At 46.9% G+C, this 71,039-nt stretch overlaps 2 protein-coding genes across 2 annotated transcripts; one reads left to right on the top strand and one right to left on the bottom strand.

Annotated features, from left to right (window-relative positions):
* The first annotated feature begins 4,982 nt into the window (after positions 1-4,982).
* Positions 4,983-12,036, top strand: PRKAG3 (protein kinase AMP-activated non-catalytic subunit gamma 3). The gene is made up of 13 exons (XM_021702915.1): positions 4,983-5,037; positions 5,584-5,623; positions 6,100-6,255; positions 6,618-7,021; positions 8,177-8,258; positions 8,781-8,839; positions 8,960-9,005; positions 9,240-9,294; positions 9,480-9,606; positions 9,740-9,905; positions 11,207-11,244; positions 11,420-11,566; positions 11,908-12,036. The coding sequence occupies exons 1-13, from the start codon at positions 5,017-5,019 to the stop codon at positions 12,022-12,024; spliced, it is 1,458 nt and encodes a 485-aa protein (XP_021558590.1). The 5' UTR covers positions 4,983-5,016; the 3' UTR covers positions 12,025-12,036.
* A 5,645-nt stretch (positions 12,037-17,681) lies between these two features.
* LOC110592102 (sterol 26-hydroxylase, mitochondrial) lies at positions 17,682-51,343 on the bottom strand. The gene is made up of 9 exons (XM_021703057.1): positions 51,050-51,343; positions 23,645-23,835; positions 20,225-20,424; positions 19,901-20,098; positions 19,539-19,711; positions 18,847-19,013; positions 18,598-18,679; positions 18,305-18,517; positions 17,682-18,194 (listed from the first exon to the last, which is right to left on the bottom strand). Exons 1-9 carry the CDS (start codon positions 51,311-51,313, stop codon positions 18,075-18,077), a joined length of 1,608 nt encoding a protein of 535 aa, XP_021558732.1. The 5' UTR covers positions 51,314-51,343; the 3' UTR covers positions 17,682-18,074.
* Between the last annotated feature and the right edge of the window lie 19,696 nt (positions 51,344-71,039).

The raw sequence follows: 71,039 nt of genomic DNA, 5'->3' as shown, positions 1-71,039 counted from the left end.
GTTCAAACGGTGCCTCAGCTCTGACCATTGTATCAGAATTCCAGTCAATAGGAAGAAGACAATCTGCCCCTTCCTTCTAAGGTCATTCTTTAAGTCTGCATATAACGCTGATGCTCAGATCCCATTAGCCAAGTTTAGTCACATGGCCATACTATCTGCAAAGGAAGCTGGGAAATATAATCTTGCACTTGGCTAAAGTTGTGGGGGTTAGTTGTAGAAGGAGAGAGTAGATACTGCTCTGTCAGAGCCCACCATCTGGCCACCCCAAGCAGTGAACACAGTCAGCAGCCCCGGAAGGGAGGCATCTGGGCACCGCACCAGCTCTGAGCCCAGGATCTCTGAAGAATGAGGTGTGGATGGGATCCGATGGTCTAGTGACCTGTAAACTAAAAGACAGATAACCTGCTCCTCTTACTCTCCGTAGACAACAGTGGAGGAGGAACAGGATAAACTCAGTTAAAGCATCCACTTGGATAGACCCTTTTGTTATGATATACTGTCCTTTTTCATCTCTTATTACAGTCTTTGGTCTAAAATCTAGTTGGTCTGATATAGGATGGCTACTCCAGCTTTCTCTTGGTGTCCATTAACACGATCAATGGTTCTCCACTTCCTCACTTTCCATCTGGAGGTGTCTTTGAGTCCAAACTAAGTCTCTTGGAAGCAACATATTGATGGGTCTTGTTTTTTAATCCATTCTGATACCGTGTCTTTTGGTTGGAGCATTTAGTCCATTTACATTCAGAGTAATTATCGGAAGATATGAATTTAGTGCCGTTGTATTATTACCTGTAAAATCACTGTTCCTGTAGATTGTCTCTGTTCTTTTCTGGTCTGTGTTACTTTTGGGCTCTCTCTCTGCTCAAAGGGTCCCCTTTAATATTTCTTGCAGGACTGGTTTGGTGTTCACAAATTCCTTTAGTTTTTGTTGGTCCTGGAAACTCTTTATCTCTCCTTCTATTCTTAATGACAGCCTTGCTGGATAAAGTATTCTTGGCTGCATCTTTTCCCCATTTAGCACGCTGAATATATCATGCCCATCCTTTCTGGCCCACCAGGTCTCTGTGGACAGGTCTGTTGCCAGCCTTATGTGCCCACCCGTGATAGGCATGAAGGAGGGCACCTGATGTAATGAGCACTGGGTGTTATACGCAACTGATGAATTACTAAATCCTACCTCTGAAATTAATAATACCATATATGTTAGCTAAATTGAGTTCACATGAACATTTTTTTAAAAAATCCACTTGGAACAAGAAAGAAAGGCAAACACCTAGCCGTCACTGGATCTTATCAATTACCAAATCCAGCTGGGCAGGAATTGCAAAGCTGTTTCTCCACAGAGGAGTAAGTTCTTGGGTGATGCCTCTGGCAGCCACTGGTTCTGCTCTCTGGGGAGGACCTCCCCTTTCCATTAGCCTATGCGGAGTCTGGTGTTGCCTCCTGGGAAGTTATCCCTTACCCAGGATCCTCTAAGTCTGCCCTGGAGAACATGTCCTTGCAGACCTTACAGCTTCTTCTTTTTTTTTTAAGATTTTATTTATTTATTTATTTATTTGAGAGAAAGAGAGAGAGACAGAGAAACAGCAATGAGAAGGGAGAGGGTCAGAGGGAGAAGCAGGCTCCCCGCTGAGCAGGGAGCCCGATGCGGGACTCGATCCCAGGACTCCGGGATCATGACCTGAGCCGAAGGCAGTTGCTTAACCAACTGAGCCACCCAGGTGCCTGACCTTACAGCTTCTATAGACCTCTTCCTGCTGGCGCGTATCTGGGAGGCTGGTCAAACCAGCTTTTGGTGACCAGGTTTGTAGTTTCTTTGCCAATACAACACCCTCAAAATCTTTTAAAAAAAAGATTTTATGTATTTATTTAAGAGAGAGAGAGAGAGAGAGCTTGAGCCGGGGGAGGGGCTGAGGGAGAGGGAGAGGGACAAGCAGACTCCCCACTGAGCTAGGAGCGCAACAGGGGGTTCAATCCCAGGACCCTGAGATCATGACCTGAGTCGGAGTCAGACACTTAACCAACTGAGCCACCCAGGTGCCCCCAACACCCTCAAAATCTTTTTTAAAAAAAATTTTATTTATTTAGTTGTCAGAGAGAGAGAGAGAGAGAGGCAGAGACAGAACACAAGCAGGGGGAGTGGCAGAGAGAGAGGGAGAAGCAGGGTCCCTGCTGAGCAAGGAGCCCGATGAGGGGCTCGATCCCAGGACCCTAGCATCATGACCTGAGCCGAAGGCAGACGCTTAACTGACTGAGCCACCCAGGCATTCCCACCCTCAAAATCTTAAAAGGCTTCTGACTGGTTCCATATTTGAGTAACCACAGCCAATGGTCTCATAGAGCCATAATTTCTGTGCCTGATACTCTGGATGTGGTGTACTTTCTATTCTCTCTCAAACTGCTGGTGGCTATCTTGAGGCCATCTGAAAAAATATGCTTGGCTGTGAAGGGAGCCTCCCTTATTCTGCCCACTGGGCCAGTTCCCACTGTTGCTGAACAGAGTGTGCTTGGGAAAGGTTTGGAACCACAGGTACAACCCTGGCGAAGGCTGCCTCTTCCAAACCACCTCTTATAACCAGCCTGAGAGCACCTCTCCTGTAGGTCTTTGCTAGTAGTTGCAAGCAACAGCCCAGACACACTAACATTCTGAGTGTTTCCATCCAGTTTCTGTGACTTATAGGCTCTATTAAGGCATTATAGATGGCTGCCACACCATATGTTTTGCTGTAATATAACAATGGTCACCACCTTACCAAGATACAATACTTTTCTTTGCTATCTGCTGCCCAATCTCTAAACCAATGTCACTTGCTTTGGACTTTTTAGAGCAGTGCCACTTACAGATACTAATTCTGCATTCATTAGGATGCATGTTTGGTTGCTGTACCAAAGGCCCACTTTAAGAATGACTTAAACAAGAAAATTTATTTCTCTCTCATATAAAATAGTCTGTAGACAGTCTAAAGCTGGTAGGGTGACTTTGAAACCTTTAACAAGCATCTTCCACTTTGGGTACAAGATAGCTGCTCTAGCTCCTGCCATCACATCAACATTCCAGCCAGCAGAAGGGGAAAAGGAAGAGGAGGAACCACGCCTCTTTCTTTTAAGGCCTGACCTGGAAGTTGCTCACATCCCTTCCACTCACATCACTTTGGTCAAAACTAGTCACAAGGCCTCATTTAGCTGCAAGGAAGATTGAGTCTTTATTACCAGCAGCCACTCCAGCTAATATTCAAGTGATTTTACTACTAAAAGAAGAAGAGGAAAATAGATGGTGGGAAGCAACTGGCAGTCTGCCACAGAATGTTTTCATCCTCATTTTACATTGGTAGAAACAGGCTCAAAGAAAACAAGCAATGCTTTTTAAGGTCATATGGCAAACAAACGGCAGAACATGAATTTTAATCAGGTCCATCTGACCGTAAAACAGGCTTTCCATCACATCCAGCCAAAATATTTTGGTCATCAAGGTGCCCACTGTTTACTTGGAGATACAGGACCTTCCCACGTGAATAGTTATGTAAATGTCAGCTCCGTGCGCCCTGAGATAGGCACACAGAGCCTGCTCTATAAGGAGATCAGTGCGTGAGAGTGAGGCCATCAGGGAAGACTGTCTTAAAGAAGAGCCCTCCTACTGGCCCTGTAGATGGAACAGGCCTGAGGGAGAGGGGGAATGGAGCATCCCAGGAGAAGGCAATGGTGTGTTCTGCACCTGTTCTGTATCTGGCTTGGTTTTAAGGTGGCCCGGAGCTTAAGGGAGGGTAGAGGCCTGCCAGTTCTGATGCATCACGTCTCTCCAAGGATGGTCCCACTTGATCCTTCCACCAGTTGAGGCGTCCCCTTTGCTGTGCCTTAGACATCCATCCTCTGGGACAAGACAGGAATAGGCCACAGGGATCCTGCAGAAGGAGATCTGCACTCACCCCCAGTACTTACCCAAGACACACACGGAAAGGAAAGTCCCTTCCCTGACCCGTTCTCCCCCGCCCTCCCTGGAGGCAGGACAGGGGCTTTGAGGGGTGAAGAGAAATGTGTTTGGCACATCCAGCAAGAAAGCCAGTAATCCATTACTGAGTGTCCACTCCAGGGCCCGAGACTGGGATGGAAGAGGCTGGAAGAAGGAGAGGAGGGGCGGGCAGGGAGAGGGGAGCTAGAGCAGCTGGGTCAGCATTCCCGATTTGGACACTGACTCAGGCCCCAGGAATGCCAAGGAAGGGGGGTGGGCAGCCACCAGAGCCGGGCTGGGATCCTGTTGGCACCAGGAGATGTAGGGACAGCACGCACAGAGGGATGTTAGGACCGGGGCTCCCACACTCTGGGACCCACCTCTGAACCACTGGTAGAAACAGATGTCTCTCACCCTGGGCCCTCGAGCCCACCGCACAACTTCGCGGTGATTCTCCTAGCTCTCCACCTTCCCGGCCATCCCACTCCAACTCCTCCAGCAGGGAAAGGGACAGGCTCCTGGGACTCAGATGGGGACATCTGGACACACAATGGCCACTCTCCTGGGACCTCCCACAAACCCCTTGGCCCCAGCCTCCCCGCTGGCTCCAACTTGCCCTTTCTAACTCCAGCACCACCCACGACGGAAGTTTCTAAGAGGAAGAACGTTGAGCTCAACTCGCCTCCGTTTTCCCTCCTTTGGCACCTGACAAAGATGAGAAGGAACCCAGGACTCCGAGAGCCCGCCTCCTCCCACCGGCCCCCCCCCCCCCAGTGCCCCCCAGTGCTCCAAGCCACCTCCCCCGTAGCAAGGTCCTTCAAGTTTGTCCTTGAAGACCCAGGAGGGAGCCCAGGACCAGGCCTCAAGATTCCAGGTGCCCCCCTGCCCTCCCCACCCAGCCCCAGGCTCTGGGCGGAGCAGCTGAGCCTGTGGGGCCCTCCCTCCTGCTGCCTGACACCCAATCAGAGAGAAACCGATCTGGGGAGGGCCGGGCGCCAACGGCCGGGCCCAGAATAGTGCGGTGCGGCCAGTGTTGCGCACTTGCTCTCCAGTCGGTCGGGGTTGGCCACATGGAGCACGCACTGCGCCGGGTACAGGGGTCCCGGGGGACGGGCGCTGGGGCAGCCGAGGCCAGGGGACTGCGAGCACACCACACTGTGTGAATGTGCGTGCGTGTGCGTGTGTGTGTGCGCGCGCGTGCGGTCTGGATTTTCTGTGTGTGTGTGTGTGTGTGTGTGTGCGCGTGCGGTCTGGATTTTCTTTGTGTGTGTGTGCGCGCGCGCGCGTGCGGTCTGGATTTTCTTTGTGTTTGTGTGTGCGCGCGCGTGCCGTCTGGATTTTCTGTGTGTGTGTGTGTGCGCGCGCGCAGGTGGGCGCCTGTGAGCATGTGGGCTCTGTGTGTATGTGTATTCTTCCTGTAAGTGACGTGTGTGGTTCTGTGTGGATCTGGGAATGGTTGAATGTGTGTTTTTCTGAGTTTGTGTAAGTGTTTGTGTATGGGTGTGGGGGGGCGTGGGGGGGTGGGTGCGTGTGTGTGCAGGTATGCACACGCACACACGCGGTGGGAAAAGGAGCTCCCTGTGGTTTGGGAATGTGGGCCGTGTTCCCACGCCTTCAGACCTTCTTCTCCCTCACAGAACCCATCCTGGAGCCACCTTGGGGGACCCGAGCATCAAGGTAGGTGGGCCACTTCCTTTGTCTCCCACCTCTCTGGGCCCCCAATCTCCTCCACTTTCATAGCCGGGCTTCTGTCTCTCTCTCCTTTTCCTTCTTCTTCCTGTTTCTTCTTCCTTTGTCCCTCACTTCCTCCTTCCTCTTTCAGAAGAAAAAGTGGGGGGATCTAGAGTCCGGAGACTCTGACCCTAGTTCCGACTTTATCACTTACCAGCTGTGTGAACTGTGGCAAGTTGCTTAACCTCTCTGACCTGAGAGGTTAAGTCACACACACACACACACACCCACCCCCCTCTTTAGTAAAATAAGGGTGATAATAATGCCTCCCTTATAAGATTTCTATGAGGTTTGAGTGAGAAATATATAGGAGAAAAACCCTTGGGGAGCTTGCAAATATTAAATATTATTATTGATAACATTTTAATTGATTTTGTTGTATTACTCCCTATTAACCAAACAGGCCCCATTCCCCCTTCCAGAGATGAGCTTCCTAGAACAAGGAGGGAACACTTCATGGCCATCACCGGCCATGACCACTGGCTCAGAGAGAAGCCATGGGAAAGAGGGGGCCAAGGCCTCGAGATGGACAAGGCAGGAGACTGTGGAGGAAGGGGAGCTGCCGGGTCTGGGGGAAGGTGAGGCCCAGGCCAGTCCTGGGGAGTCGGGAGTGGGGGCAGTGGGATGTCCCAGAGCCTGGGGCTGGGGCTCTCCTCTGGATCCCTCCAAAGCACAGAGGTGGACCCAAGCCTCATCCTGTAGCCTCAGTCTCTCCACATGGGAAAGGTCAACTGCGTTGCAGAGCCAGGGGTCCGGCACGGCCAACTCAGGACAGAACCACTATCCTGTGTGACTCTGAGACTCAGCTTTCTCACCTGCAAAATGGGGCCACAGCATCCAGGCTTCCCAAGGCTCCTGCGAGGTTGACCCGAGCCAGCAGATAAGAAAGTGCTCCAGAAGATGGACTTACTGTCCTCTCCCCCTCCAACAGATCCAACAGATTCCCAGGCCAGGCCACCTGCTGAGTACACCGGGCTGGAGGCCACATTCCCCAAGGCCACACACTTGTCCCAAGATGCTCCTTTGGCCCGGCTGGGCTCCCCACCCGCAGAGTGGGACATCTTCCCCCATGACGATGCAGCCTCAGCGGTGGGCTCCAGCACAGACGATCTGGAGCTGGACATAGAGTTCTCAGCCACTGCGGGCTGGGGGTATGAGCTCGGCCTGGTGGAAGAGAGACCTTCCCTGTGTCCCTCCCCGCGGGCGCTGTTTCCCAGGCCGGGCTGGGACGATGAGCTGCAGAAGCCGGGGGCCCAGGTCTACATGCGCTTCATGCAGGAGCACACCTGCTATGATGCCATGGCGACCAGCTCCAAGATGGTCATCTTCGACACCAAGCTGGAGGTACGGCCATGGCTTTGCCCCACCTCCCTCCTCAGGGGCTGCAGCCCCCGCTCACACCCTCCGGGACACCCTGCCGGGCACCCCCTGCAAATCCCCTTCCAGAACTCCTTCTGAACACCCCGGAGGCCAGGGCCGGGGAGGGCTTCTCTCCCTAATTGTCATCCCAGCTCTGCCATTTAGTATCTGTAGGATCTTGGGTCAGTCACTTTACCTCTCTTGTCTCTAAAATAGGGATGGGGGGCGCCTGGCTGGTTTAGTTGGAAGGGCACGCAACTCTTGATCTTGGGGTCATGAGTTCGAGCCCCATGTTGGGTGGAGAGATTACTAAAAAAAATAATAATAACAAATACAAAATGAAATAAAATGGGGACAGGGATGCCTGCTTTGCCCTACAAGCTACGGAGGACTCCTGGGACAACCCAGGATAAATGGGAGCATTTTGCGAACCCCAGAGTATGTGGAAGACATAGCAGGGTGGCCTAGGACAAACAGCAGGGAGCTCTTGGTAACGGAAAATTAGGATGAGCTCTAGTCCCTGCTCTTCCACTAGGCTAAGTTATGGAATGCCTGATTCCATTCTTACCATCACAGAGAGCAGGCCAGTGTTTCCAGAAGCACAGCATATGGACCATCCACAGTACACTATTTGATTCTAGTGGTAGATGAACAAACATATTTATTTTAGTAGCTTTGCATTTATTTTAATACGCATTAGAAAAATCCACCCAGAACAGATACTAGCAGTATAAGTGGTATTAGTTAGGATGAGGCCACACGAGTCACCGTCAGATTTATTTAGAGAAAAGTATTTTGTAAGTATTACGTAAGTATACCTCTAGTGCCTAGATTAGCAAAAACTATACTGTGTGTGACTGTCCACATATGACTTTCGAGTGGGAACGCTGGGTTAGTTTCCCACTCCGGGGCGAGCCAGGGGAAGGGGTCCCTGCCGCGCCTCTGGCCACCAGCAGCCTTAGCTCTGAGCAAGTGCGCCTGACAAGGACCACGTCCAGTGGATGCCAAGGCTTAGGAAAGGCAGTGAAGCTCACGTACAGGAGACCCTGGGAGAAGGCCCCAGGGAAGGCCCGTGGTGGGGACAGTGTGCCATTGAGGGGCAGGGAGAGACTCACCCCCACCGTTCTCTCTGGCCCTCAGATCAAGAAGGCCTTCTTCGCCCTCGTGGCCAATGGCATTCGGGCGGCACCTCTGTGGGACAGCAAGAAGCAGAGCTTTGTGGGTGAGGAGGGGCGGGGGGCAGAGGTGGTAGGGAAGGGGAAAAAGAGATCTTTGGTGGAGATTCTGGGGCTGAGCTCTGATGCGCCACAGCCTTGAGCAGACCCTCGGGCCAAGCCAAGCTGGGGGCTGGCACTGGGAACATCAGATCCCGGTCTTGTGGCCACCGGGTGGGAGACCCCACGCATGGAGTAGGTGTGACCAGCTGACCACTGCAGCTCTACTCCCCCGTGGGAGTATGACATCCCATGTCATAGGTGCTAGATAGGAAGAGAGGAAAGGGAGAGGAAGAAATTAGGAGAATAGAAGGTGGGGGAGGAGAGAAATGACAGGGGAAGCGTAGAAGGGACGACCCCCATTTCTCAGGCATGGGAGGGGCTGCCCTGCTCCCCTCTTTCCACAGCTCCCACAGCTGTCTCAGTCCTCGGCCTCTGGCAGAGCGGGGAAGGGGGTCCGACCCCTCAACCAGCCTCTCACCACAAGGCCCCAGGCTGACCCCCCCCACCCTCCCCTCCTGACCCCGCAGGGATGCTGACCATCACGGATTTCATCTCAGTGCTGCACCGCTATTACAGGTCCCCGCTGGTGAGAAGTGGGCTGGGGGTCCCCGGGGGCTCCCATCTGGGCTGGGACGGAGAGTGGCTCAGGGAGCCTGGTGTCCCGAGGGGCCCATGTCTGACTTCTGGAATCCTGTCTGTTCTCTAGGTCCAGATCAATGAGATTGAAGAACATAAGATTGAGACCTGGAGAGGTGAGCTGGCGGGGGTGGGGGGTGGGGGGGCGCCTAGAAGGGGCTGAGGGTGTGTGTGGGTGAGCGGGGGGCCAAGCACCTGGGGTGGAGGATGGGCAGTGGGGATTTCCTGGAGGGAGCAAGGGAGGGGCCAGAGGGAGCCCAGAGGGCCTGAGGGAGGAAGACAGTCTGGGAGCTGCCAGGTGACGGGCAGGGCAGCCAGCTCCCTGGGCCTGACCCTGGCTTTGCCTACAGAGATCTACCTTCAAGCCTGCTTCAAGCCTCTGGTCTCCATCTCTCCCAACAGAAGGTAAGTGTCCCCAGCCACCCACCTGCGCCTCCTTTTCCCGAGCAGTCCTCTTCCCCAGCTCCTCAGTTCTGAACTCATGGGCTCATCCTGCAGGGGACAAGGCAGCCTGTTCACCCTGTCCTCCTCTTGCAGGGGCTGGGGTGGAGGGCGTATCTCCCCCAGACCCACTGCTCCCACCTCTGCAGCCTGTTTGAAGCTGTCTACACCCTCATCAAGAACCGGATCCACCGTCTGCCGGTCCTGGACCCGGTCTCAGGCGCCATGCTCCACATCCTCACACACAAGAGGCTGCTCAAGTTCCTGCACATCTTTGTGAGCCTGGGCACAGCCTCGGGGTGCCCTGGGGGGCTAAACAGTCCTTGGCCCAACGGACTGAGGAGGGAGCAGCTGGGAGCCCTCGGGGTGCTGCTCCACCCTGATCCCCACGTGTCCCTAACCCACCCAGGGCACCCTGCTGCCCCAGCCCTCCTTCCTCTCCCGCGCCATCCAAGATCTGGGCATCGGTACATTCCGGGACTTGGCCGTGGTGCTGGACACAGCGCCCATCCTGACGGCACTGGACATCTTTGTGGACCGGCGCGTGTCTGCGCTGCCCGTGGTCAATGAAGCTGGTACCTGCACCCAGGAGTGGGGCTGGCTAGGGTGGGGTGGTGGCAGGCAGGGGTCTGTGGGCATCAGCTCAGGACCCAGGGTAGAGCTGGGGCTCGAAGTCCGCCTGCTTTGAGTCTTAGAGCCATTCCTTAGCCTCTCTGTGCCTCGGTTTCCTCATGTGTGACATGGGAATCTTAACAACACCCATCCTCTGACTTTAGGGGATGATTTGAAAGGAATATATGCAATAAAATGAGCGTGGTGAGAGGAAACAAGAGATGAGACTTTTAATGTTAATTCATCCTAAAATGGGCCAGGGGATCCAGCCAGATCTCCCCTTTTCTCACTCTGAAGAGGGGTTAGAGGGACTCCATTTCTTTGGTTGAACCATGGCTGTAAACCATTTCAAAGTTAAAATTGCTGTAATGATGCTAGATACCAAGAAATGTTTTGATTTATTTTTGATTATGAAAAATTTCGAATGTATGAAAATGGTAGGAAAAAATGTATAATGAAATCCACCTATCCTTTACCTGGACTAACTCCTGTTAACATATTGCTGTAACCAGTTGTGTTTTGTTTTTTTTTCCCCCCCCTTTTTTGCTGAAATAATTTAAATTACAGAGATCATGTCATTTCCCCCCTACCCCTTCAGTCTGCACCTCTTAAAATCAGTATATTTCCCATATCACCTAACAAAACTCTAAATACTTTATTAATATTATCTAAGAGCTGATCCTAATTCTCATTTGCTCACCTTCCCTGAGAATATCTTTTTTTTTTACAGTTGATTTGGACAAACCAGGATCCAGTTAAGGTCCATGCTTGCATTTGCTTATTTTGTCTTAAGTCTCTTTTAATGTGGAACGGTTCTGTCTTCACTTAATTTCCATGACATTACCATGGGTCGGTTGTCCTGTAGAATGTCCCACCTCCAGATTCGTCTCTGCTTCCTACAGGTGGCTTCAGCGTTGTTCCTCTATTCCCGGGTTTTCCCGTAAACTGGAAATTAGATCTAAAGCCTTGGTCAGATTCAGGCTACCCATTTGAAGCTAGGGTATTTCAGAGGTGACACTATGTACTCATGTTGCATCACATCAGGCGGCATATCAACCTGTCTGTCTGTCCATGATGCTGTGTGACCTGTGGCTTCAGGTGGTGACAGCCCAATGTGTCATTTTTGAAGCCAGTAGCCCGGGGAGGGGTGGGGGATGTCCAGTAATTCCTTCTGAAAGCCCGCCCCCGGCCCTTGCACAACGTCCTGGTCCTGATGTGAACCTCTTCCCTTTCTTCCTCTCCCCCCACCCCCCGCCCCCCGCAGGACAGGTCGTGGGCCTCTACTCCCGCTTTGATGTGATTGTAAGTGTCCGCGGGATGGGGAATGAGGGCGCCACAGGGAGAGGCGGTGGGTGTGAGGATCGGTGGAGGGCTATCTGTGGACCAGAGGACCTTTACGAGGGTAGAGGGGCAGTATGTGTGGGTCCGGAGCCTGGCTGAGAGGCTGACTCACACGGCACCTCCCTCCCTGCCCCAGCACCTGGCTGCCCAGCAAACCTACAACCACCTAGACATCAGTGTGGCAGAAGCCCTGAAGCAGAGGACACTGTGTCTGGAGGGAGTCCTTTCCTGCCAGCCCCACGAGAGCTTGGGGGAAGTCATCGACCGGATTGTCCGGGAGCAGGTACCCCATACCCCTGCGTACGCACGCCCAACACATACAGCCCAGTCCTCATGAGCGGCTCCAGCTGTCCCTATACACCCTGTCCTCCCGTTTCGTGGCCATTTCGAGCTCTCGGTGTCCACACTGGTCTGCAATTGGTCCTGCCCATGGGGCCCCCGTGCTAAGGGCCACAGACAGTTGATCACCCAGAGTGGTCAGAGCCACCCCTAACTGGTTTCTAGGAGACACGCTCTTGCTCCTCCAGTTATGTTCCTTTGATGCCCCCGATTCTGGGCACCCGCCTTGCTGGCTGCCGTAGCCGCACGGCTCTGAGCCCTCACGGACCCTCTGCGGACCCACAGGTACACCGGCTGGTGCTAGTGGACGAGAGCCAGCATCTCCTGGGCATCGTGTCGCTCTCCGACATCCTGCATGCGCTGGTGCTCAGCCCTTCGGGCATCGACGCCCTCAGTGCCTGAGAACATCCGAGTCCTCCCTCCCAGGCCACCTTTCACACGCCAAAGCCAATGAGGGGAGCCAGGGGACCCGGCCTTCATCTTCCCTCACCCCCATTTGCTGGTTTGGCTCTGGTACAGGTAGGCTCTGCCCTGGGCCATTGATCTTTTGGGGCTCTCAGATCTCAGACCGGGGCACCTCGAGGACGGGAGTGGCCCAGCTCATTGCTGAGGAGCCCCATGAAAACTCCAAGTGTCAGGACTCACTGTGGGGCCCCCACTTTGTCCCAGTCTCAGCTGAGGTCATGGAGGTCCTCATAAGAGGGATGGGCAGGGGCTGGGGTAAAGGCAAGGGCAGTGATGTGATTTCAGATGCTCTGGGGAGACTGACCTGCCCTCTCACGACTCAATTCCCGCCGGCTCAGAATTCCACCGAAGGAAGCAAGTTAATAAACCTTTGTTGAATGGAATTTCCATGCTCAGTAAAAACTACGGCCGAAAGGAGGGAGCTTCTAAGTACTCATCTCAGTAAATTTGACACCATCTCAGACTCTTGGCTGGTAGCATGCTCGCTAGGGGCTCGCACAGATTCCACCTGCTTGGCGGAGCATGGCAAGACGAGGTTCCCCGGATTGGAAAGGCAATCTCCCCCCACAGTGTAGTCACTGTCTTCCCTTCTCTTTTCCCCACAGGCTTCTCCAGCCTTCCCTAATTGCCCCTGCCTTGCCTATGCTCGCAGAAGCCCTCACGAATGCCCAGTGCACCGTGGGATGGTGAAATGAAGGAGAACGGCTGAGTCAAGCCTAGAGATCTGTGAACCAGAAGCACTGGGATTACCCCAGGGCCGGTGGCTCCGGGCCTGCCCACGTCACTTTCCCCCCACCTGGTGGGGTGACCGGCCCCAACAGGGCAGGAAGGCCTCGGCCGGTGGGGTTCGTCAGGAGCTCTGGATTCCTCAGCTTCTGGACTACCTGGCAGTCCGAGCTGTTCCTCCACAACCACTAAGGTGGTTCCGCACCACTGTGCCCCTCCTCCTCCTCCCAACATTGTCATTTCAGGGCTGCTGGTGGTCGCCGTGGAATAGCAGTTCTGGGTGGAGTCTGTTGAGTGGGGTCCTCCCTCCGTTCTCATCCTGAGCACCAGCAAACATTGTTCTCATTCCCCAGGGACAGCCTGGGTTTGGATCACTGTGGATGAACCGTTGAGAAAACAAAAAGAAAAAACCACGAATGAACTTGAATTGTGGAAGTTTAACTCCGAAAATGCCAGTCATTTGACCTGACCCTGTGGCAAGACCCCTGTGCTTTCTGAACTCAAAGACACGAGGGAAGATCTGTGATAGACAAACACTACGACTGGCATTTCTTTGGTGCATAGAGCGTTACCCCACCGAAATTTCTTTTCTCATCTTTCATTTATAACAAAACCACAAAGAAGATATGAATTAGTTAATTACGTAGTAAATACAACTCAGTCGACAAACTCTCATCTGCAGGAAACGTAACTTTATTTTTCTGACACTGAATGGAGTTTCTATTATGAACCCCGTTTCACCAGGTGGGAGAAATTAATCTCAGTCAGTCTAGGGCTCATCCCCCACCTTTGCCTGGGGTTAAATTCGGTGAGGCGGGGGAAGGCTCTAAGTAGCGTGAGGCTTTGTTCCTCCGTCATCATCACCCATGCATGTCAGCACCAGCTAAAACAACCCCATTCCCATCTGGTTGTCTCTGGTTGGTCATTGGTGGGCCTGGCGCCTGTTAGGTTCTCCCTCAGTCCCTACCACAAAGCCTCCTTGGGCCCGCTTGCTCTTGGGGCATGAGGACATTCTAGCTCCTGGGCCTGCGGACATTCTAGCTCCTGGGCCTGCACCCCTCTGGGCTTCGGGAAGCTCTGCAGGGCCGTCCCAAGCCCATCTGCTCAGACGGACAGCAAGTGGTCTGCTTTATTCTGCATTTTGCTTTATTTCGGCCTCCACCCTGGAAACATAGGGCACAGGGCTCTTCTACCCTTGTCATCTCCAAACCTCTCTGGGGTATTTGTCACACTCCCCCCTCCCTTCAGACACAGCTCCCTTCTCAGGGCCCCTCTTCTCAGGGACCCCAGAACTGTGGACTTCAGAGATCTCCACAGTCTCTTTGCTTTCCCAACCCCATCAACCTATGGCATCTTTACCACTGGGGCCTTTTTACGAACCCACCACGCATTCTTCCACGTCCACTGTCTGAACCCACCACGCATTCTTCCACGTCCACTGTCTGTGTCTTGCGTTTCTTGCCACCTTGAGGGCCAAATTCCAAAACCAAGACTGGGTTTCTGCTGTATCATCCCTCCCCTGTGGCAATGGACACTGTAGGTCTGCTGTCCCGTGGGCAGAGGATAGGCTAATATTTTCTAAAATATGATCCCACCTCATTTACCTCATGGAGCAACGGAGTGGAGACATTTGTGCTTGATGAGTCAGGCAGCAAAAGAGGGCCTTTTCTCATGGATACCCAGTCTCTGTCTCCGACTTTGCCATAACCCACGGGTCAGTGCTGGCACTGCTCTGGCCCTCCCTGGGAAGGCCCCGGGCCTTGGGCTCAAGTGGGATGATGGGATGGGGGTGCTTCTCTGGGCCTGTCTCAAGTGACAGTGTCCTCGGAGAGCCGGGGGCAGGCTGCCTCCAGCTGCAGATGACCGTAGGGTAAATGTAGCAGGGCAGTCTCTGAGGGGGGGCCCCAGATTGCTCCGCATAAGCAGGCCTTCAGAAGTCATAGCGCAGGCAGAAGGGGCAGCCTGAGGAAGTCCCTCCTTCCCTTTCCTACTCCCCCTGAGAGTAGATGGGTCTCCAGCCTCCTGGGCCCCACCAGGCTGAGGACCCAGCAGTTCCTCCTTGGGCCCTTCTGTGAGGGACCAGGCCAGCGCCCTGCCTCAGACCTCCTGCTCGGGTCACAGCCCAGCCCTCCGTTCCCGATAGTCCTCCAGCATCATGGCTGCTAGAACAGAGGCAAAGGGTTGCCATGGGGATAACTCCTGCCCCGACTCTGAATAAAAGTGTGAAACCCACCCTGCTGGCCCCTCTGTTCATGCCTCTGAACCTGGGGCTGGCCACCTTTTCTAGGCATCATTGGCTCCATGCCCCTGACTCCTGCCCCGACCTCCGAAGCCCCTCCAAGTTTCTGTGTACCCCAGGCTGGACTCTCTCCCACTTCTCAGCCCACCCCTTCTCTTCTCTCCCACCGTCTCAACAGCTGTCAACCCTGGCAGGGCAACAGGATGCCCCGGGGAGCTTTATAAGATGGAAATTCCAGGGCCGGTGCCTAGAGATGCTAACATCCTGACTTGGCGGGGGTGGACCTGGGCAACTGTATTTATTTTCTGCAGACACTAGAGATTTATGATGCATAACATGTGATGAGCATGATGGCTTGCTGAGAGGTAAGGATGCCTCATTTCCATAATTAGGAAAATCACTTGTCACGTTATTGCATCTATATTATTTGTTATGACTAAGATCTACAAGAAGAGCTGGCACAGCGTAGGAGAGACACGATTTGCTGGCATTCTTGCTGGTCTTCCAAACATCCACAAATACAGAAGAATTCAGTACAATGTCCCATATGTCCATCTCATGATGACAGTTGTCAGAGTTTTTATTTAACATGCATCTTTTTTTTTTAAGATTTTATTTATTTATTTGAGAGAGAGAGAATGAGAGAGAGAGAGCACCAGAGGGGGAAGGGTCAGAGGGAGAAGCAGACTTCCTGCTAAGCAGGGAGCCCGATGTGGGACTCGATCCCAAGACTCCAGGATCATGACCTGAGCCGAAGGCAGACGCTTAACTGACTGAGCCACCCAGGTGCCCAACAAGCTGATTTCTTACCCCAAATTATGGATCTTACCCAAAAATATGGATCCTAATTTGGCCAACAAGTTCAAATTAGCTGCAATGGCAGTAAGGAGATTTGCACATTCTTTTCAACCAAAGGTGTATCTGCTGTGCTGAGTTAACATTCGCTTGCTTCTCCGCAATGATCCTAAATCCTATTGTTCTTTCCTTACAGAGGCGGGTCAGGGTGGGTAATCAGGGAGCCCAGCTGTTAACATTGCTTCCCTGTTACTTATGTGGGCAGCGCAGGGTCCCTGAGACCGCAGACCCCTGGTGGTCCGAAGGAGCAGCCCACTGGGAAAGCAGAAGTGGCTCTGGTTGACTTTGTGACAGAAATCCCTGCCCCCTCTGAGCCCGGCTCCCACGCTCCGCATGCATAAGGCGCTCTCACAGCTGAATCCCGGCACAGGTGGGGTCAAGAGCTATGCCGTTATAATCAGGAATTCCTCCGAACTCTCTCCAGATTTCCGGACTCAGTAGGAAAAGCTCTGCATCATCCCCTCTTCTTCCTTCCCCTGCCTACTATTGCAGCCTCTTCTCATTCAACAAACTTTTATTAATCGCCTCCTACGGGCTAGACACAGAGTTGGTCACCGGGATCCAAACTGAAAGAAGCTTGATTTGTGCCCTCCAGGGGCTGCACAGCTGGTTGGGGAGACAGTCGGGTCTCCAACACGGTCAACAGGCAGAGCACTCAGTTCTGTAACATGGCGGGGGGGGGGGGAGGCGGGGAACACAAAGGAAGTACTTGTGCTCCCCCAGAGAGGTCAGGGGAGGCTTATTCAAAGGCAGTGACATTTGAGCTGAGCCCTAAGGAAGAGCAAGTTCTCTGGGATGTCATCACAGTTGCTGAAGAGAGTGTTCCAAGGAGACGGGACATTAAGAACAAAGTATCGAGGCCAGAAAGAGCGGAATGTGCTCAGATCTATACAAGGAATTGGGGTTAGGCTGTGGAAAGGGTTTCTGGGCAGGGAGTAGGGGTGGAGGGTAGGGTGCCAGAGTCTTCCAAGCCAGAGTAAGGACTTAGGACTTTGCTTCAGGGCTGAGAGAAGCCACTGAAGGATTTTAATAAGGACAATGACATCTTTCTTCTTTTTTTTTTTTAATCTCACCAACATAAGAAATTCGACTTTAGTTTTCTATGACCCAGCAGAAATGTACCACCGGGGCTGGGACTGTGAGGCTGGGACTCATCGCCTCGTCAAACCCACGGTACTCTCAGTCTCGCCAGCCCGCTTGCCTTCTGGTCGGCTTCCTGTGCTGAAGAGGCTGGAAAGCTGAGAACTACAATCCCCATACTGCCCTGCAGCTCGGGTTCCAGGCCAGCCCTGGGTTCCACCTCTCGGTTGTTTGTGAGATGTCGGTGGAAGGTGGTAGCAGGACAGAGGCCATGCTTCTGCTCCTCCCAAGGTCGCTGTGTCGCTGTCGCTTTGCGGGGGGCGGGGGGAGGGGCAGTCATGGGCCAGGAGTGGGGTCAGGGAGGACGCTTTTTCTCCCCACCGGCAGCACTGACCCGGGAGACACGGAGGCACACTGGGGCCAGCAGCTGTGGCGACAGCTTCGCGACACTCATGCTCCTGAGGGCGGCCAACCTGGTGCTTCCCAGGCTGACGGGCGCCCCGGGAGCTGTTGCTGAAGATCCAGCCGAGAACGCCTCCATCCATTCTGGCAGCACTTCACTGCCTATATCAAAGCACTTTGTGTTCAAAAGAGGGGGCCCCTCTTGGGGGTCCGGAGGATTGTTCTGCAGGTCCTACTCAGGCTGGGCTTCAGCAGCACCAGCTGAAGGTCCAGGAAACCACAGGTGTTCTCACTTTCTACAGAGGGAGAGGGCTCTGCCTCCCACAAGATCCCTAAGTGGGGAGAGGCTGTTCCCCAAACACAGCAAGGGGCTCAGATGCTGGGTCATCAAAGAGAATGACAAAGGTCTCCAATTATCAATACAAGTCCCTTTATTCTGTATTTTCTCCAAGGAGAGCAATGTGACATGGTGGTGGCCTTTTATCTGAGAAGGAGACATTCAAAGTGATCAAAGTGGCAAAAGCTCAGGGTTCTACAGAAAGTGCACTGAGTTTCTTCGACCTCCGGTGTCTGGCAGCCACCTTCTCCCCCTCCTGGTCTGAGACACAGCAGTGGCTAGGAATGAGTGCGCCAGGGAGAGAGAAGGGGGCTCCTCCCAGGAGGCACGGGCCCAGCGCGGCCCAGGTCAGCACTGCCTCTGCCGGAAACGCAGGCTCACCTTCTTATTGGGAACCAGGACAATGCGGGCCATGCTCCTCACCTCCCCTGTCTCGGGGGCCAGGACCACCTCATACTGCTGGATCAGCTGGGAGAGAACGCACGCAGGGCGTTAGAATCTGCCATCTCTATCCACTGCCCTCCTTTACATGCTCCTCCCCCTGGTCTCCAGCAGCCCTGCAGCTTCTCCCCACTCACCCTTGACAGCAGCAGCTGCATCTCCAGCTCCGCAATCCTGCGGCCCAGGCAAGCCCGGACCCCATAGCCAAAGGGCACAGAGCCAAATGGATGCTGGACCCCAAGGGCAGCAGGCTGGCTCTTCCTCAGCCAGCGGTAAGGCTGGAAGCTCTCTGGCTGGGGGAAGATGTCAGGGTCACGGGACACCACATAGTGACAGAAGACAAACTGGGTCTGCAGGACAAGAATGGGCAGCACATCAGCTTAGGGCTACAGCGCAGCCCTGGGAATCCCAGCTCTTCAGCCCCACTCACATTCTTGGGGAAGAGGAAGCCATTGACTTCGATCTCCTTTTCCGTGATGACCCGGGAGTTCATGGGGACCACAGGGTAGAGGCTGCAGGGAAAAGAAGGTGCAGGTTTGCCTCTGGTCCCCCAGGTCCAAGTTCTTCCCACCTCACCCCTGGCCCTAGCCCTTGCTCCAGCCCACCAGCCCCCACTCCCGACTCCTGTCCCTGAGTCCTCCTCCGCATAGACCCTGTGCTCCCGGGAACCACCACCTACCGCAGGGTCTCCTTAAGCACGGCTTTGAGCAGGGGCATGTGGGCAAAGTCCTTGTGCTGGGGCACCTGCCCGGCTGGTACCACACCCACCACCTCCTTATGCAAGGCAGCCTGGATCTCTGGATTCTTTGAAAGATGGTACAGGGCCCACGTCATCGTGTTGGATGTCTGGGAGGCAGAGGGAGAGATGAAGTGAGGAGGGATTTCTAGGCAAAAGGCGAGTGAGGTAGCAGGAGGGGAGTGGGCATGCACCGAAAAATGAATTTGCCACGAGCATGGCAGAAATAGACACAGGGGCTCCTGGGGACTCTCCCTGCTGAGCGTGACCCAGGCAGGGTGAGGACCCACAAGACGGAGAATCATGCTCTAACAACAAGGAGATTGGAACAGAGAGAACAGAGCTCCCCACTTAAGTTACACCTTAAATAGATGGGAGAGGAAACTTCTAGCTGGCCCAGAGAGGCTCCAGGAGGTGACGGGATCCCTCTTACAAAAGGACCCTTCCCTGCCCGCCTCTGCCAGGTTGAATGACAGCCCCCCCGCCTTTTTCCTTCTAGCTCTACATCTAGGATACAGAAAGAGAGAAGCAGGTACCTGGAGGGACGAAGGTCAGGCTCAGGTGAGGGTAATGGGGAATTGGTTCAGGATAAGAGCTGGGAGCCCCTGGTCTCCTCGCTGGCCCCCCTCACTCACCGTGTCTACGCCCGCCAGGAGCAGCTCAGGCAGGCTGCCCATGGCCTCATGAGTACTGAGCTGTCCTCTGGTCAGCAGGAAGTGCAGGTAGCCAGATATCTGGACTTCATCTGGCCCCTTGGTCTGCAGCTGGATCTCGATCTCCTTGAGTTTCTGATCAATCAGCTTCTTCCCTAGAGGGACAATGGAGAACAAAGGGGGGCAAGGTCAAAAGTCATGATCTCCAAGGACCAAGAGCCACTCTGACAGCTGGTAGCAATGAGGTAGAAGGTCCTGGGAGAGACTGCTGATGGTACAGACCCTGGAACCCACTCCCCCACCCCCAACCCTAACCCCGCCACTTCCTTCCCCGGCCTCCTCACCAAAAGAGAAGATGGTGTTCCAGCCATCCAGATAGCGCTTCCAGAAAGGCAGCAGGGAACGGGTCCACTTGGGGAGGAAGGTGACATAGACTGAGTTCTGGAACATGAGCCCGACAGATGTGACGAAGGCCACCGTGTCCTCGGGGATGGGGCGCTCCAGGCAGCCGATACGTTTCTCAAACAGGATGTAGCAAATAGCTGCCAGTGCACAGAGGCCGTCAAAGGCGGCAATGTCATGGCGCCTGGAATCCAGGGGGGCTGAGGAGGGGGAGCACAACCTGCCTCTGCCCCTGCCCACCCCAGCCCCTCTCCCAACAAGGGTACCTTCCAAAGCGAAGTAGTAGAAATGGTGAGCCATGTCGGACACCTGGTCCCCCGAGGCACTCTCTGCCAGCAGCCGGTTCAGGTGGGCCACGAAGTCGTCGATCACCTCATTCACGATATCGGTGTAGAGCGCAGCCTCCCTCGGCTTCAGCATCCGCTGGTTCAGAGTGTGGCGCAGCTCGTACCACTGCTGTCCTTCCCTATGGAGAAGGGAGGAAGCGCACACTTGTAAGCAGCTGATGGAGGTTAGATGGGATGCATTCTTCCCCCTGCCCTGAGACCCCAACAGAGTCCAGGAAAATCTCCTAGATTTAGAATTATAGAATCACTGAACTTCGAAGACCAGAATCTTCAAATCACGAAACTTCAGAGTCTCACTACAGCATCGTGGAAGTAGTCAAGATAGGCATCTGGAGCCAGACTACCTAGGGCCAAATGACAGGTCTGATGATTACTGGCTGAGTGACCTGAGGCAGGCGACTTAACTCCTCTGTGCCTCAGTTTCCCCTTCAGTGAAATGGGAATAATAAGCATGCTTATCTTGGTAGGGTTCTTCGGACGATTACAGTGCTTAGATCAGAGCCTGGCACATGGTGAATGCTTAATGAATGTTGACTATGATTATCTTAGGTTGATACAACTCCAGAATCTTCTGTATGTGAAATGAGGAGGAAGTGCAATCGTTCCAGTCCTTCTGTGTGGAGGATGAGGAATAAAGGAGGAGCAAATCAGGGTTCCTGAGAAGCTCAGATTCTGGACCTTCATGCTCTGCTTGGCTCAGTGAGCCAAAGGGACAGGGAGACCCACCAGGCTGATGCCCCAGGTCCTCTTGCTACAGTCATCCAGTGAGGGGGTTGGGTCCCCACCCTGGTTAGACAGGGATGCTCACGAGGGTGGGAACATGCTTCCCACAGGGGGCTTCAGGTGCAGGGACTGTCCCCACCCACAGCTGTCCCCCAAACCTGTTACCTTTCCTAAGCAAGCTGGGCATAGGTCAGTTTTGTAAAAGCTAGCTGTACAGTAGTAAGTACAATATGGCCCAATTTTAGAAAGAAGAAAGGAAACCCTATAGATCCATACGTATATTCGATTGTTTCCACATAATGTAGGGAATACCCACCAAACTGTCAGGATTACTTAGAAGAATGGGATGGGAGTGGGCGGTAGGGAGACAATATTTTATTATTGGACTTTTTACAATAAACATTACTTTTGAATTGTAAAAACCAATAAGGTATTTTAGAAAGAAAGATATTAGGGGCACCTGGGTGGCTCAGTGGGTTAAGCGTCTGCCTTTGGCTCAGGTCATGATCCCAGGACCATGTCCTGGGTTCGAGCCCCGCATCGGGCTCCCTGCTCATCGGAGAGCCTGCATCTCCCTCTCCCACTCCCCCTGCTTGTGCCTCTCTTCCTCTCTCTGTCAAATAAATAAAATCTTAAAAAAAAAAAAAAGATATTAAAAAGGCTTACAGCAAGAATCGGGGGGGTTTTATTTAGAAAAGTATTTATTTAAATGAACCTCAAACCTCAGGAGTTTTCTTTGTTATGTTGGGAAAAGCTGCAAAAAGGTCAACTGAAAGTGCTGCTGAAAAAGAAACAAAAACCAGAATAGACTCATTTACTGGAACTTCAGGGTGTGGGTGCTTCTCCAAGAGGAAAAAATTCTCCCAATAGTAGCAATCAGATTTGCAGAATTTAAATGAGAACATTTCCGTGGTTGTTAAAATATTTCCTGGGAGAAAAATGCTTCATAAAATGAGATTTTAAAAAAATGTATATATATACACACACATCTCTATATATGTAAAGCAAAAAGAACTTATCATTGGTTAGCAAAATAGCTTTAAAATACACATATATGGTATCATATAATTAGGAAATTGGCTGTAGAGTGAAAAACTATAAATAGATAAATAGGGGTATACATAATGTTCAGCTCCAATTCTAAATCCTGAGCCATCAACTCTAGTGGTGACCTGACCTGGTGAAAACCTAAGACCCAAGTCCTGCCCTCAGGGCCAGACATCAAGTTAAAGAGCTCTGGAAGGACAGACACCCGATTCTCTTCGTAACTTTGAATAAAGGGCTCATTAATTGTTGCAGTTCTGAAACTGTCCACCTGTGAAGGAACCACAAAAAAGACACAAATATGCGATGGGAGAATGAACATAGAGGCATCAAAGACAGATGAAATGCACCCTCCAACCGGTTTGCTTCCTTTCCAAAAGTATCAAGGCATTAAGTTCTTAACTTTCAGAATCAGAGAGATCTATTCCACCACTTACTAGTGGCAAGTGATGCCAAAACCTCTCCAGGCTTCAGTTTCTTCATCTATAAAAGGGGATAATTACACTATCTACTTCAGGGACTTGTTGTGAGAATAAAATGAAATGATAAATGTAGAGACTAGCCTGATACCTGGCATGTTATTAACACCTGCTTAGCTACTATCATTGGTCCTGCTACGATAACCACCATCAGGATCAACTTTAATCCCTTAAGAAATGATGAAAGCATGAGATGTCAAGCAACTAGGGAAAATAAGTCTTTCATTATTTTTGGAGCTCTGTTAACATACTACAGCAGAAAGAAATCTGTAATAGGGTGAAAGAGGTGATGGGGATTAAAGAGTACACTTATCCTGATGAGCACTGAGTAGAATTGTTGAATCATTCTATAGTGTACATCTGAGACTAATATAACACTGTATGTGAAAAATACTGGGATTAAAATAAAAAACAATTTTTTAAAAACCCTCTAATACACCCAGTTACAACCTGTAGCATCAGGAATGGTTCATCACCAATGATTCTCAATGGTTTACCTCAGTTGGCACATGCATATATAACACATTCAGCCCATCCTTGAATTTGTCACTGCGAAAATAATCTTAACTTTTCTGGGTGTAAATTCAAGGCAGAAACCTACATCTGTCTGTGTATGGAGAGCATCTGTGAAAGTTATATCCAACAACAAACCTATAATACATAATTTAGGAAATATTTTTACAGTTAAATTCAGCCTTCCTAACTAGTATGGTGATGATGTTTTTTCAACTATAAACAGATACGTCCTATTATGATTCAAGTTGGTATATTTTCAACTACAATGGAGAATAATGGAGCTGGAAAAGTCCTAGAGATAGTTTGGAGATATTCCACTCCAAACTTCCCATTTTACGTATGAGAAACATAAGGCCAAGGAAGAAGGAAATTATTCCTTTGTCCAACGTTATACAATATACTAACGGAAAAGATAATGAATGGTCCCTGGGCTTCAGCCCATCCCAAGCACTGCTTTCTAGACTGAGTATCAGGCTCAGAGGATGCAGGGAGAGCCCACTCTGCCCATTATCCACTGGCTTCCCAACACCACTGTCCTTGGGCCTGGCCTCACCAGTCCCTTCAGGCCCCAGCTCACGTGGTAAAGGGCCCATAGGCCAGGCCCTGCTGGTCCCGGTGCTCCTTCCATAGTTCCATGTCGTTCCGTACTGGGTACTTGCCCTCTTGCCGCATCACTTGCTCCAGGAGGGGGGCACTGGCCAGGTTCACATGGGTCTGAGGCCCTATGCGGGTTACCCACATTGGACCATACTTGGCCTTGTTCCGCACCTGTGGGGTTCAACCAAAGCTGAATAACCATGGCCTATCCAGGCAGGCATTTACGAGAGAGGAGATGCGATCAGGGAGTACGTGATAGTCACACCAGAGTAAGCGGGCTGGGCCAAAGCCCATTCTATAGGAGGTAGGCACTAAGATGGCCTGTGGTTCTCAAAGGAGAACTCCGAAAAAAATGGGTACACAGGAGTTAGAACACTGAGCGCACCAAGCATCTGGTAGAACTGGTGGAGTTGAAGTCCTTGGAGAAATGAAATTTTAAAAAAATGGGATATGTGGCAAACTGGGGTCTGTATTGAGGTATAGATGTTTGGGGTCTGAGGTCTTAGAGAAATTGAACCCTTTAGTGAGGTATAATAGAATGCCTACAGCTCCTTCATAGAAGCATTTAAATCTAATGCAGCTTGCTGTCAATGAGCTAAAGAGAAGTATCTCATATAATCAATAAGAAAAAAGAAACACAACAGAAACTCCAGGAACAACAAGAAGCTGAATGAGAAAGCCAAGATTCAAATATGAAGTATACTTTGTGGTATGATTTTTATTTATTTATTTATTTATTTTGCGAGAGAGGGACAGTACAAGCGGGAGGGGCAGAGGGAGAGAGAGAGAGAGAATCTCAAGCAGACTCCATGCTGGGCTCAGAGCCCGATGAGGGGCTCGATCCCAGGACCCTGAGACAAAACCAAAACTCAGGCGCTTAACCGACTATGCCACCCAGGCACCCTGGTATGAATTTTTTTAAAATAAAACAATTTATTAACTGTGTTAAGTAATATGATTCTCAAATATTTTATCTTAGAATTTCTAAAGCACTTGACAATTGATACCCAGAGCATCTATGAAATTGACATGAGTATAATGTTTTTAGAGTTGTTGAAAATGAGGGGGGAAATAAATATGTTTTGGGCTTGGCGGGTAAAACTTAAGAAGAATCCACAAATAACTGAGGCTAAATTTACTGGCTAAGTTACACCTATAAACTTAAACAATATGAAACATAGTGTTTTCCCAGGTACTTCATCTTTCATAATCTGTTACTGAAAAGATGTTAAGAGGATCAGAATCTGCTCCAGTACAGAAATTAGACCAAAGCATTTCTGTAAAAGATGTGTTAAATTATAGAGAAGAGATCTTTCATTCAAACCATAGAAAGAAACTTCACCCAGCTCCTGGTCCAGAAAAACAGCAGTCTTCCTGGGTTTTACTATTGACATTAAAAACTAGATTCTCCCAGGACCAATGTGACCCGATTGCCCTCAATGTACTACTGAGTTGTCCAGAATCCGTCCTGAACTAACAGCTGATTCTGTCAGGTTCTAGGAAAACAGCCTCGACAAACCCCCAACATCTTTTTAGTTTTGTTTCCCACTTCTACCTCCCAGTAATGCCTGCCAGTGTGGTCTGGTTTTGAACAGATGGTTGTCTGGAAATTACAGTGATTCTTGGAGAAAAACAGGCATATTCATACATTGCTGGTGGGAGTTTAAAATGACACAAACCTACATGGAGGACAATTTGCTAATATTTATAAAAATTACAAATACATTTATAAACAAAATATGGATGTCTACATAATGGAATACTATGTCACCTTAAAAGAGGATGAAGCGGCTTCTGGTGTAATAATATGGAAAGATGGATTGTAATGTGGAAAGATAGATAACTAAGGTAGACTGTTAAATGGAAAAGTATGATATCTGCTGTCTAAGAAAGGGGGGCCAAATAAGAATATACAGCATTTACATTTGCTTTTATAAAGAAACACTGGGTTAATACATCAGAAACTAACTGAAGTTACTACCTATGGGTGGGTGGACGGGATGGCAGTGAGAGGCAAGACTGCATGATGTATATCTTGTCATATTGCTTTGAGTTTTGAACTATGAGAATGAATTCAACTTTTTCAAATCTAAAGGGAAAAAAAGAAAGTGCCTTGTGAAATAATGAGTCACCTGCCATTGATCAGGTAATTCCAGAAAGCAGGAAAGGCTTGCCAAACCTCTCAATTCATGTATATACTCCTTAGATTTGTAACTGGGCCCTAGCTTTATTCACTTTGTTTATTTCTCGTAAAGGTTCCATTTTTTAAAAGTACTTATATGGGGGCGCCTGGGTGGCCCAGTTGGTTATGTTCCAACTCTTGATTTCAGCTCAGGTCAAAATCTCAGGGTTGTGGGATTGAGCCTCACGATGGGCTCTGCAATGGGTGTGGAGCCTGCTTGGGATTCTTTCTCTCCCTCTCCCTCTGTGCAACCCCTCTCTCTCTGGCTCTTAAAAAAAAAAAAAAAAAGTTGAAAGTCCTTATATGTCTGTTTTCCTGTACTGAATCCCTTAGGAGAATTATCCTAAATGTAAATTTTAATTTGTGTTTCCAGTTGATTCATTAATGATATTAATGACATAATAATAATGATAATAACAGTAAATATTTCCATGGAGCTTAGCATAAACCAGACACCGTTCCAAGTACTTTACTTATTTAGAAATTCAGTCCTCACTACAGCTGTATGAGGGGGTGTAACATTACCACAATTCTGTAGATGAGGGAACTCAGGCCCAAGGAGGTTGCCCAAGGTCACATTACTGGGAAGCAGAAGAATCAGAATTCAAACTAAGACCACCTAGATGGAGGTCATGCTCTCAACCACTTACTCTACTGATCCCTGAGAAAACTATGTCCTACTAACCAGAAACAAACTTAGGCCCTTTAAAAATATGCATTATTTAAAACCAACATAACTATGCAATAAATCAGGGTTCCTCACTGCACTACTGACATTTGGGGCTGGATGATTCTTTATTGTGGTGGACTGTCCTGTGCACTGTAGGATGTTTAGCAGTATCCTTGGCCTTTACCCACGAGCATCTCTGTGCCCTCCAAGTTGTGACAATCAAAAACATCTCCAGACATTGCCAAAATGTCCCCAGAGGGGCAAAACCACGCAGGTTGAGAACCTCCACAATAACCCCAACCTTTTTGTTGTTGTTGGTGGTGGTGGTTTATTTGTTGTTGTTTTGTAACCCCAACCTTTTAATACGACTCTAATTCCTTAATTTTAGAGGACTCTTCTTAAGAAACAATATCTCATTTTGAAAAAAATACTTATCTGAAGTTTGGTTTCTTTTCCTTGTGTTAAGTTCAAATACAATTACATGCAACAGTTTTATAAAAATGCAAATAGGGGTTATCGCTGAGTCATGGTTTGGAGATAGGTTACTTCCTTCTTTACACTGTAATTTGCTTTTCAGATGTTCTTCCATGATCTTGGAATCAGAAAAAAAAATTCATGTTTTAAAAGACTAGAGCAATCATCATTTACTTGGGGATTGGCTTCTTCTCCGGAATCCAAAGCCTCTGGCACCTCTCCCTGGCTGTCAATTTCCAGGTTTCTGAGACATTCCCCCCTTTGCGTGGGCCATGCTTTCTTCCCTCTTCTTTCATATTCCTCTTCTCAGTTTACTCAGTGGAACTTAACTGGGATCTATTTATGTAAGAACTTATTTTAGAAAGACACCAGAATACTTGCTGAAAGAGTGAGCTGTGTCTGTGAACCTACGATTAGGCCGTAACCTGAGCCAGTTAGAGAGCCTCAAGGTTCTCAGATAAATCCTTGTCCAAGTGCCACTCTGCAGAACACAGTCCCCTAGGGATCATCTTCCAGGATGAATGGGAGGGGTAGCTTCCACCAAGTGAGATTCTGAAGGGGGAGAGTGATGAATTCACTCAACATTCATTTATTGAGCTCATGTCCTTTCCTTCTATACTGATCTCGGGGCTGAGGATACAACTGTGAGCACAGCAGGAACACCTACCCTTACAAAGTTTACATCTTAATGCATGAGCCACACAGTGGAGTTGCTTATAAATTACTCCCTAGTTATGTCTTGTCTCCTCAACTAGATGGAAAATCTTCGAGGGCAGGAACCACGTCATACTTCTTTATTGCTTCCCATATTGCTTGACATACCACTAGGCACATTTTAGACACTTATTGTTTAACAGTTGTCAATGAATCAGGTGGAGAAAAAAGGTTGCAGACAACACAAGTTGCAGACAGAAACAAAGACACACAGAAAGGAGGTGGGGAAGGAGATTCACAGGAAACTGGTAACAGTGGCTCCAAAGGAGTGGCCACTAGTTGTAAAAGCCTGGAAGAGTTATCTGAAAAGGAAATTAAGAAAATAATTCCATTTAGGATTGGATCTGTTCTGGACTGAATATTTGTGTTTGGGGGAATTCATATGGTGAAGCCCTAGCCCCCCAGTGTGGCTGTATTTAGAGATGGAGCCTCTAAGGAAGTAAGATTAAACAAGTAATTAAGATTAAATAAGAGTGAGTCCCTGATCCAATAGGATTAGTGTCCTCATAAGAAGAGACATCAGAGAGCATTCTCTCTCTGCACGTAGACACCAAGAAAGGCCATGTGAGGACACAGGGAAAAGGTGGCCGTCTACAAGCCAGAAAGAAAGCTGTCACCAGAAACCAACCATGCTGGCACCCTGATCTCAGACTTCCAGCCTCCAGAACTGTGAGAAAATAAATTTATATTGTTTAAGACACCCATATTTTGGTGTCTTATTATTACCTGTCATATTTTGTTATAGCAGCCAGAGAAGACTAATACAGAGCATCCAAAAGAATAAAATACTTAGGAATAAATTTAGCCAAGGAGGTGAAACACTTGTACACTGAAAGCTACAAAACACTGCTGAAAGAAATTAAAGAACTAAATAAATGGGAAGATAGCCCATGTTCATGGATAGGGAGACTTAATATTGTTAAGATGGAGTACTCCCCAAAGTCTACAGATGCAATCCAATCTTCACCAAAATGCCAATGACCTTTTCTGTAGAAATGGAAAATCAAGGCCCTGACTAGAATAAAAAAATACTGAAAAAGAAAAACAAAATTAGAAGATTTACACCTCCTAATTTTAAAACTTACTACAAAGCTACAATAATCAAAACAGTGTGGCAGTAGCATAAGAATACACATATACACCAATGGATAAGAACTGACAGTTCACCATCTATGGTGAATGGATTTTTGTAAAGAGTGCCAAGACCATTCAATAGAGAGAAGGAAGAGCCTCCTCAACAAATGATGCTGAAACAACTAGATAACCAAGTGCTAAAGAATGAAGTTGGACCCCTACTTCCCTTCATATACAAAAATTAACTCAAAATGGGTCAACAACCTAAATATAAGAGCTAAAACTTAAAACTCTTAGAACAAAACATAGAGGCAAATCTTCATGACCTTGGATTTGGCAACAGATTCTTCAATTTGACACTAAAAGCATGAGCAATAAAAGAAAAACAAAAGATAAACAGGACTTCATAAAAATTTAAAATATTTGCACATCAAAAGATATTATCAAGAATGTGAAAAGACCATTAATAGAATGGGAGAAAATATTTGCAAATCATATGTCTGATGAGAGTTTGATATCCAGAATATACAAAGAAGTCTTTAAAAAACCAACAATAAGAAGACAGCTCAATTTTAAAATGGTTAAAGGATTTGACATTTCTCCAAAGAAGACACACAAATGGCCAATAAGCACATTCAACACCATTGGTCATTAAGGAAATGCAAATCAACACCACAATAAGATACCATTTCACACTGACTAAGATGGCTTTAATCCAAAACAACAGAAAATAACAAGTTTTTGGTGAGCATGTGAAGAAACTGAAACCCTTGTACACTGGAATTGTAAAAATGGTGCAGATGCTCTGGAAAACCATTTGGCAGGTCTCCAAGGTTATACATTGAATTACCATATGATCCAGCAATTCCACTGCTAAGGATATGCCCAAGAGAAATGAAAACATATGCCACACAGAGACTTGGACACGAATGTTTACAGCAGCATTATTCATAATAGTTGAAAGGTGGAAACAACCCAAATGTCATCAGTTGATGAGTGAATAAGCAAATTGTGGTCTACACATACAATGGAATATTATTCACTCATAAAAAGGAATAAAATATGATATATGCTACAATTTGGGTGAATCTTAAAAACATGTGCTGGGGCGCCTGGGTGGCTCAGTTGGTTAAGCGACTGCCTTCGGCTCAGGTCATGATCCTGGAGTCCCGGGATCGAGTCCCGCATCGGGCTCCCTGCTCAGCAGGGGGTCTGCTTCTCCCTCTGACCCTCTTCCCTCTCGTGCTCTCTGTCTCTCATTCTCTCTCTCTCTCAAATAAATAAATAAAATCTTTAAAAAAAAAAAAAAAAAAACATGTGCTAAGTGAAAGAAGTCAGACGCAAAAGGTAATTTACTGAATGATCCTTTTTTTTTTTTTTAACGTAAGCTCCACACCAGCATAAAGCCCAATGCTGAGCCTAAACTCATGACCCTGAGATCAAAACCTGAGCTGAGATCAAGAGTCAGACGCTTAATCGACTGAGCCACCCAGCCACCCCTGTATGATCCTTTTTATGATTTATCTGGATGGGCAAATCCATAGAGACAGAAAGCAGATTAATGATTATCAAGGGGCAGTAGGAGAGAGGAATGAGGAGAGACTGATTGGTGACAGTGTGTTTTTCTGGGGTATTGAAAAAGTTTTGAAATTAGGGCAAGGTAGTGGTTTCATAACACTGAGAATACACTAAATGCCACTGAATTGTTCACTTTAAAATGATTAATTGTATTATGTGAATTTCCCCTAAAACAAAACAAAACAAAAAGCCCAGAAGTTTATGATTTTTTTTAAAAGATTTTATTTATTTATTTGAGAGAGAGAGAATGAGAGAGAGCACATGAGACGGGGGAGGGTCAGAGGGAGAAGCAGACTCCCTGCCGAGCAGGGAACCCGATGCGGGACTTGATCCAGGGACTCCAGGATCATGACCTGAGCCGAAGGCAGTCGCTTAACCAACTGAGCCACCCAGGCGCCCAAGTTTGTGATATTTAAAACCTTCAGGGGTACCTGGGTGGCTCAGTTGGTTAAGCAACTGACTCTTGATCTCAGCTCAGGTCTTGAGCTCAGGGTCATGAATTCAGGCCCCAGGTTGCGCTCCACTCTGGGTGTGGAGCCTACTTAAAAAAAAAAAAAAAGCCTCCAAAGCCTCAGCAAGAACCTGCTGTGAACAAAAAATTGCCCCTCAGAAAAGAGAGAACAGAAAGAGGCTAAGGAATGTTCCCTTGAGTTGGTTCTTCCTTGCCTCCAAGGTTTTCTCTCTTGTAGATCAAGGAGGAAAGAGAATCAGACCAACCTTTCCTTTCTGCTGTCAGCTCCTAACCCAGGACAAAGGATCAAGCTTTGGGGGGTATTTGTGGGTCTGTTTATTTGTTCCAGGAAGGACATAGTGGCAGAGTCTCTGAAAATGCCTTCTGTTGTGCTAAACTACTGTGTTTACAACTTTCCCAAAGGACAATTTGGCAGGTGATACATACCAAACCTCTGAACAAAATCTTTTACACAACAATTCCATTTTAGGGGTTTATTCTGCAGAACTAATTCAGGATGGGCATGATATTTAATGATAGATATATTTGTGAAAGCTTTACAAATAAAAAAAAATCTAAATATATAACAGTAAGGTTCAGCAAATTCTGGTGAAGCTATACGCTAGAACACTATTCAGCCATTAAAAATTATTATAGAAGTGTTTGTTGATATAGAAAGGTATGCATATTTATTTATTTTTAGTTTTTTTTTATTTATTTGAGAGAGAGAGAGACAGCATGAGCATGGAGGAGGGGCAGAGGGAGAGGGAGAAGCAGACTCCCCACTGAGCAGGGAGCCCGACGCAGGGTCGATCCCAGGACCCTGAGATCATGACCTGAGCCGAAGGCAGTTGCTTAACCATCTGAGCCATCCAGGTGCCCCCATATTTATTTTTAATAAAGGGCAGGTTTACCAAAGAGAGTATATGGTGTGCTTTCATTTAAAAAAATATATATAAATGTTGATGACACATCGGGGAAAGTGTGGAAATCTATTCACCAAGGATAAGCAAACAGGGATAATGCTTACTTATCACTAAGATCAGGTGTCTGTATTTATGTATTCATTTCACAAATGTTTATCAAGCACCTATGTGCACAAGGCACTGTGACCTGTGCAGGGTTTGGGGATTATGGAAGTTTTGGATTTTCTTCTCTTTGTGTCTTTATATCTTCTGATTTCTCTACAATAAACACACGTTAATGTGTGCAGAATATTGTTTAATATCTGAAAATTACATCAGCCATGTCGAAATGACATTTTCTCCTACAGGTGGTATGCAGTCATAAATAATTAGCACATAACTCATATTTATGTGATTTTTTCCAAAAAACAAGAGTACTTTTTACAGCAAAAAAGAGCCTGTTGCTGTTGTGTGTTTTTCTCTCATCCACAGCTGGCAGGATCAGTGCAGGGAGCAGGGACTGCCTGGCAGGAGATTTTGTTCTAGTTCCAGCCCCAACACTAACAGGCTTTGTCACTTTACTGGATGACAGCTTCACTATGGCACCCTCCCGACCTTGTGTGTATCTATAAACACAAAGGCTGGAACCCAGCCTTCCCTGGGTCTTTGGGCTGAATGCCCTGTGACCCTCCTGGGACAGGAGGCCGACCAGGAGCCTCCACAAGGACACCTAGCACTTGCCTCCCTATGTCCCCTGGGAGGCCGTCAGGAGACCTACAGCTTCTCCTCCAGGCTCTGATGTGTGCTTTTTGCCCCGCACCCCTCAGGAAAGAGCTGCAAAATATAACGCCCCCTAGCTGAAATCTAGAAGGGGCACTTCCACCATGGGGTACCCCTTTTGTTTCGGGGTTGTCCTTCTGCATGTGTGGGACAAGGATCTTGGGGAGCTGGCACCTTTGGCTTATTCTTCTTTTCACTGACTATGTAAGTAATGAACTGTCGAAATCTAAATGTGGCCCGTGACATCTTTACCAGAAAAATCGGTTATGTCTTGGCCTTGCCTTGTCTAAAGAGTGAACTGGACACATTTGGTGCCTAACATGGGGCTGCTAAGGTTACAATGCCCTTTTAGAGAACTGGGACCACGTGGTCAGGTTTGGAGACAAAGCAGAACCCATGATCTAGGAGCACATGTTCTGGGCTAAGTGTGTGTTGGGGGGGCGGGCAGGGAAGGGTCCTCCCACTGGTGGATGGCATGGGCCAGGGTAGGGGAGAGAAGGCAGAGGAGTAGGGGTCTTCCCACTGTCCTATCCATCCCGTTAATAAAAGGCTACTGAAAAGGCATTGTGGTGGCTCAATCAGTTAACCTTCCAACTCATGATTCTGGCTCAGGTCATTATCTCACATGGGTCATGACATGAAGCCCCAGAGGGAGGTCCGTGCTCAATGGGAAGTCTGCTTGAGTTCTCTCCCTCTGCCCCTCCCTTCACACCCCCCTCCCGCTCACTCTCACGCACTCTCTCTCTCTCAAATAAATAAATCTTAAAAAAAAAACAAAGGCCACTGAAAATTGAAATTAACTGCAAAGCTGTCCTTCTGTTGGAGCTGTCCCCCTGCGCTGCCCCTTCTCCCCTGACCTTCCAGCCACTGCTCACTGAAGTGCCTGACTTAAACCCCTTGGTCTGTGCTTCCGTAAAAAGCGACTGATGGTTTGGGACAAGAATGGCCTCCAAGAGAGAACAAAAGGAGAAAGTCCTTCCATGAGAGGTCCCCAAGGCGATTCCTCCTACAGACTGTTGCAAAATGTGTGACCAGTATTGAGACGTCTCCCTGACAGTGTTCCTAAGGTGTTACGAACATTCCTCTGATGTCTCAACTTTTCATTGTATAATGATGTCTTGTTGGTTGGCAAGTTGAAGGTCTCAGTAGGAATGACCAGTAAGATTCAGAGTCCGCTTGCCAAGTAGTTTTGGCAACAATGTTGGTAAAGTGACAGCATGGAATCCCTCTAGCAGTCAGAGAAAAACTGCTGTCTTTTACCAACTAAAAAGCGGTATATTCCTGATATAAAAGTTGCCCCTGCGGGGCACCTGGGTGCCTCAGTCAGTTAAGCGCCTGCCTTCGGCTCAGGCCATGATCCCGGAGGGGGGGGGGGGGTCCTTGCTCAGCGGGGAGCCTGCATCTCCCTCTCCCTCTGCCTGCCGTTCCCCCTGCTTGTGCGCTCTCTCTGTCTTTCTGCCAAATAAATAAATGAATCTTCTTTAAAAAAAGTTGCTCCCGCAAAAAAGAACCACAGTACCTGGGGTGTCACTCCACTGCTCCTGACAGATGGACTTACATGTGGTTTTTAAACCCTCCTCACCAAAGCTGATGAAGTCACAGCATCCTTTTAGGAAAAAGACAGTGAGACCCCACAGGCCAACTCGCGAAGACTGCAATAGGATCCCGGTAGGCAGTAGCAGACCTGGTGGGTGTGTTTAGTGACAAGGCGACAAAAGGTTCTTAAGCATGGTTCCCGAGAGCCCTGGTGAGTTGTGTTGGTTTTCAGAGCAAAAGGGGAGAGGGGCCCATAAAATGTTTAAAAAGCATTCCACAGTTGTTCCTTATCACCAAGGAAAGCAACACTGTTTCCATCGGACGGGTGGCTGTGGCTAGAAGTAAAATACCCCCTGTCATCGAGGGCAGTCAGTTCCCCAGAGATGTACTGAAGTGTCCTCTTAAAATGAGCAGGAAAGGAGAAATTAGGGAGCAATTTGGGCAAAAGCCTAATGAGACTCTGGAAATTTGGTTGCACCAGGTAGTAGATAAGAAAGCCACACCAGTTCCGCCAGATGAGAAGGAATGGAAATCAACATGTCACCTAATGACCAACCCCATGCTCCTTAGACACCCTGGCCATGAACACAAATTCCTTAGGTGATGGAGGAAGGACAGGTGAAGACTGATCAGGGCTTGTTGCATTGGGTCCTTCCACCCATAATGAAACCATCATCTGATAAGCACCCAGGGATGACAAGGGAGGAAACCATAACTTCTCTTGGGACGCTGTAACCACAGCTGGATTTATAGTGGAAAACATGAGTGCCTGGATGATCAGATAGTCACTTACGGTTAGATTGAGTTGTTTGTTCAAGGGGCACCATCAGGCTTTAGGGGACAGTTAAATCTGCTCTTGCACCCCAAAGACAGACTCTGGAAAACTATTCATCTCTGGGAAACAAACTTCCCAGAATGGAAGCCTAGACAGAGAGTGAGGTCAATGCCCCTCAGGCTAAGGGGGGGTGTTATGGATTGAAATGTGCCCCCCCCACACAAATTCATATGTTGAAGTCCCAACATGCAGTACCTCAGAACGTGACCTTGTTTTAAGACAGAATAAAGAAGTAATCCAGTGAACACAAGGGTGGGCCCAAATCCATTATGACTGGTGTCCTAAGAAAAGGAAATTTGGATGCAGACACACACGCATACAGGGAGAATGGCAGGTGAACATGAAGACAACTCTCCTACCAGGCAAGAAGAGAGGCCTGGAAAAGATCCTCCTTGCACAGCCCTTAGAAGGAACCCACCCTGCCAACACCTTGATCCAGGGCTTCTGGCCTCCAGAACCGTGCGACAGTACATCTTTGTTGTTTAAGCCACTTGGCTTGGGGTCCTTTGTTATGGCAGCCCTCGCAAACGAACACACGGGGACAACATAGGAATACAGGCAACCAGAATGTAGGATCATATGGACCTGGTTATTATGCCAGGATGACACTGAATTGGAGACTGAGAGTTTGTCCAGGAAGGAAATTCTCTCTCGCTACCAGGCCATGAGAGGGCTACAAAACTGAAAGACCCAGGTTGTAACAGAGAAGAATCCCCAGTCACCACTGGCACTTACTGTGGACAAACAGGAGGACGGCCAAGAGGATCGAGATGCCCTTGCTGAGGTTTGTGCAGTTTGGAGCCCTGCTGATCCAGTGCCTCCACCCCGCCCCTCCCCCCAGATCTTACCCCTTTCAAGAATAAACAGGACTAGGGCAGAGACCCAAGTCCCTCCTTCCCTAAGGAGGACCAGGGTTCTTATGCACTCACTGGCTAAGATGGGTTCGGGACTTGATGGCAACCAAGGCTGTCAGAATTTTTCAGCCTTTTTGGACTCTGGGCACAAGTCACTAGGATGCTGAGAAATACCCATGGGCATGGCTGAAAAATTACCTCAGCTGGATTTGGAAATGACTCTCAAATTGGACAATGGACAGATATAATTTTGTGGGTGTATTAATCAGGCCTTTTTAGAGAAACAAAACCACTGGGGTATATGTATATATAAAGAGAGATTTATTTTAAGGAACTGGCTCATGCAATTGTGGGGCTAACAAGTCTGAAATTTATAAGGCAAGCCAGAAGGCTGTAAATTCCAGCAGGAGGTGATGTTGTAGTCTTCAGTCTGAAGGCAGTCTGGAGGCAGAGTTCCTTCTTCTTCTTCTGGGGACATTAAGTCTTTTCACTTAAGGCCATTAACTGATTTGATGAGGCCCACCCACCCACATCATGGAGGGTAAACTGCTCTACTCAAGGGGTACTGATTTAAATGTTAATCGCACCCACAAAATACCTTCATGGCAATATCTAGACCAGTGTCTCACCAAACATCATAACCTAGCCAAGAGGACACATAAAGTTAACGATTACCATGGGTGACCTTTTTTGAGCCAATACACACTCCAATGGTTGTCATGGATATTACTGAATGTATTGTGGGAATAGGTGTGTTAAGTACATCTCATGCTTCTGTACACTGTAAGGGATGTTCCCAGTGGGGAAACGCCATGATTAGAACAATGGTGGTGCGCTGAGTGGACCAATGGGAGTCCACCTTGTTCTCTCAGCTTAGTCATGTGTTATCAATAATCAATAAAGTAGTACAGGACTCCAGGGAAAGGGAAGGGGTAGAAGGGAAGATCACGGTCTGGATCAAAGAACTAGTACAGACAAACATGGTGCTTAAGAAAACAATCCGGGGGCACCTAGCTGGCTCAGTCAGAAGAGCCTGCGATGCTTGATCTCAGGGTCATGGGTTCAAGCCCTGCACTGGGTGTTGAGGTCACTAAGATAGATAGATGACAGATAGATAGATGTATATTTGTATTTTTTTAGAAAAACAAACAAACAATCCAACAGTACAGACTGCCCTTCCACTTGGGTCAACCCTTACTCGCCATTTGAGCTACACGGGTCAGTGACTGACATGCAGACAGAGTTTTGCAGCAAAAGGACGTGGCCATGGGACACTGGTTCTCTAGGGTTTTGGACGTGACCCTCGCCTGTCATCAGGACCTGGAATACCCCACGTGAGAGACCGTTACTGGCTTGTTACCCAGAGCTAGTGCCCACGGACAGGCCAACACAGCAAAGCGTGGCTCTACCTGGGGTCCATCCCATGAGATGGGTCAGAAATGAGAACACCAACGAAGTGGGCATGGCCTAACAAGCGTCCCTTATTACGTGGCAGTGGTACATCCAGGGAAGTCGTCCACCAGCCATTAAGTGGCTCGTCGCCCCCCAGATGTGTTGATTCAGATGCAGGGTCCAGGCCAGCCCTCAAATTTCTTGGAGGCCTCGCCGCACTGAGGTTCCTGGCAAAGCCTGAGCCTGGTTCATGGACAGATCAGCTAAGTTGAGGGCCAGGGGGGGATACTGGGCTGCTGCTGTGTAGCCCCAAAGAAAACTGCTTACAACTACATGCGGGAAAGAGAACATTCGCTGTTCAACAGGCAGAGTTGGGAGCTATGGTACTTGTTCTGGAAGAGCCCTCCCAAAATGCACCTTGCCACATTTTCCCTTGATTCCTGATCCCTGTGAGCTGATGTTTGGCAGTGGAATGCCTGGATGAACAAGTCTCAGGCTCTCTGGTAAGGAACATTATGGCAGCAGATCACACAAGACCCACACCCTCTGTCCGTGCCCCAGGTGGATGCCCATGGTAAAGGTTTCCTTGGATGAACACACATCAGTGGAATCAGCAAGCGGAGGGGAACTGTGATGCCCATGTAAGGACCCTAGCCACCTGGGTACACCATTGCACAGGGCATGGTAATCCATCTACAATTCAAGACTTGGCCCCCAAACAAGGCGTAGTGACTCCGGCACGTGAAGCCAAAGAAGCCTGGCAAATATGTCCGGACTGTCCGCTAAACAGTCCAGCGGTAAAGGAAATGTGGGGGCACGTAGTGAGGAGTACCAGCGCTAGCCTGTCCTGGCACACAGACTGTAGAGGTCCCCTACCATCCTCTCGAGAGGCCTGGATAAGCTGTAAGGGACCCAAGCCACATAATTAACTCTTCTCATTCTACCATTTTTCTTCCCACACCTGCCCTTTGGAAAACCAAGGTTCCTGGAATTTGCATGCAGCAAGAAGAGTCAGGGAGTGAACGACTCTAACCTGGTACTTCTCTTGCCATCAGCTGTGTTTGCTGCTCTTGGGCAATAATAGATGTTGACGATAATGGTCATGACTATGACGTGACGACTCCCCAGATGGTCCTGCCATGGGGGTTCGGAGATGTTCTAGAATAGGTAGCTGGTAGATAAGGAGAAATGACTGAAGCACCTCATGAGAAACCAGGGTTCGTGTGAGAGTAAGACAAAAGAAAGACTGGGACAAAAAGGTGAAGTGATTGCTAGAAGAAATGGTCATTGGTCACACGGCTGTGGAAAGAGGGATACCTCTGGCTTGTGGGAGATCAGGGACCATCCCCTGGTAGTTGGAGGTGCAGGAAGGACTACTAATCTCTCTCTCTCTCAGCATCTATCTACAGACAAGATGGCATCTAATTGACATCTGGCCAATTTAACCCAGACTGCCACCACCCTCAACTTGACCACCGGCCAAACAGAATCTCAATCTAAAAACTGTTATAAACTTCCCAAGAGACACTGATTTCAGAAATGGTCAGCCTCCAGTAAAGACAACAGAACAAGATTAACTTTCTGGACACTGATTTGGTCTCTCTTTTTTTTTTTTTTTAAAGATTTTATTTATTTATTTGAGAGAGAGAATGAGACACACAGAGAGAGCATGAGATGGGGGAGGGTCAGAGGGAGAAGCAGACTCCCTGCTGAGCAGGGAGCCTGATGCGGGACTCGATCCCGGGACTCCAGGATCATGACCTGAGCCGAAGGCAGTCGCTTAACCAACTGAGCCACCCAGGCGCCCCTGATTTGGTCTCTTTAGCTTCATCCTGTTACTGTTGGCCTCTTTTGTTCATTTGTCATGGGCTGCTCTAAACTCTCAGCACTGGTGGTGATGGGCAGTCGTAATGCCCACGACTTCCCAGGCCGGCTGGGTGGGGTGTGCGTGGTCGCTGACACCTCTGGCTACCCTCGGGTGCGGACCTGACCGCAGTATATACTCCAAATAGGCCCTGTCAGCCTCCAGGGAGTGGAGGGTGTGGTGACTCTCATCTGATGTTGCTGAAGACAAACGGCCGATTTGGTATGAGCTCCTATCAGTAGAACTGGACTATTTATCTGGTGGGGTATTCACATCGCTGAGAATTCTCTCTCATATCTGGATATGTGAAAGGTCAGGGGAGAATAATGGAATAGCCCCGGACATATCCACGCATGCGATGACTTGAGCCATAGCATGACTTTTGGCAGAATACTCTGCCATCTTCCTGGAATATGAGAGAATGTTCTATAAGGAGCTGCTATAAGGCCACCTCCCACTCACCTTCCTAATATCCCCTGGGAGGTTGTCATGAAATAGTTCCTCATCACCTCCCAGGTTCTGATGAAGTGCTGGCTTTCTGCCCACCCCCACCCAGACAAGAGCCACCGAAGAGAAATGCCCTTGGCTGCCGTCTAGAAGGAATGCCTCAGCAACAGGGTACCCTGTAACTCACATTGCACTGATCTGGTGGGAAAAGTTTCAGTATTGTCCTTTTGAATGTGTGGGATGCGGTTCCCGGGGAGCTGGTACCTTTGCTTATTCTTCCTTTTACTATGTAAGAAATAAAATGTCTAAATCTGTAAGTGGCTTGTTGTATCTTTACTGATTAAATCAGTCAAGCCTTAGCTTTGCCTTTTCCTCTTTGACACTTCATCAGTTAAATAAGAGAACTAGACTATTAGTTGATCCCAAAGGTACACTGTGGCTACCCATACGTTAAGATAAATAACTCAAGGCAGGTCATAATGGCCATTACCCAAATTTTAGGCATAGTGCCTAGAACGTACTAATCTGCCTCTAGGTAAGGGGTGGTTACCTGGGGTGTGCAGACAGGCTGGGGGGTGGGAGGGAAAGCTGCAATTCTATGTAATATGTTGTATATAGACTCATTTTTTGCTGTTGCAAAGGGCTGTAACTTTCAGATTTTTAAAAGGTCAGGGACCTAAACAAAGTTAGGAAACTCAGCTTTGGGATAGGATAGAGATTCAGTCCTTAACCAGACCTGGTCAGGCTCTCCCCAGGCCTCTTCTCAGCTAGGCCTCAGCTGGGGCCGAGAAAGATTTGAACACACCGACATCTAATAGCTCAGAGTAGCATCCCTAGGATGACCTTCATCCTTAGGAGAAAGGCCTGCCTGAGAAAACTCAAAGCTGCCAAAAGAATTTCTTGTTTGTTCCCGCCAACACCTAAAAATAAGGCCCCTGTGTCCAGTCTCTGAGGAAATGTGGGAGTCTGACTTTGATAAGCACCGGTTAACAAACCAGATGAGTTTCACATGGACCAAGTGCCCCGCTTCCTGCTTTTGTAATTTTTCATTTCCCTGTCTCTGCTCAAGCCCCCCCCATCCCGCTCCCCGCTCTCTCACTCTCCCTCGAAAATGCCCAGTCACTCCCCCCGCACAAACCAGAAAGGAATTTAATTTCTTTCCCCTCCTGTCACTCATTACTGAATAAAATCTGTTTTCACCACTTTAATGTCCACCGGCTTATTTTTGACAGTCGTGTGTACCTTGAAAACTCAAAAAGTAATACTGAGCCCCAAAGTGGAAACCACACAAACCTCCATCAATAGACGGGGAAAGAACACATTGTGCCGTATCCCCACAATGGAATATTAGTCAGCCACGAAAAGGAACACAGTGCCGATACAGGCCACGACGTGGATGAACCTTGAAAATGGCACGCTAAGTGAAAGGAGCCTCTCATAATAGACCACATGTCCAAAGAGTCCGTTTGTACGAAATATCTAGAATAGGCAAATCCATGGAGAGAGAAAATAGATTAGTGGCTGCCAGGGGCTAATGAGGAAATGGGGCCCAGGTGACGCTAAAGAGCACAAGGTTTCCTTCTGGGGCAATGAAAATATTCTAAAATTGACGTAGTGATGGTTGCACAAGCCTGTGAATCTCCTAAAACCATGTAATTGTTCAATGGGGTGGATGACATGGCACGTGATTATATCTCCATAAAGCTGTTACCAGAGGGGGGGGGAAAAAGAACATTAAAATCATCTAAAATCTCCCCTGGGAAAAATTGATACCACATCGCAATATTCTATTTTCCTACTTAATGGCCTGTTCAGTGTACTGACAAGTGGACTCCTCAGGGAGGCTCTCGGCACAGCAAAAAAAAAAACAAAAAAAAACACAACACCATGAAAACAGCAAGTAAACAGCACTGAGGACAAAAGTAAACTCACAAACACCATGTACTGTTTTTCCGGTACCAACAAGCCTGCCCCTAAAAGTTGGCAGCCATCAGTTGGATAAACGGAAGGAGAGAGGTAACTGTAGGCACAGGTCATTCCTTTGCCTACACTGACAGATGTGGCAGAAAGAAGGCCCACTCGGGGTCAGAGGTGAAGAGGAGCCCCGCTGGGACAGTCATGTCTCAGGACTGTCAAAGTGTCATCAGGAATTTAGCCCCAACCCCCTCCCACAAATGGAATTCACATTTCCAAGAGACAGAAGGTGCTAGATAATTAACAGCATTCCCCGGTTCTCCCTGCTCTCGACCTGGCCTTGAATGATCTCCGAGATCGGTGGCTCCATGCGGACTTAGGATGAGCAGGAGTACTTGTACTTTTTATTATGAATATTTTAATGTGAATAGTTAAAGAAAATAACATTATAAATACACACGCACCCACCCACCAAAATTAAGAACTGTTACCGTTTGTCATATTTGCTTCAAATCTTTTTCAAAAATGAAAACATTAAAAAAAAAAAAAAAAAACACTTCAAAGTCTCCTTATCCTTCCCTTCACCCTCCCTTTCCAGAACAACCCACTATCCTGAATTTGAAATGTATCCTTTCTGTCAATGTTTATATAATTTTACTACATATATATGGGTCCAATGATAGCCTATAGTATTTTTGTGTGGTTTTTTAATTTACAGAAATAGTATTCTACTACACCTATCATTGCCTACACACCGGGCTGGTCTCAGGCGGGCGGAACAACGAGAGTATTCCAATAACAAGGAACGTGCAATCACCAGCGGATACAGAACTGGAAAGAGGATGTAGCACAGAGGTGGAAATCAAAGTAAGGACCCGGATCCAAACAAGGGTGCAAGAGGAAGGGCCATCAGAGGACCTCAAAATATTATGTTAGACCAGGAAGCATGTGGTCAGCTGTGCACTTATCCCCTGCTTTCCATTCTTTGGCTGCTGCTGTTGTTTTTATTGTAATAGGTAATTTCATTGTAACAGAGAAAACCTGGTGGAGGTCCAGAGCAGTCCCACATTAAAGGTAAGACTTCCTCCTAAATCTCGCCTCCAATGCCAAGACCCCACACAGAGGCAACCATCATTACCAAGTTCTGGTGCGTCCTCCCAGAGAGATTTTATGCGCCTACTAAATATATGCATGCATATAGATACAGTTTTGTGCCTTACTTTCTTCTCATCTCTTAGCAGGCAATTCATAGTAATACACATAGAGCTGTGGTCTGTTTTAGCGGTTGCATAAAATTCCACTGTATGAAGATACTATAATCAAATAGTCCCTTACTGGGACATGCAAGTCATTCTAATCTTTCCCAGTCAGAAATATTGCTACCTTGACTATTTGGTATTCTCTTTGACCAGAGAATTGTATCTGTAAGATAAAAATTCCACAGTGCAGTTGCTAAGTTGGTATGATTCACACTTTTGACCTTACTACCTGGTTTCAAATTGCCCACCCCTGAGGCTTAAAAGTCACCCACCCAATTTGGCCATAGTCTCAAGGACAACCTATCATGTCTGCCAGATGAGACTGAGAGCCAAATAAAGGTAACTAGAGGATAATCTCTGAAAGCCTGGATGGTAACAGGAGTCCTGGGGCAGAAAATCCACCCAAGCAATGGTATTAGCCAAACTGAAGAAAGAATGTGTTAACAGAATGGGAGTGGCCATTACAAAACCCAGAAGAGGGGAGCCAAGCAGCAAGAATTTGGCAGCATTCATCTCTCAAGAGAGAGATACTTAATCTAATGGATAGGCACAAGAGAGTCACATTCAACCAGGTTTCTCCAAAGCCTAGATGAAATTTCCTTCCATACGATTCTACTCCTTTCGTTCTGGGGTCTCTGCATACCAAGCAATCCATTAATGTAATGACTGTTTTCTGTCTCTAGGTACCTGGATCCTAGGAAGAGGATGTGGCAGATTAAAGATGGCCAGAGATTCGTTGACACCCTTCCCATTAAGAGGTGAGGTCTACGTCTTCTCCACTAGAATCTGGGCGGGCTCTGTAACTGCTTTGATGGGTAGAATACAGTCGAAATGATGCTGTGCCAGTTTTCAGGCCCAGGACTTAAGAAACTGGCAACATGCACTTTCTAGCCCTTGGAAATTCACTTTGGGGGAAGCCAGTACCCCGTAAGAACTCTCACTATCCAGAGACCACCATGCTGTGAGGAAGCCCAAGCTAGCTACATGGAGAGAGAGCGAGAGAGAGAGAGAGAGATTCAGCTGATGTGGCCAAACCAGCCCAAGCACCAAACATGCAATTGAAGAAACAATCTTGGAAATTCCAGGCCCAGGAGTTGTGACATGGGGAAAAACTGAGGGAGCCAGCCCAAAACCAGGCCTGAGGCCCGGAAATACACCCCACTCGAGCCATCCCAACCATCACTAGCCATCCAAACTGAAGCCCACTACACTGTGAAGCTGACATAAGTCAATTCTGATGTGTACTGCTCAAATTCCTGACCCACAAAATCAGGAGCGTAACAAAATGTTGGTTTAAGCCATTATGTTTTGGAGTAGGTTGTTACACAGCAATAGATAACTAGAATACAGGGTTTCTATGCGATGGAGTATTAGGATCCCCAAGAGGGCCAGCTTCTCCAGTAAATAAACATGTGGGCACTCCGGTCCACAATCTGTTTCTGTGGGTTTGGCCAATGTTGGTCAGTCCCTGAATTTGTTGATGAAATTTAGTTTCTGGGGCACCTGGGTGGCTCAGATGGTTAAGCGTCTGCCTTCGGCTCAGGTCATGATCTCAGGGTCCTGGGATCGAGTCCCACATAGGGCTCCCTGCTCCTTGGGAGCCTGCTTCTCCCTCTGCCTCTCTCTCTGTCTCTCTGTCTCTCATGAATAAATAAATAAAATCTTAAAAAAGAAAGAAATTTAGTTTCTGAACTCGAAAAGCTAAGACCTGAAGGGTCAGGCTTACTCCATCTGCCCACCGCCCTCACTGTCTCTTCTTTACTCCATCTAACGTCACACAACCCGGACCCAAGAGCTGAGGAGAGACTCAAAGTCTGCCACCAGATGTAGCCACTGCTCGGTATCCATCCCAGTCCCTTGGCTGTTACATGAAATTTATTATTTTTTATTATTTTTATTTTTTATCTGAGAGAGAGAGTGGGGAGCGGCAGAGAAAGAGAAAGAATCTCAAGCAGGCTCCACACCCAGCACAGAGCCCAACGCGGGGCTCCATCTCACGACTCTTGACATCATGACCTCAGCTGAAGTTAAGAGTTGGACGCTTAACCGACTGAGCCACCCAGACGCCCCTGAAATTTATTTTTTATTAAACATTATTGAGAACATTCCTTGTACCCAGGCCTGTCTCTGGCATTGGGAGACAAAGAGGTGGGAAAGACATAGGCCCAGGCCTCAGAACTTATCAGCCCAGCCTCTAAGCCATATAAACAGGTGATGATATAAAACATGGGCACCTCGGGGCGCCTGGGTGGCTCAGTTGGTTAAGCGACTGCCTTCAGCTCAGGTCATGATCTCAGGGTCCTGGGATCGAGCCCCGCATCGGGCTCCCTGCTCGGCGGGAAGCCTGCTTCTCCCTCTGACCCTCTCCCTGCTTGTGTTCCCTCTCTCGCTGTCTCTCTCTCTCTGTCAAATAAATAAATAAAATCTTTAAAAATAAATAAATAAATAAAAAATAAAAAATAAAACATGGGCACCTGAATATATAAAACAAATATTAACAGACCTAAAGGGAGAAATAGGCAGTGATACAATAATAGTAGGGGAATTTGATACCCCACTGGACAGATCACCAAGACAGAAAATCAATAAGGAAACATGGGCCTTAAATGACACAACAGACTAGATGGATTTAACAGACATATACCAAACATTCCATCCAAACACAACAGAATCCACATTCTTCTCAAGTGCACAAGGAACATTCTCCAGGAGAGATCACATGATAGGCCACAAAACAAGTCTTAACAAATTTAAGAAGATTAAAATCTTATCAAGCATCTTTTGTCACCACAAGGGTATGAATCTAGAAATCAATTACCAAAAAAACCCCAAAAAACCAAACATCTAACACCCTGGAGAATTCACGAAAATGTGGAGATTAAACAGCCTACTGAATAACCAAGAAGAAACCAAAAGAGAAAATCAAAAAATACCTAAAGACAAATGAAAATAGAAATACAGGGGCGCCGGTGGCTCAGTTGGTTGGGCATCTGCCTTCAGCTCGGGTGGTGATCTCAGGGTCCTGGGATCAAGTCCCACATCGGGCTCCCTGCTCTGAGGGGAGTCTGCTTCTCCCTCTGCTGCTGCCCCTCCCCTGTGCTCATGCACTCTCTCTCTCTCTCAAGTAAATAAATAAAAATCTTAAAAATTAAAAAGAAAAAAAAGAGGGACGCCTGGGTGGCTCAGTTGGTTGAGCATCTGCCTTCACTTCGGGTCATGATCCTGGGGTCCTGGGATCGAGTTCTGCATCAGGCTCCCTGCTCAGCGGGAAGCCTGCTTCTCCCTCTGCCTGTCATTCCCCCGGCTTGTGCTTACTCTCTCTCTCTCTGACAAATAAATTAATAAATAAAACCTTAAAAAAAAAGAAAGAAAGAAAGAAAATGGAAATACAGCATCCTAAACCTTGAAAGAGGAGGGGGCGCCTGGGAAAAGGAGGCTGGGGCCTCCGACATCCCTGTGAAGAGTTAAAAGCTGATTGCCCAGGCCCTGTGGAGATTCCCGAGCAGGGGAACCAAACATGCTTTAAGGGACACGGACAGGGCAGTGGTGCATGCATAAATTATAGGGGCAGACTGTGCAGCACGGGAGACTGAGCAGGAGGGGGCGCCCGGTCACCCTTCCTTCCCACAATCCCCATGGGGCTGCTCATGCTGCCGGCTGAGCCACAGCCAAGCAAGGAGGCTGACCTGGCGCTGGAGCTGCCGGAGCTGGACATGACATCCTCGAACAAAGCCCGCCAGGTTCAGAAGGTCACAGATCATCTGGCCTTTGATCTGGCCTTTGATGCTGATGTCCAGTGGAGAATGGGAATGCAGGCTTCAGGGAAAGGACGGAAAGAGTGGAAAAAGCCAGAATTTATGGGATACAGCAAAAGCAATTCTAAGAGAGAAGTTCATGGTGATAGATGCCTACATCAAGAAACAAGAAAGATCTCAAATAAACAACCTAACTTTACACCTCGAGGAACTAGAAAAAGAACAACAAACTAACCCCAAAGTTAGTAGAAGGAAGAAAATAACAAAGATCAGGATGGAAATAAATAAAATAGAGACTAAAAAGACAATAGAAAATATCAATGAAAACCATCTGCCTCACAAATGGGCAGAAGATCCGAGTAGACATTTTTCCAAAGAAGACATACAGATGGCCAACTGGTACATGAAAAGACCCTCAACATCACTCATCATCAGGGAAATGCAAATCAAAACCACAATGAGATAGCATCCCACACCTGTTGGAATGAACCTCAAAAGGACAAGAGATGACAAGTGTTGGCAAGGATGTGGAGAAAAGGGAACCGTCGCGCCCCATTGGTGGGAATGCAAACTGGTACAGCCCTTGTGGAAGAGTATGGAGGTTCCTCAAAAAATCAAAAATAGGGGCGCCTGGGTGGCTCAGTTGGTTAAGCGACTGCCTTCGGCTCAGGTCATGATCCTGGAGTCCCAGGATCGAGTCCCGCATCGGGCTCCTTGCTCAGCGAGGAGTCTGCTTCTCCCTCTGACCCTCCCCACCTCATGCTTTCTCTCTCTCTCAAATAAATAAATAAAAATCTTAAAAAAAAAAAAATCAAAAATAGAACTACCCTGTAATCCAGCAATTTCACTCTGGGTATTTATCTAAAGAAAACAGAAAATACTAACCCAAAAGATCTATGCATCCCACGTTCATGGCAGTATTATTTACAAGAGCCAAGACCCAGAAGTGATCTGTGTCCGTTGATGGATGAATTGATACAGAAATTGTGGTATATATGCAATGCAGTATTATTCAGCCACACAAGAGAAGGCCATCTTTTTTTTTTTTTTTTAAAGATTTTATTTATTTATTTGACAGAGAGAGACACAGCGAGAGAGGGAACACAAGCAGGGGGAGTGGGAGAGGGAGAAGCAGGCTCCCCGCAGAGCAGGGAGCCCGATGCGGGACTCGATCCCAGGACCCTGGGATCATGACCTGAGCTGAAGGCAGTCGCTTAACCAACTGAGCCACCCAGGCGCCCAAGAGAAGGTCATCTTGACATGTATGACAACATGGATGGACCTTGAGAGCATTATGCTAAGTGAAATAAGTCAGAGAAAGACAAATATTGACTGATCTCTCTTCCATGTGGAATCTAAAAACAAAACAAAACCGAATTCATAGATACACAGAACAGACTGGTGGCTGCCAGCCGTGGCAGGTGGGAGGGGGCTGGAATGGGTGAAGGGGGTCAAAAGATACAAATTTCCGGGTACAAAGTAAATAAGTCCGGGGGATGTAATGTTCAGCCTGGTGACTATAATTATTAATACAGTATTGTATATTTGAACGTTTCTAAGAAAGTAGATCTTAGAGTTCTCATCACAGGAAAAAATATGTGTAACTATAAAAAAAAGAGAGAGAGAGAGAGAGAACCATGCATATGAAATGAGTTACATGCACAGGGCATTGTGGGGCACACGAGGGGTCGCCAACCGAGGCAGTCCACGATAAGAACTACGGAATATGGAACTGGTCTCATCATTCTCTGGGCCGACCTCTTTGAAAGAAACCAATTTGATATAAATCTACATATAAATTTAATGTATGCTCACATTTCATTTTTCTAGCACTCTTGGTATTATTTTAGTTAAGAAAGAGAAGGGAACTGCATTTATGGACTAGTACGATTTTCACATGTTCCAATCCCCACCCCACCCCTTAAGTCCTACAACGCTTCCCCGAGCTGATTTTATTATTTTTGTGTGTGATGCGCAGTTTTTGACAACTGAGGGTCCGGGGGATATTATGGTCAGCTGCCCTTCCAGCAGCTCCAGTCCTCTGCCTTTTGTGCAGTACTCACATGGTTTAGGTGGAAGGGACCCCAATCCCAGCTTTAGGGGTGAGCCTGCACGTGTCTAAGCTCATTAGAGTATGTCTCTGGCCACCATGATGGGTTCAGAGACAGGCAATTAACCCGGGTCAGTTAACCAACTTCTGCAAGACAGCAGAGCCAAGAGAACTGCAGAAAAACAAAACTATAGCTTTGACGATCTCATGAATCTCCAGAGCAAACCATATAGCTGGAGGGCATCCAACTATTACACTTTCTGGTTACAGGAGCCAGTAAAGCTACCTGAAGCCAGGGTGAGTGGCAACCAAATAAACTTGAACTGATACAAAGTGGGTCACTGAAATGTATCCTCTTCCTCAATAGGGGTATTAACTGGGTTTTATAGATGTGCAGCACTCCTCTCTTTATTAATTCACACCAGCCGCATGTAGTGGGAAGGGCTAATGTATTTTTCCATCGATGCCCTGGGAAGGTTCATGTGACTCCAGATCTCTGGGATACAGGGGCTGGAGCCAGGGGGCTCTCTTAGATCCTAGCCCTGGCTGCTCTAAAAGGCTATACATGCCTGGGGCTCTTGGGTGGCTCAGTCAGTTAAGCAGACGACTCTGGATTTACTTCTAGGTATCCATCTCAAAGAAAGAGTAAATGGGGCGCCTGGGTGGCTCAGGCGGTTAAGCGTCCGACTCTTGATTTCAGCTCAGGTCATGATCTCAGGGTCATGAGACCAAGCCCCATGTTGGGCTCCACGCTCAGCAGGGAGTCTGCTTGAGATTCTCTCTCTCCCTCTCTCCTGGCTCTCTCTCTCTCTCAAATAAATAAAATAAAATAACATTAAAATAAAATAAAATATTACACATTCCTGGCTTTCTCCTGCTTCCTCCTCCACCTCCTAGGATGGTCTAGAATTTCTTTGGTAGTTACTGCTCCAGAGATAATCCTAAGCAAAACCTTCCAGTAAACTCTCCCTAAGAAGTGATGAGAAATCCTTAGTCGCCATCCTCGGGGCATTCACTGGGCCTCTCATATTTCCAGAGGTTAAATCAAGTAGGAAAAGTTTACAGGACTCTGGTTTCTTGGCATACTTGGTTTCTTGAAGCTGAGCCCGGAAGGAATGATTTTTTAACCATCTCTGAGTGCCTTGGGAGCTGCCCACCAAGTCTCGGAACAGGAGCTAACAAAGGCAGCCCCAGGAGACAGCAGCAGCCCGGGTGGGTGCAGAGACACCGGTCAGTATAGTGCTTCAAAGCCTCAGAGTCATTTTCCCCCCTCATCCTCAACTCCTGGTCCAGCTTTGTCTGGAGGGTGGTTCGGATACACCACACCCGAGCCTTTGTCACCTGAGGCCCTCTCTACCCCTCCTGTCTAGTCCACCCTACTGCACACACCATAACCTGGACAGTGTCCCTTGGAGGCCATCTTGCCCCCAGGCCTGCTCAAGAGCCCATCGAAGCCCCTCAGAGGAACCCGGGCCCTCAGTCTGACCTTCGAGGCCCTGCTCAAAGGCCTGTCCTATCCCCAGTGCCCACAGCTCCTCTGAGTTTTTGACTACTGGCCCGCACAGCTACATGGTAACCAGCCTGCTCACCAGCCCAGCAGGTGAGCTTGCCCATTCCTCTTGCCAATCACTGTGAACCACACATGTGGAGGGCAAATGAATCAAAGGTCCCACTCCACCCCCAATGCTGGACAGGCTTCTCCTTGCAGGGCACTCAAGTTCTCTTCCTGAAATGAGCTGTTTATTGACTTGTTCATATCCTTGTCCTCCTCCTTCCCTCAAAGGAGCATATAAACCATGGGATGTAAGCTTCCAACTGAGCATATAAACCATGAGGGCATTGGTCACCTCTCAATGAATCCCAGCACTTGGAAAAATGCCTGGGGCAGAGTGGATGGGTTTATAACTTTGTAATAGTCATGAGGAAGACAGATCCCAGATGAATCTCTTCAGTTCATTTCCTAAAACCTCTCCACCTTAACCCACATTGGGTTTTCCAGTTTCCGTCCGTTCACAGTGGGATATCCATCCATCCCTGCCTCAGTGTTCCACTGAATAAACTCTTCTTACTGGACATTGATTCCTTAATAACAAAAAAAAAATGCACGTTTTCCTGAACGTCTACGATTTTGCTTTCACTCCCTGAGAAGTGACGTTTTTCTCCCCATGGAAAAATCTATCTTGCAAATTGCGAGATGTCTGTAATCCTCCCCAAAGCCATTTCCTTTGGAAGAAGTCTGTGGTAGCCAATATCATCCCGGAATTAAATAGTGGTTCTACCACATCTGGCAACTTAGACACTTGCATCTGCCATTCTGTTACCAAGACAGTTCCTGCCTCTCTCAACCTCTGTTCATTTTGGAACCTGGCCTCCCAAGTCACCTCCTCCCTGGTGCCCTACCACTCCTGGACCTATTCATTTCAGTTCAAAGGGTTCTGTCTACCTTTTACACATAATCCCTACAGATGTCCAGTCTAGGACCATAGCTCCAGTTGGTCCTGAGCTAAATTCTCGTGTCCTTCACTTTTTTGTCCAACATCTCTCCATCTCCAGCTTCTCTGTCCCGGTGCTCACCCCCCCAACACACCCCGGCCGCGAGCCCCCGCGCACCAACCCGCGCCCCCCCCCCCCCCCCGCCCCAGCTCGATTACCTGGAGCTTGTGTAACCGCAGAACGTAGCCTTGCACTAACAGCTGGAAGAAGAAGCGCAGTTGCCCGGGCCCTGGAAGCTCCTCCAGGGTCCGCAGTCTCCGGTCGCCAGGCCCGTTTCCAGGAGTCTCGGCGGTAACCGGGACGGCGGCGGGGATCGCGGCCTTGGCTCTGGCCCCGTGCGGGCAGAGGCCAGGGAGGGCCACCCGCGTCCCCAGCAGCGCCCACCGCAGCCTCGCGCCCCGCAGCGCAGCCAGGCGATCCATGGCCCGCGCCGCCGCGCCTTTGGACCTCGAGCGAAGAGCGCCTGGAACTCACTCCGAGATCTATCCGGAGGGGCGGGTTCAAGGGCGCCAAAGGCTAGGGGTGGGCCGGGCGAAGGCCAGCCAGGCCCCTTACCGCTCACTTTTCCTCGCGGTCCTCGGTCTCTCCCCGACGGGACCTCACGAACACACAGCGGCCCGGGGGGAGGCGCCGGCCAACAGGACTGCAGAGGATGCACCCCGGGATTTACCGAGACCTCCAGAGCGCCGATCGCGGCCCCCTCTTCCGCGACTCCCCGCCTTGCACTTCCGCGGACTCTCAAGGAGAACTTGAAGTTCTTTGGTCTGACATTTTATTCGCAGGACAGCAAAGTTCTCCAAAGCTCCGGGCGCTTCCCAGACCAGGAAGCCCCAGCCAGCGAGCCGGGCCCTCGCCTGACCTACAGGTTCGCTACCGCAGAGCGCCCTCGCCCCAGTGTTTCTCCCTTCCCCGAGAGCAGGAACCGGCTGCTGAGATTTAACTGGCCGCCGGCTTTTCATAATGCGCACCACCCCCAAAGCAAAGAAAAAGGAAAAAAAAAAAAGAAGAAGAAGAAGAAGAAGCAAACAAAGCAGAGCACAGCGAAGAAAAGAAAACCGGCCCGTGTCCAAAGTCATCTGATTCCTGGAGGGTAAAAGCCAAACAAACAAATTTACATATTAGAGGTTTGTTAATGCAGTTCTAGTCTCTCCACACTCCTAAATCAGCTAAGGCAGGGTTTTCCAAACTGTAGGTTGAGCCCGGATTTAGGGACTGTGACCAGAATTATTTTTTAATAAGATGGAAAAGAATAAAATAGTACAGAAAATACTGCCAAGAAGAAAGAGTAGTGTTTCATGAATCCTTTGTCTCCTATATATTCAAGGTACATTGAAACGTTATTTCTATTTCAAAAAGTTAAAAGCAGGATGGTAAATCTTGTTCTAAGAACATTGGAAGAATTGGTTATTTACAAACAGCCAGAGGGAGAAAGGCCATTTTAGGTTCAAAGGGGCAACAATTAGAGGGTCAGTTAATGTGGCCTAGGTGTGGATTTATGTTTGTATTTATCCCATTTGGGGCCATAGGGTTTCTTAAATCTGTGACTGAAAATCTTTCATCAGTTTGGGAGTTTTTCAGACATCTGTTCAAACATTTCTTCAATCCCATTCCTTTTTCTCCACCCCCCTTCTAAAACTTCAGATTATACCTATGCTAGGCCCTCTGACCGATCCTTCCTGTCTCTTACCCTCTCTCCTGCATTTTTTTTTTTTTTAAGATTTTATTTATTTGCGAGAGAGAGAATGAGAGACAGAGAGCATGAGAGGGAGGAGGGTCAGAGGGAGAAGCAGACTCCCCGCCGAGCAGGGAGCCCGATGCGGGACTCGATCCCGGGACTCCGGGATCATGACCTGAGCCGAAGGCAGTCGCCCAACCTGAGCCACCCAGGCGCCCTCTCCTGCATTTTTTTAACTTTTGTTTTTTTAGGCAGGCCCCACGCCCAGGGTGGAGCCCAAGTGGGGCTTGAACTCAGGACCCTGAGATCAAGAACTGAGCTGAGATGAAGAGATGGTCGCTTAATCGACTGAGCCATCCAGGTGCCCCTCTTCTGCATTTTTTTAAAATTATCTTGTCTCTTCTAGCTCCTTAATCCTCAATTCAGCTGTGTCTAAACTGCTGTTAAATCTGTCCATTGAATTCTTAATTTCAGCTATTGTATTTTTCAGTTTTTAATTTTGAATAGTTTTTTTAAAATCTATGTCCTTTTTTATATTTCTAGTTTTATGTCAGAATTCTTAGTTTTATCTTTTATTATTCCCTTATATTTTGTAAACATAGTTGTTTTAAGAATTATGACTAATAACTCCAATATCTGGGTTCTACATGAAACAGTTTCTATTGTCCATTGTTTCTAGTGGTTTTTGTTCATGTTGCGGTATTTGTTCCTGGGCCTGGTTGCTTTTGATTGTGTGCCAGAAAAATGCATTGTTTAAGTTTCTGGTGGAGCTCATTAAGGTTTAGGATGATTTCATTTTCCTCAGACAAGATTTACTTTTGTTTCTGACAGTTGCCTGAAGGCACAAACAACCCAGGATGAGCCTAATTCAATTTCAGGAGTGAGATTCTTTGAAGCCAAGCTGCAATCCTAGTCAGTCCTTAACCCTTTGGGATCCCTACCTAAAGTTGGGTATAAGAGATCATGGATTCCAACGTTTCTTCACCCAGCTCTGTGAGGCTAAACCACTCAGCTTCCTCTAATGAAAATGTGGGGGTGCCTGGGTGGCTCAGTCAGTTAAGCGTCTGCCTTTGGCTCAGGTTGTGATCCCAGGGTCCTGGGATCGAATCCCGCATTGGGCTCCCTACTCAATGGGGAGTCTCCTTTTCCCCGCTGCTCGTGATCTCTCTTTCTCTCTCTCTCTCTCTCCCCCCCCCCCCCGATAAATAAATAAAATATTTAAAAGAAAAAAAAGTTTAAGAAAAGAAAATGGGAAATACCACTAATAGGAAAGTGGTACCTAATGCCTAACTTACTCTGGGTTTCCATCTTCTGGTTCTCTTGTCTTATTACCTTGCGTGTTCGCTGATGCTGATGCTTCAAGTAAATGCTTGTCATATTTGTAGTCATATAGCTTTTCTAACTATCCTTAGAAGAAAGTCCAGTATTAACAGAAGTAGAAATCTGATGTATGCTTTTATCTTTATTCTTCCCCCCCACCCACCGGATTCATTTTCTTGCTATTTTCTATTTTTTAACCTTTTTAAAAAACTGACTGCTTAGTAAAATTTTCTGATTTCCCGATAAATGCTTTTAATGCTATACACTTTCACATGTTATTGTGTTGGCCATTCCAACAAGATTCACTAAACATTCTCCCTTAATGTCATTCATGTCCCAATAGTTTGTAATTTCCATTTTGATTTTCTTTTTAACCTAAGAGCCATACAGAAAGGTGATTTTATTTTCTTGCAAATAGTTGCGGTTTTGTTTTTTGTTTTGAAAGGTTCCATTCTTTTGTTATTAAATTATAGTTATTACATTGTGGTCAGATTGTATATGGTCTTTTTAGAATTATCAAAATGTTTTTATAGTCTCATAATTGTTTCTTTTTCTGAACATTCCATGTGTCTTTTTTAAATATGTATTCTCTGTTTATTAACTTGATTTTGTTATTTAGATCCTCTATAACCTTACTTACTTTTGTCTACTTGATTTGTTAACTTCTGAGAGATATATTTTAGTATCCCCAAAATATTATGTATTTGTGGATTCATCAAATTTTCTTGCATTTCAGGACAGCTGGGTGGCTCAGTCAGTTAAGCGTCTGCCTTTGGCTCAGGTCATGATCCCAGGGTCCTGGGATCAAGTTCTGCATCGGGCTCCTTGCTCAGCGGGGAGCCTGCTTCTCCCTCTGCCTCTCTCTCTCTCTCTCTGTCTCTCATGAATAAATAAATAAAATCTTTAAGAAAAAAGCTGTATTAAAAAAATTTTTTTTCTTGTATTTCCAACAGTTTTTGTTTTATATTTTGAAATATGTTGTTAGATTCATAAAGGTTCATGACTATTATATATTCTTGATGAATAGCACCTCTCATAAATCTGAAATATTAAATTGCTTTGGTTTTAATATTGTTACTCCTACTTTATTTTTTATTCATGTGTTTGATATATCTTTATTCATCCCTCTATTTCCAGTTATTTTGATTTAGAAGTATCTCTCGTAAATACCATGTAGCTGGATTTTTTCTTACCCAGCAAGCGAATCTTTAAATAGCAAAAATTATTTTTATAATTTGAATGAACGCTTAAAACTAAATACATGAAATTGAATAAAATTAAGACATAATAAATGGATACCTTAGAGGAAATATAAATGGCCTTAAACATATACAAAAATGTTCAACTTCACTTGCAATGAAAGAAAGACAAATCAAAACGACGTAAGAGACCATTTTTCACCTATGAGGTTGGCAAAGATCAAAAGCTTGATATCATTATGTAGTTTAAGGTATAGGGAAACAAACCCTTAATCATGGTTCAAAGGAATACAAATTACTACAGAGCATTCACAATTTAAATTGCACTTGGGGGGCGCCTGGGTGGCTCAGTCGTTAAGCGTCTGCTTTCAGCTCAGGTCATGATCCCAGGGTCCTGGGATCGAGCCCCGCATCGGGCTCCCTGCTCAGCGGGAAGCCTGCTTCTCCCTCTCCCACTCCCCCTCTGCTTGTGTTCCCTCTCTCGCTGTGTCTCTCTCTGTCAAATAAATAAATAAAATCTTTAAAAAAAATAAAAATAAAAAATAAATTGCACTTACCTTATGAGCCAGTAATCCTACAGGGATTTCTTCTATAAATTCTTGCACATGTGCAAAATCACAAATACGGAGTGATATTTATTTATTTATTTATTTATTTATTTATTTATTAAGATTTTATTTATTTATTTGACAGAGAGAGAGAGACAGCAAGAGAGGGAACAGAAGCAGGGGGAGTGGGAAAGGGAGAAGCAGGCTTCCTGCCGAGCAGGGAGCCCATTACGGGGCTCCATCCCAGGACCCTGAGCCGAAGGCAGTTGCTTAACCAACTGACCCACCCAGGTGCCCCACGGAGGGATATTTATCACAGCATTGCTTGAACAGATAAAATATTAGAAACAACATAAGTGCTCATCAGTAGGGGACTAATGAGGTAAATGATGGTTAACCATCATTCAATGACTGAAATCATTTGCATTTGCATATCATTGAAAACAATGATACAGCTCTATCGATATACTGATATACAACAATTTCTAAGATCTATTTTTTTAAAAAAGATTTTATTTATTTGACAGAGAGAGACACAGCGAGAGAGGGAACACAAGCAGGGGGAGTGGGAGAGGGAGAGGCAGGCTTCCCACAGAGCAGGGAGCCCGATGCGGGGCTCAATCCCAGGACCCTGGGATCTTGACCTGAGCCAAAGGCAGACGCTTAATAACTGAGCCACCCAGGCGCCCCTAAGATCTATTTTTTTAAGTAAAAAGAGTAAGAGGCAAACCAGTGTTACAGTAGGCTACCCTATAATTAAGCCAACATTTGCACATGCGTAGACTGTCTCTGGAAGGATATACTAGATATTACTATTTGTAATGGTATCTGCCTCAGGAACAAAGGTGGCAGGGACACAACTCCCCAGCACACTCTCTTGGACTCTTTGAGTTATGTAATATGTACATGTAATACCTAGTTTTTTCAAGTGGCTTATTCAAAAGTCACATAGCAAGGACGTTTTCTTTTGACCTTTCTGAAAACTTGTTTCCCAAAGTGATGTCTGGCTATCTATTATCCTGGTCACTTTGGTCCTCACTAGAGTCAAAACTTTAGTGAAAGCAATAATAATGTATTAAAATAATCAAAGCTGTATATATATGGCACCTTCTTTTTTTCTTTCTTTCCTTCTTCCTTGTTTTCTTTCTTTTCTATTTTCAGTAGGGGGGATATCTAGAAAGAAGTATGTTGGGGAAATTGTATAATTGAAGATATCCATGAATTAAGTACAAGGACAAATAGTGTGAATAAAAATTGGTTGTAGCAGCGTCTGGATGGCTGTCAGTTCCGTGTCTGACTCCTGATTTCAGCTCAGGTCATGATCTCAGGGTCTTGGAGCCTGCTTAAGATTCTCTCTCTCCCTCTCCTTTTGCCCCTCCCCCTCTAAAAAAATTTGAGATGTGAAAATAGGTAAAAACTGGCCTGATTCTTCTAATTAACTCATACATTTTTTGTGATTTTGAAAACTAAAATAAACAGAAACTTTTCAAACCCCCTGAAAGCAGTGAATTTATGTTTGCACTGCTTGCCAAGGAATTAAATTGTACAGCGACAAAACATCCCCAAGGTAAAAATCACCCATAATCTCACCACATGAAAAATCAATATAAAGTTACAAAATAAAAGACCCCTGCTCTGCTTCCTCAGTTATATTCCCGCAGAATGAAACACTGCGCGGGGTTTAGCGCATATTCTTCCAAACCTTATTCTGTATTTACAAATCTTTTTTCACCTACAGGTAAAAGAGTCATACTGATACTTCAATGTGAATTCCTTTAAATATTATAAAGGCTCAGGGTTTCTAAAAATATATTCTTATTGACCATTTCTATTTCTCTATGAAGTCCTTCATTATATCCTTTGATCTTTTTCCTGTCGAGTTTTTTTGTTTGTTTTTTGTTTTTGTCTTTCTTATTAGTGTGTTGGTGTTCTTTTCCTATTTAGGGAGATTAACCTTTGTCTGTTATATATTACAAGTATTTTCTTCTGTCATCTGTTCCCTATATCTTGGTTGCATTTAAAGTATCTTTTGTTCATTTCTGTGTAGTCCAGCCTGGCATTTTTTTCCTTTTATGACCTCTCGGTTTCATATCTTGCTTGGGACTACCCCAAGATTGTTAGCAGAAAAAACTTTCATAGGGGCGCCTGGGTGGCTCAGTTGTTAAGCGTCTGCCTTCGACTCAGGTCATGATCACAGGGTCCTGGGATCGAGCCCCACATCGGGCTCCCTGCTCTGCGGGAAGCCTGCTTCTCCCTCTCCCACTCCCCCTGCTTGTGTTCCCTCTGTCACTGTGTCTCTCTCTGTCAAATAAATAAATAAATAAAATCCTTTAAAAAAAAAAGAAAGAAAAAACTTTCATATATTTTACCTAATATTTGATAGTTTTGTTTTTTATATGCTATATATTTTTTTCACATTGAGCAATCCAGTCCATCTAGAATGAATTTTTGTTTCTGGTGTGACCTAGGGTGTTAACGTATCTAATTATCCCAACATCATTAAATTAAATAACATCTAATTATTCCAACATCATTTATTATATAATAGCTTGGGAGTTTGCTGGGTTGCCCCCATCTCCCTCTGGGAGCAGGATTCTTTAACTTACAAGACTTAGCAGATTTGATCTTCCATTTCACTGCAAAACATTGCTTTGGTGCCGTGTAGCTTTTTTTTTTTTTAAGATTTTATTTATTTGTCAGAGAGAGAGCGCATAAGCAGGAGCGGCAGGCAGAGGGAGAAGCAGGCTCCCTGCTGAGTGGGGAGCCCGATGCAGGACTTGATCCCAGGACCTTGGGACCATGATCTGAGCTGAAGGCAGCTGTTTAACCAACTGAGCCACCCAGGCGCCCCGGTGCCGTGTAGCTTTCAGGATTATCCTCTGATATTACAATGACCACCTGCAGCTTAGGGTTACAGTTCACCCAAGGGTGACCCTCTGTCTTCACTGAGGGCCAGGAGGAGATGGGAAGGAACATACCCTTCCACGTCATGGCACTCTGCCTCTTTAGTGTTCACAAGACCAACAGAGCAGACAGCCTATGTTCCTTTAGCAAAAAAGACATTTCCAGAAGGGAACCGCTACATAGGAGAATCACACATTCTCCCTCAAGTTGCCCAAGGGTGGGCAGCGGGTGCCCTAGACCTTCATGACCCTGTGCTTCAGATGCTTCTCGAACAGCTTTCTAACTGGCTTCTCCAGAACTTGGTTTGTTCCTGGTCCCTCTTGCATTCTCTTCTTCAAGTCTCAAAGTAGAGAAACTCTACTTCCCTTCCTTAAGAAAACCCCACTTCTTTCCCAAGGAACCTGGATTCTTTTCTTCAGATTAAGGTTCTGAGTCTTAGTTTGGTAGTTTCATTCAACCCTGAGTTTCAGCCAGTGGCCCCACAGGCGCAGGGGGGTGGGCACCCAGCTGCCGGGAGATGGTGAAGGGAGACCTTCCGGTTCCTGTTGTATTCACAGTGTTCCCGCCTGTGAGCACCGCGGCCTGGCAGCTGGCATTGTTCCTCTATTGGCTGACCTCTAAAAGCAAGCATCTCACCCGAGGCAAATTACTTTTCTTCCCCTTAAAGACGGTGCAGTCTAAACCGTATTGAAGCCAGAGCATTTCCTCTTAAAATTAATAGAATCAGTGAGTGCCCATTACTTTGCTGAAGAACAAACAAAGCAGCTGGTTCCTCCCCTGCCTTTCTTGGGGCCCAGGGGAACTGCCGAAATCACAGGAGCTTCTAGGCTAGCGCTTAAGGGCTGCACTCTCAGGCGCCCAGAGGAAGGCACCTGCCTTAAACTCCTCAAGTCAACAATTGTCCTCTCATTGGGGGTGGGACAGCATGGCCTGTTCTTCCACACAATGCTTCCCCATAGGTTTGAAATATCACATACATTTTTTTCTTCAGTTCGAACATGAATTTGGATCTACGTCTATACTCTCCACCCCAGGTGCCAAAAACCCTAATGGCTTTAGGTGAAGCAGACCAGGCTGGAGAGCAGAGCAGGGGAGTACTGGGAATTGGGGCAGCTACCACCCAGCCCCAGCCAAGCATTGCCATGCAGGAATACAGGCCCCATGGGGCTAGAGCTTTAGATTTTAAGCAAGAAGCCAAAACATCAGAATTTTTATGAGAAAACCCCCTACAGCCTTAATAAACAAATTAATCAGTCCAAACAAAATCTGTGTGTGCCGGTTTTCACTCCCTGCTTTATGTCCCACTCTTCTCTAGGCCTGTTCCTGGGCCAGTGGAATCTCCTTTGAAATACTGCTTGTTACAGACTGAAGTGTCTGCCCCTCAAACCCGTTTGTTGAAGTCCTAACCCCCAGTACCTCAGAATGTGACTATATTTGGAAATCGGGCCTTTAAAGAGGTGATTAAGGTTCAGTGAGGTTGAGTGGGCCCTAAACTAATACATTTGGCATCCTTATAAGGGGATTTGGACCCAGACACACACAGAGGAGTCCAGGTGAAGGCACCTGAGCAGGACGTCTACAAGCCAAGGAGAGAGATCTTAGGGGAAAAAAACCACCCCTGCCAACACCTTGATCTCAGACTTCTGGCCTCCAGAAGAACTGAAAGAATAAATGTCTGCTCTTTAAGCCGCCCAGTCTGTGGTGCTTTGTAATGGCGGCCTGAGCAAACTGGTACGTTGCCTCTTTCTTTTTTTTTTTAAGATTTATTTATTTTAGAGAGCGCGTGTTTACAAGTGGGGGGCAGGGGCAGAGAGAGAGGGAGAAGCAGGCTCCCCGCTGAGCAGGGAGCTGGACAGAGGCTTGATCCCTGGACCAACCTCCCCCTCCCCCGAGATCATGTCCTGAGCCCAAGGTAGATGCTCAACTGACTGAGCCACCCAGGCGCCCCAAGGGTTTGACTCTTGATACCAGCTCAGCTCAGGTCTTGATCTCAGGGTCTTGAGTTCAAGTCCCGCGTTGGGTGGGGAGCCTCTTTTAAAAAAAAAAAAAGTCACGCAAAGCACAAGGCAAGTCACACAACAAACAAGATAGAGCAGGTGTAGGACATTAATGAATCAAAAGACTCAGTCTGAGTCGCCCCTGAGATAAGGCTTGAGATAAGGCCTCGGTCCGGTCCAGGTCCGGTCCGGGTCCCCTCTTGGCACTGACTGCTTATTGTGTTCAAGCCGGCAAGGATCTTGGTTCTGTTCAGAGATCAGTCGGGCAGAGCCGTTGGCAGCAGCTACCTTTCTGAAGTGGTCAGACGCAGAGGGCTCAGTGTCCAGAGAGTCTGACCATTTGCTGCAAAATCCTCCCTTTTACGGGGGATTTAGTTAGTGTCGGGCGTTTGCAGATCTGCTCTCTTTCTGCTGGTTATTGTTCTGGGTGCGTCGTCAGCAGGTGCTGCTCTCGGTGATACCTGGTCTGAACCGCAATGCCTCCAGCTGCCTGCACCACAGGCCACTGCTTGACATGAGGGACTCCATCTTGCTTTCTGCAGTGCTCTGTACTGACTTCCTTTCACTAGACCTCTTCGCCGTTGCCTCCCCTTCTGCCACCTCAGGTAACCCGTCTGCTCTTCGGAGCAGGAATTCTGGCTCTCTGTAACCAGATATGTTTTTTTCTAAATATTTCATCACACATCTAAACCTGAAATTTTTGGGGGGGAGGGGGGATTGGTTAGCCCGGTGATGGGTATTAAGGAGGGCACGTACTGGGCGCCTGGGTGGCTCAGTCGTTAAGCGTCTGCCTTCGGCTCAGGTCATGATCCCAGGGTCCTGGGATCAAGCCCCACATCAGGCTCCCTGCTCGGCGGGAAGCCTGCTTCTCCCTCCCCCACTCCCCCTGCTTATGTTCCCTCTCTCGCTGTGTCTCTCTCTGTCAAATAAATAAATAAAATCTTTAAAAAAAAAAAAAAGGGGGGGCACGTACTGCATGGAGCACTGGGTGTTATACGAAAACAATGGATTGTGGATCACCACATCAAAAACCAATGATGTATTGTATGGTGACTAACATAATAAAATTAAAAATAAAATAAAATAAAAAAATAAAATTAGAAAAAAAAAATAAACCTGAAATTTTTTGCAAACAAATAAATGACTATTTTCTTCTCTGCTGTGTTGGTCTTTCCCAAAAAGGAATGAGATGAAACATTTCAGCCACTGCTCCCTTAATGGGGGAGGGCCACCCATGCAAAGGGAGCCCCTGGGAGTGTTGCTATATTCTGACCCTTGAATGGGGCTCCCTACCCTGATACAAAAGAATTTATTGAAACAAGAGGCAGCTTGGGCGACTGGGTGGCTCAGTTGGTTAAGCGACTGCCTTCGGCTCAGGTCATGATCCTGGAGTCCCGGGTTCGAGTCCCTCATCAGGCTCCCTGCTCGGCAGGGAATCTGCTTCTCCCTCTGACCCTCCTCCCTCTCATGCTCTCTGTCTCTCATTCTCTCTGTCTCAAATAAATAAATAAAATCTTTAAAAAAAAAAAATGAAACAAGAGGCAGCTTGATATGGTGAAAAGAGCAAGGGTTGTATTAAAATGCTCACAACGCTTCATTAAGAAGAAACAAAAACAAGTTACAAAACCATTTCAACAGTTCATCTCTCCCTCCCTCTCTCTCTCTCTCTCTCACACACACACAAAATTGGAAATACACACACGAAAATTAATAATGGTGGTAAATTATATGTGACTTTTGTTCTTTATACTTTTCTGTATGTTGTCTTAATTTTTTAAATGGATTTCTTTGTAATAAGATAAAAAGATTCATGGCAGTAAAGTATATGGGCTGTAATGGACGCACAGTCCTGGCTTTGTTACTTACTAGCTATGAGACTCTGGGCAAGTTACATAACCCCTTGAATAAGTCTCAGTTCTCAACAATTAAATAAGAATAATGCATACCAAAGTTACAGGGCTGTTGTGAGGATGAAAGATAATATAAGTAAAGTTCATCCCTCAATTAATGATTATCACTATTGTAATTTACCAGGGTGTCCTATTTAATCTATAACCAGGGCTCTGTTCACAATGGATAGAAAGTATTGATTCAGGAAGCTTGGGGGAGGGCCTGAATTCTCCATCTCTAACAAGCTCCTAGGTAATGACAAGACCTCTGGCCCATAGACCACATTTTGAGTAGTAGGTCCAGAGGGATGAAGCCACTGAGGGAAAAGAATGTATAGCTGAGGGGCGCCTGGGTGGCTCAGTTGTTAAGCATCTGCCTTCGGCTCAGGTCATGATCACAGGGTCCTGGGATGGAGCCCCGCATCGGGCTCCCTGCTCCACGGGAAGCCTGCTTCTCCCTCTCCCACTCCTCCTGCTTGTGTTCCCTCTCTCGCTGCCTCTCTCTCTGTCAAATAAATAATTTAAAAAAAAATCTAAAAAAAAAAAAAGAATGTATAGCTGATCACTACAGGTATTTTCATGCTGGGAGCATTTGGAAATTCTGGGAACAGAAGGGAGGTTGAAAGTCCAGGCTTTAATTTCAAGGAGAGTCACTGAGGCGGGAAAGAGAAACTAGAAAGAATGTTGGCAGAACTTATAGGGGACTTCCAGCACACAGCCAGTTTCTACCTCTGGACATTTGCCAGATTCTAGGGTTGCAAAGTGAGAGATTGAAAAGCTAAGAAGAAAAGCCTCCAAAAAGCAGAGTGTTGCTTTGTGCAGTTTTGCAATATATGTAGAATTAAAATGTAATTTTATTATTTATTTATTTATTTAATTGACAGAGAGAGAGAGACAGCATGAGGGGGAACACAAGTAGGGGGAGTGGGAGAGGGAGAAGCAGGCTTCCGGCTGAGCAGGGAGCCCGATGCGGGGCTCGATCCCAGGACCCCAGGATCATGACCTGAGCTGAAGGCAGTCGCTTAACCAACTGAGCCACCCAGGCGCCCCTAAAATGTAATTTTAAATAAGGGGTTCTGCTCACCTAATTCCAACGTGTCTGGGGGGTGCGGGGAGACACCACCACATGGTGCTGGGACACCAGCTGGGTGTTCTACAGCTTAGCTCCATTCTGACACGATGGACCCGGAGACAGCATCAGATTCTACAGGTGAGGGGCTCAGTCCCACAAGACTGCTGCCCACCCCCACAGATGCCGATCTCGAGCCCAGGTGATCTGTGCTTCCGACCACCCAGCTGCAGTTTGGAGGTTCCCGTGACCTCTTCCTTAGACTTCTGATGCCTGCCACAAGGGCAGGTGGTTATTTAGACTCCTGACCAACTAGCTCTAAATCAGAAGGTCCCAGGTTTTTGACTTTGATTAATTTGCTAGAGCAGTTCCCAGAACTCAGGAAAACCAATTACTCACTAGATTGCTAGTTTATTACAAAGAATTTTAAAGGAGATAAACCAACCACCAGATGAAGAGAAACATAGGACAATATCCAGAACAAAGGAGCTTCTGTCCCCATGGACTTTGGGCCCAGGATGGTGGCATGTGGAAGCCTTCTGGTTCCCCAGACTGGAAACTCTCCAAACCCCATCCTTTGGGTTTTTTATGGAGGCTTCATTACAGAGGCATGTTGGTTAAATCATTGGCCGTTGGTGACTGATTCAGCCTCCAGCCCCTCTCCCCTCCCTGGAAATCAGGGGTCGGGACTGAAAGTTCCAATCCTCTATTCATGGTTGGCTCCCCTGGCAACTAGCCCCCATTCTTAGGTGCTTTCCAAAAGTCACCTTATGAGTGTAAACCCAGTTGGGGTGGAAAGGGGCTCGTTAGAAACCACAAGACACACATTGCACATTTATGGCTCTGGAGTGATTTCAGGAAGTGAGGATGAGAGAGCAAATTTTTTTTTTAAAAAGATGTTATTTATTTATTTGACAGAGAGAGAGACAGCAAGAGAGGGAACACAAGCAGGGGGAGTAGGAGAGGGAGAAGCAGACTTCCTGCCGAGCAGGGAGCCCGATGCGGTGCTCGATCCCAGGACCCTGGGATCATGACCCGAGCCGAAGGCAGATGCTTAATGACTGAGCCACCCAGGTGCCCCGGGAGAGCAAATACTACAGCAAAAGATTCTCCCATTGCTCTTATTGCTCAGGAAATTCCTAGGGTCTTGAGAGCTGTAAGCTAGGAACCATCAATGAAGACCAAATGTATATGAGAAATATATATTGGTCATCTGCATGACCAACTATATATATCTCATAAATCACAATGTCACAATAATAATTAAAAAGGCAGGAAGGGGTAAATGGAGCTCATGTGTTCTAACATGCTAGCATTATGCATTAAAACCAATCATTTGGGGGCTCCTGGGTGGCTCAGTCGTTAAGCGTCTGCCTTCGACTCAGGTCATGATCACAGGGTCCTGGGATCGAGCCCCACATCGGGCTCCCTGCTCTGCGGGAAGCCTGCTTCTCCCTCTCCCACTCCCCCTGCTTGTGTTCCCTCTCTCGCTGTGTCTCTCTCTGTCAAATAAATAAATAAAATCTCTTAAAAAAAAAAATAAAACCAATCATTTGTATTAGACTTCTGCTATTGCTGCATAACAAACTGTCCAAATAATTAGTGACTTAAAATGACAACAGCTGCATTATGGGTACGGATTCTGTGAGTCAGGGGAATCTGGAGTGGGCACAGTGGGAATGGCTTGTTTCTGTTCTATGGTGTCTGAGACCTCAGTCTGAAAGATGCAAAGGCTGAGGGCTGCAAGAATCTGGAAGTGCCTGATGACTCAGGGACAAGGATTGTCGTCCAGAGTGTCCTCACATGGCTTCTGTTTGTGGCCTTGGCTTCCCCGTAGCAAAGCAGCTTCAGAGTACATGGCAGCTCAGGGCTGCAAGCATGAAGGTTCCAAAGAACAAGGCAGAAGCAGCCTGATCTGTGATTACCCTGCTTCAGAAGCAACACCACATCACTTCTGCCTTACTCTGTAGTCAGTGTGGTTACATGCTCTCCCAGATCCAAGGCGAGAGAAATCAGACTCCAATTCCTAATGGAAGAATGGCAAGATCAGTTGTAGGATTACATGAGTTTCCAAAGAAATTACGGCAGTCCCCTTTGGGAAAAAAACCTACCACATGAGCCATCTGTTTGGGGTGATGAAATATTTGGCAACAGGTAGTGATAATGGTTATGTAACAAAGTGCATGTCGTTCATGCTACTGAGTTGTACATTTAAAACAGTTAAAATGGCCAATTTTATGGTATATATATTTTGCCACCATAAAAAAATCATAGAGGAAGGAAAGGAAGGAAGAAAGAAGGGAAGAGAGGGAGAGAAAGAAGGAAAGGAAAGAAAGAGAGAAAGAGACCCAGACCAGCCCAGCGCTGAAGTCAGGTAGGAGCTAGGTGGGAAATTAGGCATGACACTCCACAGAGTAAAGCTGGATTCTATGTCCATGCTCCTACCTGTGCATGTAATTTGTACCCCCAAGATTCCTCAATCTAGAAGCTTGTTAGAGCGTTTGCAGGTTGTTTGAAGGATAGTAGAGGGTTCGGCTGGACCCATGATAAAGTGTACTCACTAGAGTAAATGAGAGGTTAAAAATAAAATCAAAGGACAAACTTGCATTTCCAAACCCACAATTTCAACAGAGGGTTTATGAGACCAACCTTGGAAGACTAACTTATAATTCCAACAACATTACTGAGTTTCTCAAATTCATGTTTAATGAACAGTGGCACTGAGCTGGGAGCAAATGGTGTGGGTTGGAAAGATCACCAGCGTAGTCTCTGGGAGGTGCAATGCCTGAATGATATTTTGTGGATAATTGTGTAACAAGGATGCAGTAATGCTACCAAACAGTGGGCACATTGTCTGTTCAAAATGAGGAAGTAAACAGTTTCTAGGGCTGTCATCACATATTCGGTTTTTGGCTTTTAGCTGGGTTTTTTGTTTTTTGTTTTGAAATCTGATGTCTGATCTTATTTATTTGCTACTCTTAGAAAAATCTCATTTTTGATTGGACTCAGAGGTAGAAGCTCTCAGAGAGGATACTCCCGTCTCTTGGCAATCTGTGCCTGGTGCTTTTCTTTGGCCTCCTTCATTCTCTTGGCCAAAGCTTGCGCATATTCTGCACCCTCTTCCTTATTTTTCTCCGTACGCTGTTTCTGCAGAGTGATTCGCCGACATTTGGGTTGGAGGACACACGGAGTACCAAGACGCTGAATCTTGGGCGCTTTGGTTCTAGGTTTCCTACCTCCTTTGTTTAGGGGCTTTCTCACAACATACGGGCGGACATCATCTTCTTCAGAGAGACTGAAAAGTTTGCGGATTCTGCTAGCTCTTTGGGGCCCCAGGCGACGAGGCACAGTCATAGCAGTGAGCCCAGGAATATCCTTCTCCACTTTTTTTTTTTTTAACAATGACCAAGCTGAGAAGCCTGAGATCGGCGTCCACAATGCAACCCTGAACAGATTTGCGCTTTCTCTCTCCAGTCCTCCTTGGTCTGTAATGGGAATGCCCCTTACCCAGCAGCAGGCGGACACGGCCATGGGTCAAGAGCACCTGCTTTGTGGGGAAGCCTTGTTTGTTATCACCACCCTTGCTCCAGACCACGAAACTTGCCATTCTTCACCCAGAACATTGGCAGCAACATCTGGGGCCATGCGCTTCTCCTAAAAGGTACGAGGTCTGCGTTCCTCATCTACTTCAGTGAGTCTCTAGCAGCCAGTAGCTGGCAAGAGATGTTCCGTTTCATCCTAAAGCAGCCTACCACCTCCCAGGTGCCACGAAAAAGAGTTGCCATCACATGTTCTAAACACTTAGGGGGATGCTTGATTTTGTAGCTTTATCCTGGATTCATCTGCTGCTAAATGGAACACAAGCAAGATAGAGGAGAAAATAGAAATGGAATGTGTAGGGGCCCAGGGCAGGCTGCCCCAAGATGGGCCACTTTGACATGAAGATTATTTCGAGCTGAAGGCAGTTAAGATCCTGAGGGCTCGGTAGAAACTTTGGCCCTTTCCTTAACTAGTTAGAAGAATTTAAATTGGGGATCTTTCCCAAAATAATGGTTATTACCAGAGGTAAGTTTTATCTGAGTGACCTATCTGTACGGCGGGGAAAACATCCAATTACCAACATTCCTGCCCTGTGAATTGCATTCCTTCCCTCTGAAGTCCCACACCCCAACCCCTTTCTCCTTAGGTCAGGATGACATATATCCCTCGTTTTGCCTGTCTTCAGAATTTCCATGTCTGTTTGGATTCCCTGTATGTACCCTGTTAGATTTTATTTTCTCTGTCTCATGTCAATTTGATTCTCAGTCCAGCTGGAAGCACCTTGAAGGAGATGGGATAGTATGGCTCCCCGACAAATGGTACACCTGATTCCACTTCTGTGATGTTCTCACCCATGTCTTCCCTCACATTTGTATAACTGGGGAGTTGGATGCCAAAATCTAGACAAAGTAAAAATCTCTATTCAACTTTACAGTTACTTAATGAATATTTGTTGAGGGACCAGATGGAAAGTCAACCATCTCCAAAGATGGGAAATAAATTATTTCAACCATGTAGATTTTAAATTCTGTTAGGTGGGATTAGAACAGACTTTAGGACTAATTTTTCTCCACTATCAAGGTGATACCCTTCTGAATGTTCAATCTGATGTCCCATGAATTATACATTTTTTCCTACTTTGTGGGGAACATAATCTATTCCTGTCCCTATATGAGTTCTGAGGATTATTCCTTTAGGTGGGTTTTCCCCCCAGGCTTGGGTGGTTTCTTCTCACGCATGCGCTGATCAGAATTGAGCTGAAGACTCAAAAGGGACCCTCTGTAGATCTCCTGAGCATTCTCCCTGTCCCTCTTTCTGTGTGGAGCTCTCTTCTTTGGGAATTCACCTAAGAATTCCTGGCACCCCCGACTCCTAGTTCTCCTTCCTCAGCTCAGGGGCTCTACCAAGCTCCACTTGGGGTCCAGTTCCCTGAGCTTTGGCCTAGAAACTCTCTCCAGGTAGTAAGCTGGGACAACCACAAGGATCGTATTTTTTGTTCCCCATCTCTCAGGTCACTGTCCTATGCTGCCTGATGTCCAGTGTCTGAAAATCGTTGTTTCATATTTTATCCATTTTTTAGTTGTTTCATGGGGGAGGGCAAATCTAGTCCCTGCTACTTCATCTTGGCTGGAAACAATCACATAGACTTTAAATTAGAAAATATTCTTTATTGCTTAAAAATTGCTCTTGACTCCCAACATATGTTATCTTTTATACTGAGGACTTGGTTTACCATCTTCAATATTAGGGGAGAGGGTTGTCAAGATAGGTGTCAGATGGGAGCTAGCAATTCTTTTTAATGATACTACAGGTATCTCTGTAGAATTAATTAGCTACAGGTTGATTGCTATGATGGATAGCACTGGTCTTGAATTTGGCTTCTCATATAAATAAAATAAAATCTAATTTGCAGTTTGAGCTTCCAGACTCCATTTTATGAAGTCTCTTCTCTTTTTTCACAGCTGCATCTCTGGGGTACATCGTGGGATAAACTTTAGGATAGGTAATCACTAAGAGATGTGTAAGTGTAAATGCAGGCCATTTTATTCTAGAGTAAATGGAAGCCACTTTATTTAGAGTGGTATGAATAAAATAGATTTTAAAAAAAAAGATTTTATTTTAGAGAGAGAGAGCACGCACACACGTGAACCTGGGGAGGAACAGAGAGGAAGGGAGACAGAGAGAATCTTCAGCGGACTCCATGCTGAGCTCAGAGCCTGATTCGGGGCTCGATCCCTCAACCCTGAGATCATAACCTGAGCCAAAACCAAGAGTCAACTGTGCCACCCAAGTGCTCCTAAAATATATCTTGAGACAAAAGAAAAGGAAAGAAAAGGAAAACCCACAAATTTGGGGATGTGCCACAAGTCGTCGAATAATGTTGGAAACTCCTTTTGACAACTGGCAGAAGTTTTTATTTGGCCGTGTACTGTCTATTTCATCATTTTCAGTGACGGAAAATGTGTAGGAAACACCTTTTTTTTTTAAATAATTTTATTATGTTATGTTAGTCACCATCCAGTACATCATCAGTTTTTGATGTAGTGGTAATACCTTATATGGGGGGAAAAACCCACTAAAAATCATTTCTAAATCATTTAATTATTACTTTATAACTGTTAGGGTACCTCTGACCGTATGATTAAATCACTGTCACATTTGTCGATCTTCTAATATTTTTGACTCTTTTTTTTTGGCTTCACCGTCCCTCCTTCCTTCAGGCCAGGTCTTCCCATCGATTTCTGAAGTCTGTAACTGCTACAAGGCACTGAGAAACTGGGCAGTACATGCATTCATTGATTCATTCAATAACCTTGCATAAGTCATCCAACCTCTTTGAACCTCATTTTTCCTATCTGAAAAATAGAGATAATAATCATACCAATATTGAAGGAATTTTTTGATAAGAGTAAGTGTGTGAGTGTGCATGCATGTGCACGCTCGTGTGTGTCTACTCCAAGAACAATGCCTGAGTCAAAATGGAAACCCAGTAAGCGATAGCTACTATTTATTTTGCTCAAACATCCACTCTCTGGGAAGAAGTATACATATTAATAAAATGTCTGTAATACCTCTTCCAGTGACTGATTGCTCTTCTGAAATATATCATGATGAGATTTTCAATGTCCGAGACTTCATCTATTAATAGCACAACCCATAAGAAAGGTCATTTGTTGAGGCTAGAGAGGAATTGCAAAAAAAACCCCCCAAAACAAAAAAACTGTCTTTCATCTCCACGGATTTGGAATTTTTCCCATCTAATAGAGGCAACAGAATCAGTGATATTTATCTCAGCTAAAGTCTCAGATATGATTGCTGAGATACTTGGCACTTACCAAGCCCATGGTCCTGATTTTGAATCAATTGCCCAACAAGAGAGTTGACTTAAAATTTGTATTCCTCTGCCAAAGAGCATTCAGATTTGGGTTGTCTGGTTTCAAGTGAACTATCTTTCAAATTTGAAATATATCATGCACTGACGATGTTATGACTAATGGGTGCAGGGATCCATTCACCTTGCATATGTAAGTTCACTTTGCTAGTATTAAAATTGTCACCTGCCAATCTGGAGTGGCCTGCTTCTTTCTTCAGTCTCTCCCTGCCCTCTGCATATGGGGCCTGGTTTCAGATTACACCAGGAAAACTCCTGAGAGGGTTGTGAACCTACATATGCATACGATGGAATATTATTTGGCCATAAAAAGGAATGATGTACTAACACATGCTACGGAGTGGATGAACTTTGAAAATATACTAAGTGAAAGAAGCCAGACACGAAAGTTCACAAATTGTAGGATTCCATTTACATGAAATATCCACAATAGTAAATCTACAGAAACAGCAAACAGGAAGTGAGGTGGGGGGGGTAGGGGTGCTGGGGTTTCCTTTCAGATGGATGAGAATGTCTTGGAACTAGAGAGTGATGGTGGTCACACAACATTGTGAATGTATTAAATGCCTCTGAATTGTTCACTTTAAAACAGTTATTTTTGGGGCACCTGAGTGGA

The sequence above is a fragment of the Neomonachus schauinslandi genome, chromosome 3, assembly GCF_002201575.2.
Source record: "Neomonachus schauinslandi chromosome 3, ASM220157v2, whole genome shotgun sequence".
Lineage (NCBI taxonomy): Eukaryota > Metazoa > Chordata > Mammalia > Carnivora > Phocidae > Neomonachus > Neomonachus schauinslandi.
This window is presented reverse-complemented; position numbering and strand designations above follow the sequence as displayed.

What these genes read in the sequence shown, in the direction of transcription:
- LOC110592102 (XM_021703057.1), bottom strand. Translation starts at nt 51,313, where the DNA reads ATGGATCGCCTGGCTGCGCTGCGGGGCGCGAGGCTGCGGTGGGCGCTG. An exon ending in CTACTACTTCGCTTTGGAAG is followed by an intron (nt 20,099 to 20,224) that starts GTACCCTTGTTG and finishes GTGCACTGGCAG; the next exon opens with CTATTTGCTACATCCTGTTT. An exon ending in GCTTCCTCTTCCCCAAGAAT is followed by an intron (nt 18,518 to 18,597) that starts GTGAGTGGGGCT and finishes CTTGTCCTGCAG; the next exon opens with ACCCAGTTTGTCTTCTGTCA.
- PRKAG3 (XM_021702915.1), top strand. Translation starts at nt 5,017, where the DNA reads ATGGAGCACGCACTGCGCCGG. An exon ending in TGGAGCACGCACTGCGCCGG is followed by an intron (nt 5,038 to 5,583) that starts GTACAGGGGTCC and finishes TCTCCCTCACAG; the next exon opens with AACCCATCCTGGAGCCACCT. An exon ending in GCTGCCGGGTCTGGGGGAAG is followed by an intron (nt 6,256 to 6,617) that starts GTGAGGCCCAGG and finishes CAGATCCAACAG; the next exon opens with ATTCCCAGGCCAGGCCACCT.